Source organism: Amblyomma americanum, chromosome 11, assembly GCF_052857255.1.
Source record: "Amblyomma americanum isolate KBUSLIRL-KWMA chromosome 11, ASM5285725v1, whole genome shotgun sequence".
Taxonomy (NCBI): Eukaryota; Metazoa; Arthropoda; class Arachnida; order Ixodida; family Ixodidae; genus Amblyomma; species Amblyomma americanum.
Window position 1 is genome coordinate 66,063,681 of NC_135507.1, and position 72,089 is coordinate 66,135,769.

At 44.0% G+C, this 72,089-nt stretch overlaps 2 protein-coding genes across 3 annotated transcripts; both read left to right on the top strand.

Moving 5' to 3' along the window:
• Positions 1–1,807: 1,807 nt before the first annotated feature.
• LOC144111085 (uncharacterized) lies at positions 1,808–29,114 on the top strand. Of its 2 annotated transcripts, none has more exons than XM_077644226.1 (3): positions 1,808–1,925; positions 8,576–8,627; positions 28,885–29,114. In XM_077644226.1, the coding sequence occupies exons 1-3, from the start codon at positions 1,873–1,875 to the stop codon at positions 29,101–29,103; spliced, it is 324 nt and encodes a 107-aa protein (XP_077500352.1). In that variant the 5' UTR covers positions 1,808–1,872; the 3' UTR covers positions 29,104–29,114. The 2 variants fall into 2 exon arrangements, with proteins under 2 accessions (XP_077500352.1, XP_077500351.1); XM_077644225.1 differs by lacking the exon at positions 28,885–29,114 and adding an exon at positions 12,811–13,050.
• A 10,843-nt stretch (positions 29,115–39,957) lies between these two features.
• On the top strand, positions 39,958–45,264 carry LOC144111087 (uncharacterized). Its single transcript, XM_077644228.1, has 3 exons — positions 39,958–40,088; positions 42,597–42,648; positions 44,976–45,264. Exons 1-3 carry the CDS (start codon positions 39,958–39,960, stop codon positions 45,183–45,185), a joined length of 393 nt encoding a protein of 130 aa, XP_077500354.1. The 3' UTR covers positions 45,186–45,264.
• Positions 45,265–72,089: the final 26,825 nt, after the last annotated feature.

Consider the following 72,089-nt stretch of genomic DNA (forward strand, 5'->3'; position numbering starts at 1 on the left):
TCGTAATTCTTAGCAAAGTGTGTCAATTAGAATGGCACTCATTTCTTTTACGACGTAACCTTAGCAGAAGCGTACATATCTTCGATAAGTTATAACCATAGAGCGCTTTCGGCTGCTTTACCGACGTCACATTGAAAGGCTTCGCTATATATATTCAGTTTGCTTAAGAAGCCGCAAGATCTTTCCCGCTTATTTCTTTACGCGTGGCTCGCCGAATCTTGAGCCACTGAACAGGAACAGATATGGATTGCGGAACTGACGCCTGCTGTCACTTGTGGGCCAAAGAGTCCACAGCTGTGTCTTTAGGAGCGTGCAGTTGACCGAACCCTAGACGCAGTAGTTGGCTTTATTGGCTGCGATCTTGAGTAGGTCAATGAATTATTCTAATCAGAGGGGAAGTTAAGTTTTTGCACTGATGACTAACTACCTAATACTATGATGGGACTGAGAAAAAAATTTTAAGGTATCGAGAGCATATCCTGAATTCAACGTATCACAAAAACGAGAAAACCAGCGTGTCTGCCTTGAGGAAAGAGGAAATTAACTTCACTCTAGCCTCGGAAGCTTTGCTGGACGTTAGCGTCACAGATACTGATTCAGTGAGCTAATTTAATAGATTCCGAATTTCAACTTTGTTCCTGAGATACCGCCTTGGCGTCTGACGGGTTTCAAAAACTCTACCTTCATCGCAGACCGTCCTGGAATTGTGACACCATCCGTAACCGTAATAAACTATATTCCGTAAGGCGAAAAACTTTTTTTTAAGAAACCAATGACATCCGCAGGGCATTTGCATTATTCAACGGGGTATCACATATTTTAAATGGAGCACTTGTCTTCTGGCATGAATCTCAGGTTCCCCATTTAGTTGCTATGCTAAAGGGAAAGGAAACGCCTGTACGTCGAAGAGTGCCCAACTACATCTAAATAAAGTTATACTAAAGAAATTCTACAACACCAGTCATTTTATATAGTTCAGTGCAGTGGCGTTTCCTGGAGGGCGAAATTATTCTTACCCTACCCAACGATCGCAACCCATTCCCAGTTTGTGAAAATAAAGAATGGCTTGAATATTCCTCCGGCAAATCTAGCTGGTCTCACACTAATTTTAAGCGTGTTTCATCTTCTGGTGATAATATCAGTAAGTTAGCGCAGCGTGAAAAACCCTTTCAGAAATCTTGAGACAATTATAGAACATTCCTCTTCACTGTAAAAGTGCTGCTCGTAAAAGGAGGAACGTGACGTGCAATTTCAGACGTGTTACCTGGCACACATTGGGAACGCGCAGAAAAAGGCAACACAGATCCAACTCGAGGTTGGGTTGCAACTAGGTGCTGATAAACCTAATTGGGCTATTTTTATGAATTTACTTTCAAGAACATGAAGTATTTTGGATATTTGTTCCTTTTCGCAGAACCAAAAAGAACTAAGCCATCTACATTAACATTCTTCAATGGATTGCAATCTCCGTTCTAAATTAGCCATCTAATACGAAGATGTCCCGGTGCATTTTAGGATAAGTGAAATTCAAGGCAGAATAAATGAATTAATTTCTTTTACTATATGATTTTTCTAAACCAGCACATGTCGAAAATTTGGGGTCTGTGCTCTATAAATATATAATTTACGACAGTAGCGCATAATGCACAACTTTATGAGTGATTTCTATGTAGCTCGATTCCGGTACTTTAGATTGCGGGAGGTCCCTTATTGCATTCTTATTGTAGGTGTCAGTTTCCGAAGAGGAACAAATGAATCATTTTCTACTTGACGTATCTGCAGTTGACCAAACGCAGGTCTTCGGTGTATATAAGACACACGACTTTCGCTTCCACAGCCAGGGTACCCTCAGGACCCCGTCGCTTGGCACAGATGGAAGCTGTCGCATTCTGGATGCTGCGCATTCTGCTCGCTCTGCTCTTACTGTGAGTATTCAGCTGCCAAGAAGGACTGAGGTGCTAGTTTTAGCATAATGCGCGGTGGCTCAGTGGTTAGGGCGCTCGACTACTGATCCGGAGTTCCCGGGTTCGAACCCGACCGCGGCGGCTGCGTTTTTATGGAGGAAAAACGCTAAGGCGCCCGTGTGCTGTGTGATGTCAGTGCACGTTAAAGATCCCCAGGTGGTCGAAATTATTCCGGAGCCCTCCACTACGGCACCTCTTCTTCCTTTCTTCTTTCACTCCCTCCTTTATCCTTTACCTTACGGCGCTGTTCAGGTGTCCAACGATATATGAGACAGATACTGCGCCATTTCCTTTCCCCAAAAACCAATTATTATTCTTATTATTATAATTATTATTGTGCTCAGCACTAGGCAGGAAACTTTGCACCGAAACTCATTTCGCTTAGTGTGCTGTGCTATGTCAGTGCACGTTAAAGATTCCCAGGTGGTCGATATTATTCCGGAGCCCTCCACTACGGCACCTATTCATTTCTTCTTTCACTCCCGCCTTTATTCCTTCCCTTACGGCGCGGTTCAGGTCTCCAACGATGTATGAGACAGATACTGCGCCATTTCCTTTCCCCAAAAAAACCAATTATTATTATTTATTAGGTTTGGTCGAGGTGCCTGGCTAAGACTACTTGATTTCCCTCTTCTAGCGAAAGTACAATCGAAAAGTAAATAAATGCCCTACGAAAGCATGTTGATAATATTTTTGTAGAGCTGATTAGAAGACGAGTTTCATAATTAAAAGGGGCAACAAACCGTTTCACCCTGTCTTACGCTGAGAGCCAAGGCAATTTGGAATTGCTCTGAATGGTCTCAAGAAGTCAGACAGTGATTTTTCTCAATGTCGATTTTCTTTTCTAGTGATAATACGTACCAATCACGAAAGGTTATATAGGTGAAGACTTTTATTATCTTAGTTCTGTAGCTTCCCCACCACTCCCCCAGAACTTAGCCAGTTCCCACGAAGAGAAAAAAAAAACCAGAAGCTCGCAAACACTCCAATAATTATATAGCAGGATACGTGGTGAACATAGTCCAGCTTTCGGTAGAGAACGCATTACAGAACTGCGTCAAGACCTTAAGGTGGGTGCTTGCGCAGTCGGACGGAAGGCGGCGCTTAAAACTGCATGCCGCAACTTCATTATCTCTCTTCACTTCAGAGAAATTGCACAATATAAACCACTGATGTGAGTGCATGCCTAATTTGCGTAAGAGACATGGAACGGTACTTTGAAAATACAGCATCGCAAGAGCAAAAGTAACCTGAGCGGCGGGTTTACTTTATGCGTCAATGGGGAATTAGTTGTGGTAATAGTATGGAGACAAAGAGAAGTATATGTGCAACTTTTGGTCACCAGTAATTATCTGCCGATCATAGGCAGTAGTTTGAAATTACAAGCGCTTTGAGAACAAACCACCGGCTAGATTATTTGTTCATGTGATGCAAATTGGCAAGAAAAACAATGAAACAGCTCGATAACTCTAATACGTTGATGACTACAGTGCGCAGAATGTTGCAGTTTATAGAATCAGATATGATCAAGGACACTGATCGGAATACTTTGCAAAGTCTCCATCGAAAAGCACATTTCTCAAGAATTGAACAAAATCACTGGGCAAAGAAATGAAATCGGCAGCCGGAAGCTAATTATCTTGCTATTAAAAAAAAGACCTTCGGAGCAACGTTCCCTGCACTGCACTTTTTCGTGGATAATTGTGATTTGGAGCTTATGGATTGTAGCAATGGCTATAATCTGCCGAAAAAATTCCTTGAGAGCGGTTCCCTTCATTTTGCGATGAGGGTGCGTAAAAACATAGTAACTAATTTCGCTGCTAATTGGCTTCTAATGGAAAACATGAGCTACGGTTCAACTACTGCTGAACATGGTTAGAGAGCGATAGCTGTTGTGTATCGGGCCGCTAGACGCGGCTTGGCCTATAACTTTGAGTGCGTTCCGCACACTGTACGGGCAACGCGCACACCCTGCAAGGTGGAGGATAAATTAATGGTTGATCGCAAGACGTTTGTCACCCAATGAACGGTTTCCAGCGCTAATGCATGCAGCCCACATCTCTCTCCCCCATTGCCACGTACCTCAAAGCGCGACTGGGGCGTCCACTGCCCAAGGAAGCCAGTTACGCGCCTTCTTTTTCTCAGAATCATCGTAGTTTAGAGCGTTGTCAACGCTAACGCCAAAGAACTCAAAGAACGTCAGAAGTTTATAGCTTCAGTGCCGCGTTTCTGCTGCAACGTTGTGAATGCCAACCATGCAGAGGACATCTGTCACTACCGCCACGTAGCATAACGTTTGACGGGGATGTCCACCGACCCAGGGGGCCAGTTATGCGTCATTGCTTTGCTTTCGAAGAAAATTGAAGATTGGTTTTCAAAACTGGTTTTGAAGAAAGCAAGAGGTCTCACATTATTCAGCGGACACCCGAAGGGCGCCGTAAGAGGTTTGACCACTGGCTCACTTGAAGGTCAACCCCGCAAACACTGCGAAATCGTTACGATGTAGCGTAGTGAAGCTTTCGCTTCAATATTTACAAAGTCATAACTGCGGGTTGTCGACAATGCACAATATTCCAAATCAGGTTTTTTTTTTGGACTGGTCCGAATTCAATACAGAAAAAAATCGAAATCTCTAATTAAACGTTATATATTTTTAAAGAATTTCAAATAAAATAGAGCCTAGATATTTGTCAATTTTTGTTCTCTTAGCACAGTAATATATTCTATAATCTGGTCCTGAAATTTTTAACCGGTGAATTCAAGGATGATGACATGCCGGGTCAATAGGCATCATTGCCAGATGTGGCCAACCTCATGAGGTTTCGACCACATGAGGTCGACCTCTACCTCAAAATGACCTCAACCTCACATCGTGAGGTGAAATTGAGGTGAGGTCAGCGATTGCTCGAAATTTTATCAGTGAGGTCATCAAATCAGACCTAAAAATCACGTGAGTTTGAGGTTTAGTGAGGTCGGCCTTCAGTGAGGTCAAAATTTTGAGGTCGATACTTTTTACAGTTGCCACGTCTTACTTCGACGAGTGCAGCATCCGAAGCGGAGTTGCAGCGCATCACCGCAGTGTTCATGCAATGACGCGTGGTGTTCGGTTTCCCCTGTTTGGACAACCGGATGCTAAAGTTCCCTCTGAGCTTCTGGTGCTGCGTCGTAATGTTCGTTCAGGCTGAGCCTACAGAAAGACGCACCCCTCTGGTCTTCCCGGAACAAGTGTTACTGTAACAGCACGCCACTCTCCCTTCCCCTTGCCCGCTGGCGTAGCACCCGGCTGCCTGCCGGTCGGCTCAAACTCCAGGGAGCGCGCAAAGCACGTCACTCACGTTGACCCGCCGTAGCTTTGTTTGATGCCGCAAGCAAATAAGTTGAGTCCAGCAAGCAAGCAATGAATTCGTTGCAGCGCGGATGGCCCCAAGCAAGACTGCTTCGTGCTCATGCTCGTTGACGGCGCTGACGTCATGGTTTTTGCCTTGCAGTCGAATAAAGGAGATCATTCTGTACATTACAAGCTTACTTAACACAAACTGGAATAGTCGGCACAGGCGAGAGAATGTGATTCGGGTGGTTCCTAACAACGACACCTGCTGATATGATTAAAAAAGCGCGATGGCAGAAAAACCTGTAGAACACCGTCGACGTTTTTGATCAGCGACTCCCCCTTTCGAACTTCGCTCTGATTCTGTATATTCCCGTTCCGTAATGCAAGCAGATGCAAATATAATTTCACTTTGTTATCCTTCCGAATAACCTCTCTTTTGGTCTCCGGTTCCTTTGTTCATTATCAGAAATTCGCTTATTATGCTCAAACACCACAACACGAGGCGAATGCACCAGCATAGCGGTGTTGCAGCGGCGAAAAAAATGCTAAACTATAATGAATGCATCGTGATGTCGTAGCTGATTCCTTTTCTTTTTTTAATGATTATGTGTGAAGGGAACTGATTACATGCACAATGGTGCTGAGTCGCTGTTTCAAACCTTCAAATATGACTTTAGTGGGGCACACTGTTGCTCGCTTCTCCGTTTAGTGAGCGATTTTCATTTCTATGTTTCTAATCATTCTCTTTTTTTCTCTTTTCTCGTATGGGATCAGTTAGGTGGGCGGCGTATCTTGCAGATGACCAGTCACGACACGCTATCTCTGCTTTAACTGTTTTGCAGAGACCCACCGTTAACCCTAAACGGCTTCGCAGAATGCTCGCGCAGTGCTCGTGGGTAAAAAACGTCGAGGATGCTGGCATACCATTGATTAGTTCAGTGTTGAAGGAAAACAAGTGATTGACTTAAAGCGGCTTGTTTCAGACCGGTTGACGAAAAGATACCCAGAATTCTGTCGAGGCATATGAGTACTTAGGCGTTTTGTTTTTGTTTTTCCTGCGGGGAAATATTTCGCTGCGGGGAATTTTGAGCGGGGAGCCATGGTGCTCTTGACAGAGACAGTGTTCAAGCTGCCCACCCTAGGCCAGTTGTTTTGACCCGTGTAATTTTAATAGATGGCGCAGTGTTCAAAGACGTAATCTACCCCATTCTTTCAAAATGCCGCATGTTCACCAAGTCATCGGAGAATTCCCAGGATTTCGAAACCATTACCATCGCCACCTGGAGGGAAGTGGCGGAAACGAGGGAGGATCGTGACCTCCCAGGAACTTCAACATCATCATCCTTAATTATTAGCTGCATGGTATTGCTATTTTTTCCGCACAATAATTTTCGCCGGTTGCTGGGAAATGTCCAATACTTAATAAATACTCTGGCAACTTTTAATTTGGTAGCGGTATATCCGGCTTGCCCTGGGCTCATAAGAATACACTGTTAGCATCATCATCACCGCCATCATCTTGAGAGTCAATGGCGGGTGTCGTTGCAAGATCTTTGCAGCATGTCACACATGATTTTTTTTGTTTTTATGAGGGTTTAACGTCCCAAGGCGACTCAGGCTTTGAGGGACGCCGTAGTGAAGGGCTCCGGAGATTTCGACCACCTAGGGATCTTTTACGTGCACTGACATCGCACAGCACACGGGCGTCTAGAATTTTGCCTCCATCGAAATTCGACCGCTGCAGCCGGGATCCAACCCGCGTCTTTCGGGCCGGCAGCCGAGCGCCATAACCACTCAGCCACCGCGGCGGCGTTATGTCACACATGAGAACTGGCGCGTTTACCTGATGGACAATGCGAATGTTATTAATGTGGACCGGGTTTTGGGCACTTTTTGTAATGCATCATGCGCGCATGTGTAGCAATGTGGGATCCATATGTATCTTGAAATTTGGGTGGATGGGGGCCTGGTATGAGGAGAAATTAAATCGTTGTCACGTGAGTATGTGATGTCATATTACAGCTTCGTCATGTGACTAGGCTTGATGGCACATTACGTCGCTGTCACGCGACCTGGTATGACGGCACGCTCATATGAAGTCATCACTATTTATTCTAATAATTCTTAGCATTACCGACTTATATTTATCAGCATTAAATAATTGCGTACAGATATCATCATCGTCGCGTGACTCGTCGGATCGTGACGTCGGAGGAAGCCGTTTCATGCGGGCACATTTTCCGAGTATAAAATTGAAAATGAGCAATCTAATGCTTTCGCATTAATAAAAAAAACCGCTCGCTTCTACACAGAAAAAAATACAACGTGCCCCTGTTGTAGTACTACAGTCGCCGCTTGTTAAGTGTTTTCAAACGCAACATACAAAGGACTGAAAAGAGCATTCTCGCTATGTCGGATAGAGCTAGAAAATCGAAATATACTGATATTCGCCTGCATAACCGTCGCATTGGAAAGTACAGCGACAACCAGTTTATTTATATACGGTAACTATTCTCGAGCATGAAAAGAGTATCGGGAATACCTCCCCCTCCTCCCAATTTTTGGTAGATGGATAAAACGGCTGTGTTTGTCATTTGCCGGTTCGTGCATGAATGAGCGAGAGGCTTCCAATACGAACAAGTATACAAGAAGCATGTTGCCAAATATTGACACATAATGTACTCACCGACGCACTTGTAACCGCGTATGGGACACCCCTGCCCGCAGGCTACATACTCTCTGAAGGTTCATACCAGATTATGAGCTTCTCCTATTGTGTGCACATCAATAGTGTCTGTACCCACCTAATTAAATAATACCATCATCATTTTGACTTTCCTTTTTCGCAGGATTCTCAGGATTGTTTTAACTAAAAAACTTCTTTATCGCTTCTTGTTTAGTTCTTCGTTTGTTTTCTGAGGTCGAGCAGCCAACCTCAACCTCACAATTAGAAGTTGAGGTGGAGCTGAGCGAGGCCAGCCGCGGCCTCAGGAAAAGTGAGGTGAGGGCGTCTAAGGAGACCTCAACCACGACTTATGAGGTTGAGGTTGAGTGAAGTCGGCAAATTCTTTTGAGGTTGGGGTGAGGTCCATATTTTTTAAGTCAAATGCACACCTCTTATCATTACACACATATGAAAGAAAAGTTGAGCGAGCTGAAGCATTTTTTTTTCAAGAAAACGGATTCTTATTGCACTCGACTTCTCTGCGTCATCTCCCCGTTTTCATATCTTAGACAGAGATGCCTTAAACTACAAACTCTTTTGCTTTTTACATTGCAGAAACATCATCTGGTGTCCTCAACACGCAAATGGCGAAGAGTGCTCGGATCCGGTAATCATTTATCTTTGTTCCTGCTGAAATGGGAAGGCAAAGGGAAGACATATGGCCCTAATAATAAAAAATACTTAGCAGGTCCAGCTCGATTTTATCAACGAAATATTGAGCGGGTGCAAATGTTTACAGGAAGTTGGTGCGAAAACTACATGTTTATAAATAGACAGCATGCACAGGAGTGTATAAAGCTGAAGGCAGGCGGTGCCTAGATATGCGTGAGTTAGATTGTAGTACTTGTTTCTTCGTACAGCTGGTAACGCCTCTTTACTCTGCGAACAAAATTTCAAGCAAAGTTTCTGTTTTTTAATATAAAAGAATTATTTTGAACCATTACTTTGATGAAGATTCGCTAATAGACATGCACGAGCGAGCTCCAGAAATGTCTTAAAATTAATAAGTATATTTGAGCGCCAGTTGTTAATGTGGATCTATTTTCTGCTCCAGATGATATTTTGGCATTATACAATCTATAGAAGATACAAGTTTAACTCAGAAGGTGCTCGGCCTAGTTTGAAATAGGAGAACCGACGTTTACGTAGGTGGCTCGGGAATAGATCTGCAATCTACTTGCACACCAGGTGCGATTGTAGTATTTGTTCCCAATGTATTCTGTTTTCGAACTTTCTCAGTGCTTGTCATAATACGGCTGTGAGAAAACAGTGTAGCTTGCTTTTATAAAAGATTTTTTATAAGTTTGATCTCATACACCACGCGTGACGCTCTTTATTCGGTTGTATAAAATAGCTATAGTGTACACTGTTGTAACTATGAGATTATTTCATCTCTTAAGGTGAAGCAGTCATCGACGAATGATCTTATGGTGCCTTCGAATGCACAGTGGCTGTATATAATTTATGTGTATTAAAGAAGAATGCACTTGACGAAGGATGTTTCTTAGTTGGAACAAGTTTGAAATGAAAAGCACAGCACGGAAAGCTTTGTACTTATTTGAAAAATTACAGCACGGAAAACGGGGAGTTCAAGGGTAGAAAACACAGGAAAAGCGCTGACTCTCAACTAAAGTTTAATCACAGAAAACAGACAAATATAAGCGAACAGGCAACAACCAAACATTAAAACCACAAGGCACGTGCACTATGTTGGGTCAAGATAGGCAACCTCACTGTCACGCAGGAGCAGGGATGATTTGCTGACGCACAATCTTGATCTGTTTCTCATCTTGTAGGCTTCTACGATTTCTGTGGTGAATTAATCTGGGTGTTTATACATTATGCCACCATGGTACAAGGCGGGAAAACATTATATACACTCTCGTCAATGATCAACAAAATTCGTGGAGTGGTTAGAATTTAATTAGTTTAGATGTTCTCTCAGACGTGTGTTAATACCCCGTCCTGTTTGACCAATGCAAATTTGACCACAGGACAGCGGTATTTTGTACACGACGCCCTCAGAGCACGGTAAAATTGTCTTATCATGCTTAATGCCACACGACGTTACAGATTTGTTAGATTCCGAGACTTATTTTCAACAATTGAACAAATTTATTGAGCTTATTTGTTGCCGAAAAAAACTATATCAACTTCATACCTATGGGCCACATTTTTAAGACCATGCGACAGGTGGTGTACATAGGGAAGGACTGCGAACTTTTTCTGTTTCTGTTCATTCTGTGAAGATAGCGGCAAAGCCGAGGTTTTCAGCTTTTTAACCATTTTATTGCAACCCAAAGTGATGAACTCATCTGGATAACCTGCATCCCTAAGCCTCTTAGCCTGATCATCGAAGCTTTGCTTCATAGCATGTTGACAGGATTTTGACAATGCCGATGACAAAGATGAAACAACAATTCAGCTTTTTACTACCTTTGAATGGTGCGATTTATAATTCAGCAACGGTTTTTCGGCCTGTGGTGAGTACTTCCAACACATGTGTCCCTCCTCTATAGTCAAACACAAATCTAAATCCTTTATAATGTTATCAAGTGGACCCTCAGTGGTGAACTGCAAACCACATGCATTAGCTTGGAATACTTCTAACACTCCAGATATGCGTCCAACGAATTCTGTTCTTTCAATAAGAACCAAAAAATCATCCACGTATCTGAAATTTCGTGACATCTTCCCGCCCAGACTTTTCTGAATACTTCGATCCTAGAATGACAGAAAAATATCACTAAGAGCAGGCGCCACTCTAGAACCTATACTCACTCCCGCTTTTTGGGTATAGAGTGGACCTTCCCATTCAATGAAGGTAGACGACATAGAAAAACAACAGCTCAAGGAACCCAGCTACTGAAATGCCACATCTTTTTACAAATTGTTCTTCATCATTGTTCGAAGTAATACATCATTAACAGATAATGCTGCCAAATGCTTCTTTAAATAGCCGAAAAATTCATGTTGCCAGGTGTTCTTCTCTGTCACAATGGCCCGGAACGGTATTCCCGTTTTATGTGGCTTAGCAGAGAAGAAAAGATTAAAACAGTTGCTTTTTGCCTTATTCACACTGCCTTTAAGACGTTCCAGATTCAAGTTTTCAAGCAATTGCATAGCCATGCCTTTTACCTTGTTTGTGTTTTCCAAGACCGTTAGAAAGTTCTTCTGAATGGCTAACATCGCCTTATTCGAAATCAGCGTTTCTGGTAAGACGACAAAACAACCCTCTTTATCAGCAGTTACCAGTCACAAATTATTGGAAACAAGGAAGTTAATCAGTGGCCCAAATCTCTTCCCACGTTTAACCACCGTAGAAGTCCTGGCTAAGACCGCTGTGCACTCCTCAACGCACCTGGGACGATGCTTTTCCGGTACCATCCCTGGTCCTGCGTGACAGTGATGTTGCCCATCTTGAGCCAACATAGTGCACGTGCCTTGTGGTTTTAATGTTTTTTTTGTTGCCTGTACGCTTATATTTGCCTATTTGCTGTTATTATACTTTAGTTGAGAGTCAGCGCTTGTCCTGCGTTTCCTATCCTTGAAGTCTCCGTTTTCTGCGCTGTAATTTTTCAAATATGTATCCCCAACTCGCCCGCCTTGCTATCGTATTGAAGAATTATACGCACATGTGCCCCCCTTGAACTGAAGGATAGAAGGACCAACCATCTGCCTAATATAAGAAATTTACTGTGAGCGACGCGGTAGCACGCTTACTTAACGCAAACACAGATAAGATGACTCGAGAAGCGGACTAAGCAACCACAACGTTCATAGGCAGCAGCATAACAGCTTTTTCATTATCTCGCGCTTCTGCAACGTTAGTGAAGAAGGCAAGGTTGAAGGAGGAGGATTAGAATTGCAGTCCATATGCGCAGACTCCTATCCAATTCCTTTTTTTCATTATTCTCGATGCGAACATTATCGTTTAGTTCAATAACGGTTTCTTTTTAACATCAACATCATTATCAAACGCAACCGCTGAAACGGTACTTTTTCTAGCTAGGTCTTAAGCTGTGATTTCTTTTTGGCTGGAGAGCTGTTTTTTTTTTCAGCCTATTAGTTTTTCTTGCTATGGAGGCTTCGGCATTCTCTGCTGAGGTAAAGTTGCACACAGCTTATGAAATCATCCCGGAAAGCTGCGTGCAATTAAAAAAGAGAGAGCACTTCTCATTATATATTGACCCTTATTTTTATTATGGGATTAGTATCTAAAATGCAGTTTAATTTTAAAGAAAGTGCTCCTGGGTCGCCTGGAAGGATGAGTTTGCTAGATTGAAAAGATACTTTTCACAGACCAAACTGAACCTTTCTTTCCTCGTGCAAGGACTAAAGGCCTGGCACCCCCTTTGCAATGTGACGGGAATAAGCCAAAGTGTAAGAGGGATAGATCATGTAAATTTCGAGGGAAATGATGCCCATTACCTTATAATTGGATACGTTGTATGCCAACATGATGGTTTATGTCAAAACACAACTAATGTTTGAAAAGTACATGCGGACATTTAATAATACTGCATGTTTGTTTATCTGTTTTCACTTATGTCAAGGTTTTCACATCATCACCGCATTTTTGGAACTATCTTGAAGAAACTGAAAATTATCTGCGTCAAAAAGAATTTTATGCAACAAACTGCTCAATACTGATGAATTATGCTTGCTTTCTGCAGTTTTGACTTGTGCTGCCGAGATTTTGTTTTCACCTTTAATGTAAAAAAAAACTAAATGTGTTCTTGATGTTTTCATTGTGATATAGAGTGAGCGTTTCGTTTTGCTCTTTCAAGCCGTGCACATCACCGCTTATGTCAGCGGAAGCACCATCACCATCCAATACACCTGCGGAAGCTCGAGCGTTAATGGCGCCAGCTGGAAGTCCGTTACCTGGACCGCCGAATCCTCCATTTGTACCGCCCCGAGGTAATGGTGGGGAACGACCTCCACCGCCGCCACCACGCCCGCCACGCCCACCACGCCCACAGCGTCCAAGGCCAGGGAGGCGTTGATAATCTCAAAAATTTGTACCTCCTGTCTTCCCTGCAGCTATATACAAGAGATGGTAAAAAACAAATAAAACGTTTGTTGAGGCGGAAGATTATGTATCCGATTTAACCTTTGCCAGAGTACTTTCGACCAACTGGGTATCTTTCACTTGCGATGTCAGCGCATGTTAAATATCCCCAGGTGGTCGAAATTATTCCGGAGCCCTCCACTAAGGTACTTCTTTCTGTCTTCCTTCTTTGACTTCCTTTTCTATCCCTACCCTTGCGGTGCGGTTGCTGTGGCCCCTGACATAAATGATCACAGTTAGTGTGCCATTTCCTTTCCTCAAAACCATTTTCATGTTAATTTTTTTTTCAGCAGAGCTTGATCACAGGCAGGTCAGATGATCTGCAGTAGTATGTATCTTACAAAAATACAAGTCTCTTTCCCCTTCTTGATATTGGAATTACCTAGCGGATAAATAAAACTACGATGTATTAGTGATGGCGTGATTTTTTTTTTACATAAAAAGAACACGCAGGATTTCTTACGCGTAGTCCAAGTTAGTTTAGCCTGCACCCAAGGTGCTGTATGGAAGTTAATGGCGTGCTCGTTCTCAAAACCTTGGGCCACGCGGTATTGGGCTCCTTTGCACGTATTTTGCGCTAGAAGCTGCGGATCAGCATGGATGGTATAGTTGGCGAAACAGTCCCGGAATAGGGCATTTGAATGCAGAGCGTCTTGTATTTTCCGACTCGTATGCATGTATATTCCGAGGTGTAAGAGAAGCAATGTTCTTGCGCACCGGCGCTATCCGTTCTTTTCCCGAGTTAATCGAGTCGCGTTTCGCGCTTCCAAAATGACGTCGCAGATTAGACATACTATATAGATAATAGCAGAGGAGTAAGAAGATTTTTCTCTGATTGCCACTTGAACCCGCATCCCTGCTTGGCGCTCTCAATAGCAAGTTTGTTTTGCTTATCTAATCAGCAGAACTATGCGGAATTAAGCCCATTGCTAATTGTGCAGAGAACTGGGTAAAATGTCAATAACAGTATACGAACAGCGCATATATTGAACGACAGGCATTATCAAACAATACGATGCGCCAGATTTACGAAACCTTTCCTAAGCGAATGTTTGCAATTCTACAAATGGCTAGTCTTTGCTTATTCACTGATTTTCCAGAGACAGGGTAACGTAATGTTCCAACCTTGCACCTTCTCAAAGCGAGCTGTAACTTGCACAATTTGATAGGGCTCTGACGACCAGGAAATGAGAGTAGAAAATATTTTTCAACTTTTCAGCTTGACAACCCTACGACCAATAATTCAGTACGGAACCTCCTATTGCGAAAAATAAATGGTTTCTCTATACTTAATAGTTTTTATCTGCTTGTCTTGTTCCGTGGCAGTATTATGCGGGCTTGTGCATGACGATGTCCTCATTCGATTTGTGCAGAATTCAAGATGTTCAAGATATATTTTTTTATATTCTTCTATATATTCTATATATTCTTCTATATATTCTTCTATTTTTATTTCAAGATATTCTTCTATATTTGAGCCCTCCAGTTATATTCTGCAGTCACTTTATTCAAGCAAGCTTCAGCTCTGAATTATAAAAGCACAAAAGATCTGTTTACACTGCCAGATAGCGCTACTGAAATCATACATAGATATGGCGCCTGCAGCACTAACCTGTGGAGCCTGCACTTTCGAAACGAAAGAGAGCTTTCATTTCCCGTGCCCATAAGGCATTATATAACCAAGGATGCTGACGTACAGGCAGTAGTAAATGTTGTATTCTCTGCACTTAACTAGGGTGGCGGCTGTGTAAAAATGTGAATCAAATAATACTTCAGAAAGGGTTTTGGGGGGTTTAACGTCCCAAGGCGACTCAGGATGTGAGAGACGCCGTAGTGAAGGGCTCCGGAAATTTCGACCACCTGGGGTTTTTTAACGTGCACTGACATCGCACAGTACACGGGCCTCTAGAATTTCGCCTCCATCGAAATTCGACCGCCGCGGCCTGGATCGAACCTGCGTCTTTCGGGCCAGCAGCCGAGCGCCATAACCACTCAGCCACCGCAGCGTGTAATACTACAGAAAGCTAGCGAGAATTCACATTAGCTTAGATTCTTCAGCTGCTCATCCTGAGTGCTGTGTTATATTCAGATGTCGTCCGGATGACGCAGTTTTAACCAGACCAGACGGTGCATCACTAATGATTTACAAAAACATCTGACACGACAAAAGCACCACACAGGTTGCCCCTTCGTTGAAGTCTGCAGTGTCTGTGGTTGGTCATTGCACCTGTTTTCAACGAATGCGTCATTTTAAATGATACAATGAACAAAGGCGTGATAACTCTTCGCGGCGCGTAGAGTTTTCAACAAAAGCGATGATGTCGTCAGCACCCTATCATTAGAAGTTTGACCAAAATAGATCGGCTACCTATCAAGATTGCACTGTCCTTATGTTCGACTTCCCACTTGTCCTTTGTTCAATATTTTTTCTGAGGGTTAGTGTGCCATAGACGTTGCTCAGTTGCCTACTGTCGGTGGCGTCGGTGCCGTCCCCCACAAACACTGTAAGGAACACGATAAAGATAAAGTTGTTGCTGTTGCCTCTGCAGCAGTGGTACATACCAATCCACGAGGGGGGGGGGGGGTCACTGGCCACAGTTTGGTACAGATCCAAAGAGGAGAAAAGTTGATCTAGACTTTATCGATACAGTTCATGAATAAAAATTGAGGAATCTGGGAAAGCAGATAAAGATTTTTGCGAGATTTTGAGGAAATTTGAATTTTAAACAAAGAGGTGAGGGTTGAAAAGTTTTTTCAAAATGAAAATAAACAAATAAACAAAGTTGTGAGAAAAGTAAAGACAAATAAGTGTGTACACTGAAATCTCCCGGTCTCGATAACATACCTGTGAAGAAGGTCATACACTTGCTTAAGGGCATGCTTATTGACGGTTCCACCGAAGAAAAGGAGGACGGGAATAGCAACCAGCAGCCCTAATCGAGCGAGGGTAAGTTGTATTTGCAGACGAAACCACCGGCAGGAGAGCTTGAAATCATCTAAGGATTCAATGTCCCCGCATGACGCACAAGGTTTGCAGTGTGTGAACCCAGAACGATATGAATAAAGTTTGAGACGAGGAATCGTGCAGCGCAATAGCGTCATGGTAACTGCACAATGTCCTGAAGCTCATGAACGAACGGTCCAGAGCAATTTTAAGTGCTCTTAGCCTAATGTAGGCAAGGATGTGCGCATGTCTCAGGTTCTGATATAGTTGGTTCCAGAAAGCAAACCAGCGCAAGGGACAGAGACACAGAACAGGAAACACAAATGCACTCCGCTCTTCAAGAAGACTTCAAATTTTGGACGCGGTAAAACTAAGAGTAAACGCGAAATCCTAGAGGCATACCATATCGTTAAACAAGCAGATCGATGTGTAATTGATACGACGGTTAGTCTATTCGATGAAGAAATTAGATTTTCGAACTCCTTAACGTGACGTGTTGCACAATGATTGCGGTCCTGATGGTTGTCTCTGGTGCTGTAATCTACCTTTTCTTGTAAATCTGTCATGAGTGCGCAAGCGTGGTTTGATACGGAAGGGTATAAATGTGATCGCTTCTGAAATATATGCACTCGATAGTCTAGGCTCGTCCTGTGTGCCTGCTCTGTGTCTCCGCCTTTTGCGCTTGCTTTCTTTCTCCAATCGTGTACCGACTCGCCCAGCTCACCCGTCTACTGATAAGTTGGAAACGTTCAAAACGCGACACAGTGAGCAGGGTAAAGTGTTGGAACACACAATGCTGCCTGAGACTCATCATTCGCTCCTGGTGCAGTGGAGAAACGGCTGAGCGATGCGCTGCTCTCTTGCGATAGCGGGTATTTCCAGCAGTTAGGCTTATCCCAGCCAGGTTCCTGCCCTAGCAGTCAAGGATCAGATGCCTTCTTCTCGAGTTCACGAAAACCAGCCTGCACAGCTGCCGGCAATACTGGACCAAAAGAGAAAAACCATCCTGTGATATGGCTCTAGGCATTCGAAGCTCATCAAGAGACCAGTCGCATTGTCCTGCATGTTACAAGCCACCGAAAATCCGCGTGAACAAATGGTGCGAAAAAGCTTTTGTGCCCAAGCTGCCAGGCAGAAAGAGAGCGCCTGTCCGGACGTGTTAGTAACTTCAATCGCAGAAAAGATCCTGTGAAGGACAATTGAAAAGAAAACACGAAAAAAGAAGCTACTTCTGAGAAAAAGGTGCGGCACATTGCTTTACCGTACGTTCATAAGGTAAGAGAGAAGGCAAGCACGGCATACCCGCTGCCTTTTCTGGCCCGACAAAACTCGTTGGACTACGCGCAAACATTATCATGACCACAAAAGATAGCATTCCGCCGTGCGATATCGCCCACGACTTAATATTCGTTGAGTGTAATGATGAAGGTGCGTATAACATAACGCGAAAATGGGGTAGGAGGTAGATCTTTAAAACCGGAATTTGCATCAACGCCAGGTTAAGAGAACACGCCAACAGACGGGACCAGATAACGCACCCCGGCAACTTGGCTACCGACTGCCATCATTGCAGAGAGAATCCCAGTCCTGACGGCACCACTAGCCCAGGTAAAGCAGAAACAAAAAACCAAAGGATGCAGACATCATCTATGCGACAACACCATCCTAGGCAGCGGAGAAAAGAAACGAGAGATTATCGGAGCATTCAAGATCAGGAGCGCCTAGACAGAACATCGCATCAGCGCAGCTTCAGTAGCCCTCGAAGATAGCGAAATCGATTGGTTGTAGTCTTTGCCCTCGTTATAAGCAGATGGGTGACTGGAAAAAAGATTAATACTATCTAGTCACACTTTTTCTAGTTCTGCATAAAAACACCACATACTATCCAATAAACTCTGTATAAAGTGCGGGCTTCATCTGTTCCAGTTTTTGTACGTGGTATCAGTATAAGTTAGCGCGATATCTCCAGTATGAAGCACCAACTAGACCCCGCTTTTGACATGTGAGCGTTGTAACAATCTGGTGTAAAAAGAAATTCACTTGGCATCATCTCAGCTTTCCGGTGTCATCGCAGCCGGCCCACCGGATTATGAGCAAACTGGGAACCATGGCAGGTGGCTGCTAAATTAATGATTGCTCTCGAGAGGTTGCCCGGGAAGAGCAACATGCGTCACACAAGATCCACAGGTGGCAGCACCTGCAGTCTCAGGGCAATGACGCATTGCTCAACCACTGCGCCACTTTGCAGGACTGGTGTGATTACTCTCATATATCCATCATTGCTAAGTAGAGAATGACAAATTACGCATATATGGCCATTAACTCAATAGCTATAGCATCATCCCCTAAGGAGGAGCTTTAACTCATTAGCTATAGCACCATCCCCTTAGGAGGAACTTATTAGTCCTCTCTAATATTTAGTGTATCTGCATCCACCCTGTAGCACTTAACAAACTTGATGCATTGGCATCGCTATGTGGCCCCGGAATTTTGTAAAGTTAAATGGGGCGTTGTAATGCTGGAAAGCAAGGTGGCAAGCGTTCTGCAGACTCCTTCAATAATCTTGCAGACAAAAAGACGGCAGTTTTGTACAGGTATCTAAGCCATCTAACGAGCGACAGGTTTTCTCTGATTTGAAAATTTTTCTCAAATCGGACAGTATACGTTGCAAAAAAATAGGATCATGCTATTTTCACCCATAAATAGAAAAGCAGAACTGCGTTCTTTCTGTGGTGTGATCGATGTAGCGGTGGAGAAAACATATGCAGTGACGAAAAACTGACGTGGAAGCAAATGTTAATCACGTAGATTTTTGTCAGCAACTTGAAAAATATAGAAAATGATAATGAAGGACGGCGGAGAACAGCAATTAAATTTCGGCATCATAAATTTCGGTATAGGCAGAGCACAAACCGCTGCTACCTGCATGCTCTAGCAATTTCTCCGCATTTGAGTGCATCAAGGTTTGCATGAGCGGAATTATTAATCTGTGATGATTCATCCCAGCTCAATTATTATGCTGTGATGATTCATCTGACCGCATGACCTTTTTAAAGTGTTTGAGCACAAAAGGACGAGGAAATGACGGGCTGGTTAGGACACGCATGAGAAAGGTCAGCGCTCATTTAAACCGAAGAAAACAGAGCGGAATTTTCTATCTTTATATTTGTGGTAAAAAACAATAGAATATTAGTAGCCCAACTATTTTAGCTTCATAGAAAACTGCTTTTAAATAGCAGAAAAAAGAACCCACTGCCCCCGGTGGGATCAAAACTTCCGACTTCCACTAACTGTGTACCGCGCTATAACAATTAACATGCGACAGCGGCGATCGTGTCTTTAATATGGAGCGTATATATGTTGCATGTAACGTAGCGATGAGCGTTAACTAGCGTGAAAATTCAACCACATGTTGGTGACGTGGTCAGAATCCACGAGCTCAGCACTTAACAAGCGGCTGTCGCAACTGAATTGCGACAGCGGCTCTCCAGTCTACTACTTGTGACGGCATTTGTGTTGTATGGCCTAATCTTGAGAATGCTTACCAGCGCCGCCCTCGCTGCTGAGCAGTTTAGTTAAATAAAACATGAGTACGTTTGGGGGTATTAGACTGGAGAACCGCCGTCGTCGTTTAGTTGGTAGAGCACCGTAGGCGACAGGCGGAGGTCGTGGGTTCACAACTTCAGATTTCACCGGCGCAGAGGTAGTAACCCTTTCTTGCATTTCCTGATCAATTATCTATTAAGTTACGTATGATTTTACTAGTAATTTCTCATTGTTTGCGAGCACAAACCAAAAAATGAAAAGGTTTCAACTTGTTTTCCTCGGTTTCAGTGACCGTAGGCTTTCTTCATACTTCTTACCAAAGTGCGTGATTTGGAACGGCACTGATTTGCGCACATACCTTCGTTAAAATATTACCACAGCGTGTTTTCGACTGCTTTAACGATGTCATCCAGAAAGGCTTTATTATACTTATTTAGAGTGCTTAAGAAGCAACAACATCTTCCCCGCTTATTTCTTTACGCTTACTTCCACGAGTATTGAGCCCCTGAACGGGTGCAGATGATAGAACGCGGAATAGACGCCTGTGGTCGCCTGTGGACTAACGATACCAAAATGACTCATAATGTGCGTGCAGATGACCTAACTCTAGATTACAGTAGTTTAGGGCTGGTAAGATGAAAAATACTCCCAACTTTAAAACAATAATGGGCACCCAAAAAGTGCGGCCTATGAACGATAATAAACTAAAACACGCATTTATTTCTAGGAGGACCTGATATGCGACGGATGTACGCTTCCATTAAAAACCTATGCTTTTCGCTACCTGCAACATCTACGTGCAACATTGCTGTGAATGCACATGATTTAGGTCCACATCAGCCGTTCATAAACACAAAACAATAGCTGAAATGCTATCCACAAGGTTATACAAACCACTGCGAAGCCTGAGTCATAAAGGTGAAAGCAATAGCTTCTTAATGGAAGGAAAGAGTAAAATGCACAAAAGATTTTTGGCTTACTATGCACGGAGGGGATCTAAGATGAAGCTTAAAGAGGTATGCCTGAGCCCTGGCCAAATCTGTGTCGCGATTCGAGTTGAAATGGTAATGTAAATGTTGTTTTGTCTTTAAAAAGAGAGAAAAATGGGTAGGCATGCGTTGGGTAAGGGACGAAAGACAGAAAAAAAGAAAGTACGGAGAATATATGGTCAGCGCCCTAAGCCGAAGGAGTGGACACTGGAATAATGGTCGCCGGTTGAGTTAGTTTCCCTTTTTCAAAGCGAAATACTTATTTTACCCGTAAGCCAAGAAACCCTCAGGCGTCGAGGAAAAATGATCTACGGAACCTTCAATGACGTCATCAACATAAAAAAAATTCTTCTTATGGTGCAGCGAACAGAACGAAGGACCTCCAGATTGCGAGGCTAGCATACCAACCATAGGCCACAAAAGTGTGTTGCGTTTTGGCCAATAAGGGTGAACCCAGTGTTTGTGTTGCCCTACGGCTCAGTGCTAATGGGTAGCTGTGTCATTGGAAAGAGAGGAAAAAACGATAAATTAAAAATAATGATTTCGGCTTCAGAACTACGTATGTACGCTTGAGTGCGCTCCGTAATTTTCTTCCATTTTTTCCCTCTTCTTTCTTTTTCTTGCTTGTCTTCGCTTTCCATCTTGCGATCTCAAGATCATTTCCCGATTTCGTTTTGACCGCTGAAGGGTTTTACAGCGCTGCACAGGAAATACATAGGTTGCGCAAGAAATATATGGAGCAAAATGCAATTATATGTTTTGCTCATTTTGTGGACCTATCAGATGCGTTGTCTTGTTCCTTCAGCTAAATATATTCGAAACAGAGGTATGCCTCGAGAGAAAAACTCACAGAAATCTCTTGGCTAAACGCTTTATGCTTGTGGTTCATGCAACAAAATTTTGATTCAGGGCAGTGCGACTTTCACTTCCTAATATTAGAGATCCCAGGATTTTAGCACAATTTCTCACAGGAAGCGCTTGCACCAAGTGCGCACGGCCGCGCTTTTGCAGCACTTTTCACTGCGTTAAATAGTAATCAGCCTATATTCGAAGCGGTGTTCCTTATTGTGAGGGTGGCAGGAAGGAAAGTGTACAGGTCAAAGGACCTGCTTTCAAGCGCAAAAACTTCACGTATCTGCTATAAAAAAGGCCTAAATTTATGCGAAGTGTTTTCCTAAGTTCAGAAACACCAGATATGCTTTTGTATTGACCACTGCGCTTTCCAATAGCACGCACCAAAACGCAAAAAGGGGGACATTGTACAGTTAGGCTCAGCCGCATTAAAACCTACGGATACTTTTTTTACTGCTATGCTTTGTATCTCGTGCAATAGAAGGACAAGGACACAGTATGAAAACGTATACCAGACCGTGGAGTGAAGGAATGTGATAGGGGCTTTCTTCCTCGTTGCCCTCTTCGGGGAGTGAAAGCAAAGCACAATTACGATAAGGCACAAGTCGAAAGTTTTCAAAAGCACAGATACCGATTGATTTTTCTGAAAGCAATTTCAACAATAAAAACAGACATTCCGCCATGATTCGCTCCTTAACGTCTTATGTGCTTGCAGGACTCCTTAGTTTCTCAAACATCGTATTCATCACTGTAGGTTTCTCAGACTGCATATTTGATTACGCTTTGAGATGTAGTCGCTTTGTATATTTCGAAGAACTTCGATTGGTCAGAAGTTTTCAACAAGGCTATATCATATGTTGGCTAAATATTACCCCTACAGAGAAAGTGCCAGTAATCTAGTTATGGTCTGTTGAAGCCTCATGTATTTGTCACTACAATATTTTGAGACCAAAGCGGGAACGCCCGCTTCACCTGGCAGTTTTATATCTTTAGGACTAGCGGGGCGACTAGCGTCATTCTGTTGAGGAAGGAGAATTGTGTGAAAGTGTTAAAGCAGAAATGCATTACATAAGTTGAAGGGTAGCACCATATCGACTGTCTTTGAAGTGCGTGCCAAAAAGGTGGCGGGAAAGTGAGAAGAAATGTTCCGATTAAAGTATTTGGCTAATGATTAAAAAAATACATGCACTGGAAACAAAGCGGCCCCAAAGAGGGCTATCCCTTTTTCGTTCTTCCGGATCACCAGTGAACTTCTTCATTAATCTGAATTAAAGTTCAACTAGATGACAACGAATACATATACAGATTGAACGTAAGTAGCAGGAGCATAGCTTCGACAACCCTGTATTTCAGAGGCAGAAAAATATCCTTTCGCGTAAGGAAACACCTGGAAGAGCACGGACCCAGTTAGCGACAGAGACTGCTTCCTAACACTTTGTGCACCAAGCGTTCAGTATCGTAAACGCAAACGCCTGTAGGCCCCTCTTTCTTACACGATGTCGACAAGATTGCTGATTGTGCAGGACCTGCGCATAGCGTAACGTTTACTCTGGTAAATATAAATATCAGCGCATAGTCATTTAATGGGCGGAAGGCAGAGAGAAGGAAACAAAGTAGAGGAGAGATCATGCATTGAATGGATCGGTGAAAATGAGCCTTAAGTCGGAAGGCGCACCCGTCCCATTAGGGTTCGCATTTTTCCGCGCCTCTCTAAAATATTGCGCCACAAATGTTTTGTTTAAAGCGGCTGAGCAGGGGAGTTAGGAGGCACGTGATCTACGATTTCAGTCGTGTTCGCTGAGACATAGTTAGAATGCGCAGGTAAAGAAACGCGGAGATAAAACTAGGTGCTCGTAAAGCTACCTGCAATATAATTATGAATTTACTTTAAAGAACATCAAACATTTTCGATGTTTATTCTTTTTGAAAGAATAAGAAAGACTCGAGCCATTGTTTTCAACTAAGTCCTCTACACTAAGCTTCTTCTGTGGATTTTAATCTTCGTTTCGGATTGGCCGCCTAATACGATGAGGTCCAAGTGTAGCTTGGGATAAGAAATTAAACGAAGAATAAATTAATTCATTGGTCCTAATATATCACTGCGCTAACGCATCACAAGCTGATAAAATGTGGACTACGATAATTATAAATTAAAGAAAAATATTGTACAAAAGTAGCGAATAATGCACAACTAACACAATAACATAATGCTCAATTCCTGAACTTTAAATCACCGGAGGTCTCTAATTACAACGTTAGTGCACAAGTGTGGCGAACTGGGCCTGTTGGGGAAGGCTCATACTTATTCTGCTGAAGCGCTTGTTTTGTCTTTTTTTTTTCCCGTCTTTCATGCATTTTTAAGTATTAGCATTGCTATTGTGGGTGTCAGTTTCCGAAGAGGAACAAATGAATCATTTTCTACTTGGCGTATCTGCAGTTGACCAAACGCATGTCTTCGGTGTATATAAGACACACGACTTTCGCTTCCACAGCCAGGGATCCCTCAGGACACCGTCGCTTGGCACAGATGGAAGCTGTCGCATTCTGGATGCTGCGCATTCTGCTCGCTCTGCTCTTACTGTGAGTACTCAGCTGCCAAGAAGGACTGAGGTGCTAGTTTAAGCATAATTTGAGATCTGCATTGCGCTCAGCACTAGGCATGAAACTGCACCGAAACTCATTTCGCTTATGTTTGTCCGAGGTGCCTGGCTAAGACTACTTCATTTCCCTGTTGCAGCGAAAGTACAATCGAAAAGAAAATAAATGCCCTACGAAAGCATGTTCATAATATTTTTGCAGAGCTGATTAGAAGACGAATTTCATAATTACAAGGGGCAACAAACCGTTTCACCCTGTCTTACGCTGAGAGCCAAGGAAATTTGGAATTGCTCTGAATGGTCTCAAGAAGCCAGAGAGTGACTTTTCTCAATGTCGATTTTCTTTTCTAGTGATAATCCGTACCAATCACGAAAGGTTATATAGGTGAAGACTTTTATTATCTTAGTTCTGTAGCTTCCCCACCACTCCCCCAGAACTTAGCCAGTTCACCACGAAGAGAAAAAAAAAACCAGAAGCTCGCAAACTCTCCAATAATTATATAGCTGGATACGTGGTGAACATAGTCCAGCTTTCGGTAGAGAACGCATTACAGAACTGCGTCAAGACGCTAAGGTGGCTGCCTGCGCAGTCCGAAGGAAGGCGGTGATTTAAAGTGTATGTCGCACTTCAGAGAAATTGCCCAATAAAAACCACTACTCTGATTGCATGTCTGAAATAGGGAAAAACATAGGGAATGGTACTTTGAAGATACACCATCGCAAGAGCAAAAGTAACCTGAGCGGTGGGATTACTTTTTCCTCAGTGGTGAATTAGTGGTGCTAATAGTATGAAAAAAAGTACATGTCCAAAATGTGCTCACCAGTGATTATCTGCCGATCATGGGCAGTAATTTGAAATTACAAGCGCTTTGAGAATAAACCACCGGAGAGTTTATTTCTTCATGTGATGAGAATTGGGAAGTAAAAAGATAGAACCAGATCGATAGCTCTAATGCGCAGATGACTAGAGTGTGAAAAAAACTTTCATTTTATATTATGACACATGATCAAGAACACTGAGCGGAATTTTTTGGAAAGTGTTCATCCAAAAGCATACTTCTCAAGAATTGACCGAAATGACTGCATCAACGAAATTAAATTGGCGGCCGGAAGCTCATTATCTTGCTAGAAAAAAAAGACATTCGGAGGAACGTTCCCTGCGCTGCAATTTTTCGGCGATAATTGTCATTTCGAGCTCATGAAATGTAGCAATTGTTATAATCTCTCGAAAGAAGGCCTAGAGAGTGATCCCCCACATTTTGTTGTGAGGGTGCTTGTAAATGTAGTAATTAATTTCGCTGCTAATTGCCTTGTAATGAAAAGAAATAGCTGCGGTTCAAGTAGTGGTAAACCTGGTTAGAGAGTGAAAGCTGTGGTGTGTGGGGTAAATAGACGCGGCTTGGCCTCTAACGTTGAGTGTGTTCCGCGCACTGGATAGGCAACGCGCCCACCCTGCCAGGTGACGGCTAAATTAATGGATGATCGCGAGAGGTTGGTCACCCAGTGAACGCTGCGGCTTTTTACTGCAGAGCCGCGTGTCTGCAACAACTTTGTCAGTGCTAATGCCCGCAGCCCACATCTCTCTCTCCCCACCGCCACGTACCTCGAAGCGCGATTGAGGTGGCCACTGCCCCAGGGATTCAGTTATGCGCCTTCTTTTTCTCAAAATGATCGGAGTTTACAGCGTTGTTACCGCAAACGCCAATGAACTCAAAGACTTCGACGGTCATAGCTTCAGTGCCCCGTTTCCCGCTACAACGTTTTCGGTGCCGACGCATGCAGTGCACATCTGTCACTACCGCCACGTAGCTTAAAGCATGATTGAGGTGTCCAAAGTTCCAGGGGCCAGTTATGCGCCTCTGCTTTGTTTCCAATGAAAACTGAAGATCAGTTTTTTTTAAATATGTTTTGAAGAAAGGAAGTGGTGTAGTAACTGCTTCACATATATCGGTGGACACCCGAACAGCTCCATAAGGGGTTGACCTCTAGCTCACTTGAAGGTCAAAACAGCAAGCACCACGAAATGGTTACGAGGTAGCGTAGTTAAGCTTTGCGCTTCAATATTTACAACGCCATAACCACAGGGGGTCGTCGACAATGCTCAAATTTCCAAATCAGGTCCAATTTTTTTTGGACTGGTCCGAATTCAAGTCCGAAATGAAATCGAATTCTCTAATAAAACGTTATATATTTATAAAGAATTTTGAAACAAAATTCAACCAAAGTATTTTTCAATATTTTTCTTTTAGCACAATAATAGATTCTATAATGTGGTCCTTAAATTTTTACCCAATTAGTTCAAGGATGCTGATATTCCGAGTCACTAGGCATCATTACACACATATCAAAGGAAAGTTAAGCCAGCTGAAGGATTTTTTTTTTCGAGAAAACTGGTTCTTATTGCACTCGAGTTCTCTGCATTATTTCCTCGTTTTCATATTCTAGAGAGAACTGCCTTGAACTAAAAACTCTTTTGCTTTTCACATTGCAGAAATTGCGTCTGGAGTCCTCAACACGCAAATGGCGAAGAGTGCCCGGATTCGGTAATCATTTATCTCTGTTCCTGCCTGGAATGGGAAGATAAAGGGAAGGCATCTGGTCCTAATAGTAAAAAATAATTAGCAGGTGCAGCTCAATTTTATTAACGAAATATTGAGCAGATGCAAATGTTGACAGGAAGTTGGTGCGAAAAATAAATGTTTATAAAGAGACAGCGTGCACAGGACCATAGAAACCTGAGGGCAGGCGGTACCTAGATATCTGTGAATTAGAGTGCATACTTGTTTGTTCGTAAAGCTGGTCACGCCGCTTTATTCTGTAAAAAAACTTTGAGCCATGTTTATGTTTTTTATTCGAATATAGAGGAATGATTTTGAATCATTAGTTTGATGAATATTCACTAATAGACACGTACGAGTGATCTCCACACACGTCTTAGATATAAAAAGTATAATTGAGCTCCAGTTGTTAACTGTATCTATATTATGCTCCACATAATATGTTGGCACTAGACAAGCTTTAGAAGATACAACTTTATCTCAGAAGATGCTCGACTTAGTTTGAAATAGGAGAACCGACGTTTACATTGGTGGTTCGGGAATAGATTTGCATTCTTCTTGCACACCAGGTGTGATTGTAGTATTTGTTCCCAATGTATTTTATTTTCGAGCTTTTTCAGTGTTTGTCATAATACGACTGTGAGAAAACTGTGTAGTTTGATTTTATAAAAGATTTTTTATAAGTTTGATCTCATACACTACGAGTGACACTCTTTATTCGGTTGTCTAAGATAGCTTCAGGGAACACTGTTGTAACTATAAGTTTATTTCATTTTTTGAGGTGAAGCAATCAGCTACGAATGATCTGAGCGTGCCTTCAAATGCACAGTGATCGTATATCAATTATGTGTATTAAACAAGTATGCACTTGACGTAAGAAGTTTTGTAGATGGAGCACGTCTGAAATGAAAGCACCGCGCGAAAAGAATTATACTCACATGTGCCCCCTTGGACTGAAGGATAGAAAACCGAACCATCTTGCAAATATGATAAATTTATTGTCAGCGACGGGGTAGCATGTTTACTTAAGACAAACACAGATAAGGTAACTCGAGAAGCGGACAAAGCAACCACAAAGTTCATTGGCTGCAGCATAATAGTTTCTTGGTCGCCTACTGTTTCTGCAACAATAGTGAAGCAGGTAAGGTTGGAGGAGGAGGAATAGAATTTATTGATAAAGTATTTTTGTGAGCGCTTGTTATGGCTGTCCATATGCGCAGACTCCTATCCAATTCTTATATTTTCAAGATTCTGGATGCGACGAATATCGTTTACTTCAATAACGGCTTCTTATCAACGTCATTAGCAAATGCAACCGCTGAAAGGGTACTTTTTCTAGCTTGGTCCGTTGGAGGGTCATAACCTGTCGTTACTATTTGGGCGGAGAGCAGTTTTTGTTGTCTATTAGTTTTTCTTGCTATGAAGGCTTCGGCCATTCTCTGTTGAGGCAAAGTTGGACTCAGCTTATGGAATAATGCATTGAATCAAGGAAACCACTAACCTATGCATGTACAGGTAACCGGCAGGAAAAAATAATCCCAGGAAATATCAGTGTATAAGTCCAAACTGGATCTGAGGACCTTTGGTGAGGTGTACCTTAGTTCTGAGACTGTTTTCGAAAATCATTTTATTTATATCATAACCTGCTTTGTGAAATTATTTTAAGAGAGAGAGAGCAGTTCTCATTATTCACTGAGCCTTATTTTTATTAGAGCATCGATCCCTTAAATGCGGTTTAATTTTAAAGGAAGTGCTCCTGGGTCGCCTGGAAGGATGAGTTTGCTAGATTAAAAAGAAACTTTTTGCCAACTACGCTGAATCTACCTTTCCTCATGCAAGGGCTAAAGGTCTAGCACCCTCTTTGCAATGTGATGGGAAGAAGCCAAAGTATAACAAAGATTGATAATGTAAATTTCGAGGGAACTGATGCGCTTTACCTTATTATTTGATATGTTGTAGGCGAACACGATGGTTTACGTCAAACCACTACTGTTTGACAAGTAGAGGCGGTTATTTAATAAACCCCCATGTTTGTTTATCCATTTTCACTTATTTCAGGTTTTTTAAATTATTATTGCGTCTTTTGGTACTGTCTTGCAAAAACGTTGACAATTATCTGCTCGAATATAAAAATTTGTGCAACAAACTTTACCCAATACTCATGAATTATGCTTGCTTTCTGCAGTTTTGACATGTGCTGCAGGGGTGTTTTTCTTTCTTGCGACGTTTAATGGAAAGAAACGAAGTGTGTTCTTCATGCTTTCTTTGTGGAATACAGTGAGACTTTCGTTTTGCTCTTTCAAGCCGTGCACATCGCCGCTTATGTCAGCGGAAGCACCATCACCATCCAATACACCTGCGGAAGCTCGAGCTTTAATGGCGCCAGCTGGAAGTCCGTTACCTGGACCGCCGAATCCTCCATTTGTACCGCCCCGAGGTAATGGTGGGGAACGACCTCCACCGCCGCCACCACGCCCGCCACGCCCACCACGCCCACAGCGTCCAAGGCCAGGGAGGCGTTGATAATCTCAAGGATTTGTACGTCCTGTCTTCCCTGCAAATATATACAAGAGATGGTAAAAAACAAATAAAACGTTTCTTGAGGCGGAAGATTATGTATCCAATTTAACCTTTGCCAGAGTACTTTCGACCAACTGGGTATCTTTCACTTGCGATATCAGCGCATGTTAAATATCCCCAGGTGGTCGAAATTATTCCGGAGCCCTCCACTAAGGTACTTCTTTCTGTCTTCCTTCTTTGACCTCCTTTTCTATCCCTTCCCTTGCGGTGCGGTTGCTGTGGCCACTGACATAAATGATCACAGTTAGTGTGCCATTTCCTTTCCTCAAAACCATTTTCATGTTAATTTTTTTTTCAGCAGAGCTTGCTCACAGGCAGGTCAGATGATCTGCAGTAGTTAGTATCTTACAAATATACAACTCTCTTTCCCCTTCTTGATATTGGAATTACCTAGCGGATAAATAAAACTACGATGCATTAGTGGTGGCGCGAAATTTATTTTTCCATAAGAAAAAACACGCAGGATTTCTGACGCGTAGTCCAAGTTAGTATAGCCTGCGCCCAAGGTGTTGCATGGAAGTTAGTGGCGTGCTCTTTCTCAGAAACCTTGGGCCACTCGGTATTGGGCTCCTTTACCAGTATTTCGCGCTAGAAGCTGCGGTTCAGCATGGATGTTCTAGTTGGCGAAACAGTCATCGAAATATGGCATTTTAAATGGAGTGCGTCGTGTATTTTACGACTCGCATGCATGTATACTCCGAGGTGTAAGAGAAGCAATAATCTTGCGCACCGGCGCTATCCGTTCTTTTCCCGAGTTAATCGAGTCGCGTTTTGTGCTTCCAAAATGGCGTCGCAGATTAGACATACTATATAGATAATAGCAGAGGTGGAAGAAGATTTTTCTCTGATTGCCACTTGAAACCGCATCCCTGCTTGGCGCGCTCAATAGCAAGTTTGTTTTGCTTATCTAATCATCAGAACTATGCGGATTTAAGCCCATTGCTAATTGTGCAGGGAACTGGGTAAAATGTCGATAACAGTATACGAACAGCACATATATTGAACGACAGGCATTATCAAACAATACGATGCGCCAGATTTACGAAACGTTTCCTAAGCGAATGTTTGCAATTCTACAAATGGCTAGTCTTTGCTTATTCACTGATTTTCCAGAGACAGGGTAACGTAATGTTCCAACCTTGCACCTTCTCAAAGCGAGCTGTAACTTGCACAATTTGATAGGGCTCTGACGACCAGGAAATGAGAGTAGAAAATATCTTTCAACTTTTCAGCTTGACAACCCTACGACCAATAATTCAGTACGGAACCTCCTATTGCGAAAAATAAATGGTTTCTCGATACTTAATCGTTTTTATCTGCTTGTCTCGTTCCGTGGCAGTATTATGCGGGCTTGTGCATGACGATGTCCTCATTCGATTTGTGCAGAATTCAAGATGTTCAAGATATATTTCTTTATATTCTTCTATATATTCTATATATTCTTCTTATAGTCTTATATATTTATTTCAAGATATTCTCCTATATTTGAGCCCTCCAGTTATATTCTGCAGTCACTTTATTCAAGCAAGCTTCAGCTCTGAATTATAAAAGTACAAAAGATCTGTTTACACTGCCAGATAGCGCTACTGAAATCATACATAGATATTGCGCCTGCAGCACTAACCTGTGGAGCCTGCTCTTTCGAAACGAAAGAGAGCTTTCATTTCCCGCGCCCATAAGGCATTATATAACCAAGGATGCTGACGTACAGGCAGTAGTAAATGTTGTATTCTCTGCACTTAACTAGGGTGGCGGCTGTGTAAAAATATGAATCAAATAATACTACAGAAAGGGATTAGGAGGGTTTAACGTCCCAAGGCGACTCAGGATGTGAGAGACGCCGAAGTGAAGGGCTCCGGAAATTTCGACCACCTGGGGTTCTTTAACGTGCACTGACATCGCACAGTACACGGGCCTCTAGAATTTTGCCTATATCGAAATTCGACCGCCGCGGCCTGGATCGAACCTGCGTCTTTCGGGCCAGCAGCCGAGCGCCATAACCACTCATCCACCGCAGCGTGTAATACTACAGAAAGCTAGCGAGAATTCACATTAGCTTAGATTCTTCAGCTGCTCATCCTGAGTGCTGTGTTATATTCAGATGTCGTCCGGATGACGCAGTTTTAACCAGACCAGACGGTGCATCGCTAATGATTTACAAAAACATCTGACACGACAAAAGCACCACACAGGTTGCCCCTTCGTTGAAGTCTGCAGTGTCTGTGGTTGGTCATTGCACCTGTTTTCAACAATTGCGTCATTTTAAATGATACAATGAACAAAGGCGTGATAACTCTTCGCGGCGCGTAGAGTTTTCAACAAAAGCGATGATGTCGTCAGCACCCTATCATTAGAAGTTTGACCAAAATAGATCGGCTACCTATCAAGGTTGCACTGTCCTTATGTTCGACTTCCCACTTGTCATTTGTTCAATATTTTTTCTGAGGGTTAGTGTGCCATAGACGTTGCTCAGTTGCCTACTGTCGGTGGCGTCGGTGCCGTCCCCCACAAACACTGTAAGGAACACGATAAAGATAAAGTTGTTGTTGTTGCCTCTGCAGCAGTGGTACATACCAATCCACGATGGGGGGGGGGGGGGGGGGTCACTGGCCACAGTTTGGTACAGATCCAAAGAGGAGAAAAGTTGATCTAGACTTTATCGATACAGTTCATGAATAAAAATTGAGGAATCTGGGAAAGCAGATAAAGATTTTTGAGAGATTTTGAGGAAATTTGAATTTTAAACAAAGAGGTGAGGGTTGAAAAGTTTTTTCAAAATGAAAATAAGCAAATAAACAAAGTTGTGAGAAAAGTAAAGACAAATAAGTGTGTACACTGAAATCTCCCGGTCTGGATAACATACCTGTGAAGAAGCTCATACACTTGCTTAAGGGCATGCTTATTGACGGTTCCACCGAAGAAAAGGAGGACGGGAATAGCAACCAGCAGCCCTAATCTAGCGAGGGTAAGTTGTATTTGCAGACGAAACCACCGGCAGGAGAGCTTGAAATCATCTAAGGATTCAATGTCCCCGCATGACGCACAAGGTTTGCAGTGTGTGAACCCAGAACGATATGATTAAAGTTTGAGACGAGGAATCGTGCAGCGCAATAGCGTCATGGTAACCGCACAATGTCCTGAAGCTCATGAACGAACGTTCCAGAGCAATTTTAAGTGCTCTTAGCCTAATGTAGGCAATGATGTGCGCATGTCTCAGGTTCTGATATAGTTGGTTCCAGAAAGCAAACCAGCGCAAGGGACAGAGACACAGAACAGGAAACACAAATGCACTCCGCTCTTCAAGAAGACTTCAATTTTCGGACGCGGTAAAACTAAGAGTAAACGCGAAATCCTAGAGGCATACCATATCGTTAAACAAGCAGATCGATGTGTAATTGATACGACGGTTAGTCTATTCGATGAAGAAATTAGATTTTCGAACTCCTTAACGTGACGTGTTGCTCAATGATTGCGGTCCTGATGGTTGTCTCTGGTGCTGTAATCTACCTTTTCTTGTAAATCTGCCATGAGTGCGCAAGCGTGGTTTGATACGGAAGGGTATAAATGTGATCGCTTCTGAAATAAATGCACTCGATAGTCTAGGCTCGTCCTGTGTGCCTGCTCTGTGTCTCCGCCTTTTGCGCTTGCTTTCTTTCTCCAATCGTGTACCGACTCGCTCAGCTCACCACTCTACTGATAAGTTGGAAACGTTCAAAACGCGACACAGTGAGCAGGGTAAAGTGTTGGAACACACAATGCTGCCTGAGACTCATCATTCGCTCCTGGTGCAGTGGAGAAACGGCTGAGCGATGCGCTGCTCTCTTGCGATAGCGGGTATTTCCAGCAGTTAGGCTTATCCCTGCCAGGTTCCTGCCCTAGCAGTCAAGGATCAGATGCCTTCTTCTCGAGTTCACGAAAACCAGCCTGCACAGCTGCCGGCAATACTGGACCAAAAGAGAAAAACCATCCTGTGATATGGCTCTAGGCATTCGAAGCTCATCAAGAGACCAGTCGCATTGTCCTGCATGTTACAAGCCACCGAAAATCCGCGTGAACAAATGGTGCGAAAAAGCTTTTGTGCCCAAGCTGCCAGGCTGAAAGAGAGCGCCTGTCCGGACGTGTTAGTAACTTCACTCGCAGAAAAGATCCTGTGAAGGACAATTGAAAAGAAAACACGAAAAAAGAAGCTACTTCTGAGAAAAAGGTGCGGCACATTGCTTTACCGTACGTTCATAAGGTAAGAGAGAAGGCAAGCACGGCATACCCGCTGCCTTTTCTGGCCCGACAAAACTCGTTGGACTACGCGCAAACATTATCATGACCACAAAAGATAGCATTCCGCCGTGCGATATCGCCCACGACTTAATATTCGTTGAGTGTAATGATGAAGGTGCGTATAACATAACGCGAAAATGGGGTAGGAGGTAGATCTTTAAAACCGGAATTTGCATCAACGCCAGGTTAAGAGAACACGCCAACAGACGGGACCAGATAACGCACCCCGGAAACTTGGCTACCGACTGCCATCATTGCAGAGAGAATCCCAGTCCTGACGGCGCCACTAGCCCAGGTAAAGCAGAAACAAAAAACCAAAGGATGCAGACATCATCTATGCGACAACACCATCCTAGGCAGCGGAGAAAAGAAACGAGAGATTATCGGAGCATTCAAGATCAGGAGCGCCTAAACAGAACATCGCATCAGCGCACCTTCAGTAGCCCTCGAAGATAGCGAAATTGATTGGTTGTAGTCTTTGCCCTCGTTATAAGCAGATGGGTGACTGGAAAAAAGATTAATACTATCTAGTCACACTTTTTCTAGTTCTGCATAAAAACACCACATACTATCCAATAAACTCTGTATAAAGTGCGGGCTTCATCTGTTCCAGTTTTGTACGTGGTATCAGTATAAGTTAGCGCGATATCTCCAGTATGAAGCACCAACTAGACCCCGCTTTTGACATGTGAGCTTTGTAACAATCTGGTGTAAAAAGAAATTCACTTGGCATCATCTCAGCTTTCCGGTGTCATCGCAGCCGGCCCACCGGATTATGAGCAAACTGGGAACCATGGCAGGTGGCTGCTAAATTAATGATTGCTCTCGAGAGGTTGCCCGGGAAGAGCAACATGCGTCACACAAGATCCACAGGTGGCAGCACCTGCAGTCTCAGGGCAATGACGCATTGCGCAACCACTGCGCCACTTCGCAGGACTGGTGTGATTACTCTCATAGATCCATCATTGCTAAGTAGAGAATGACAAATTACGCATATATGGCCATTAACTCAATAGCTATAGCATTATCCCCTAAGGAGGAGCTTTAACTCATTAGCTATAGCACCATCCCCTTAGGAGGAACTTATTAGTCCTCTCTAATATTTAGTGTATCTGCATCCACCCTGTAGCACTTAACAAACTTGATGCATTGGCATCGCTATGTGGCCCCGGAATTTTGTAAAGTTAAATGGGGCGTTGTAATGCTGGAAAGCAAGGTGGCAAGCGTTCTGCAGACTCCTTCAATAATCTTGCAGACAAAAAGACGGCAGTTTTGTACAGGTATCTAAGCCATCTAACGAGCGACAGGTTTTCTCTGATTTGAAAATTTTTCTCAAATCGGACAGTATACGTTGCAAAAAAATAGGATCATGCTATTTTCACCCATAAAAAGAAAAGCAGAACTGCGTTCTTTCTGTGGTGTGATCGATGTAGCGGTGGAGAAAACATATGCAGTGACGAAAAACTGACGTGGAAGCAAATGTTAATCACGTAGACTTTTGTCAGCAACTTGAAAAATATAGAAAATGATAATGAAGGACGGCGGAGAACAGCAATTAAATTTCGGCATCATAAATTTCGGTATAGGCAGAGCACAAACCGCTGCTACCTGCATGCTCTAGCAATTTCTCCGCATTTGAGTGCATCAAGGTTTGCATGAGCGGAATTATTAATCTGTGATGATTCCTCCCAGCTCAATTATTATGCTGTGATGATTCATCTGACCGCATGACCTTTTTAAAGTGTTTGAGCACAAAAGGACGAGGAAATGACGGGCTGGTTAGGACACGCATGAGAAAGGTCAGCGCTCATTTAAACCGAAGAAAACGGAGCGGAATTTTCTATCTTTATATTTGTGGTAAAAAACAATAGAATATTAGTAGCCCAACTATTTTAGCTTCATAGAAAACTGCTTTTAAATAGCAGAAAAAAGAACCCACTGCCCCCGGTGGGATCAAAACTTCCGACTTCCACTAACTGTGTACCGCGCTATAACAATTAACATGCGACAGCGGCGATCGTGTCTTTAATATGGAGCGTATATATGTTGCATGTAACGTAGCGATGAGCGTTAACTAGCGTGAAAATTCAACCACATGTTGGTGACGTGGTCAGAATCCACGAGCTCAGCACTTAACAAGCGGCTGTCGCAACTGAATTGCGACAGCGGCTCTCCAGTCTACTACTTGTGACGGCATTTGTGTTGTATGGCCTAATCTTGAGAATGCTTACCAGCGCCGCCCTCGCTGCTGAGCAGTTTAGTTAAATAAAACATGAGTACGTTTGGGGGTATTAGACTGGAGAACCGCCGTCGTAGTTTAGTTGGTAGAGCACCGTAGGCGACAGGCGGAGGTCGTGGGTTCACAACTTCAGATTTCACCGGCGCAGAGGTAGTAACCCTTTCTTGCATTTCCTGATCAATTATCTATTAAGTTACGTATGATTTTACTAGTAATTTCTCATTGTTTGCGAGCACAAACCAAAAAATGAACAGGTTTCAACTTGTTTTCCTCGGTTTCAGTGACCGTAGGCTTTCTTCATACTTCTTACCGAAGTGCGTGATTTGGAACGGCACTGATTTGCGCACATACCTTCGTTAAAATATTACCACAGAGTGCTTTCGACTGCTTTCACGATGTCATCCAGAAAGGCTTTATTATACTTATTTAGAGTGCTTAAGAAGCACCAACATCTTCCCCGCTTATTTCTTTACGCTTACTTCCACGAGTATTGAGCCCCTGAACGGGTGCAGGTGATAGAACGCGGAATAGACGCCTGTTGTCGCCTGTGGACTAACGATACCAAAATGACTCATAATGTGCGTGCAGATGACCTAACTCTAGATTACAGTAGTTTAGGGCTGGTAAGATGAAAAATACTCCCAACTTTAAAACAATAATGGGCACCCAAAAAGTGCGGCCTATGAACGATAATAAACTAAATCACGCATTTATTTCTAGGAGGACCTGATATGCGACGGATGAACGCTTCCATTAAAAACCTATGCTTTTCGCTACCTGCAACATCTACGTGCAACATTGCTGTGAATGCACATGATTTAGGTCTACATCAGCCGTTCATAAACACAAAATAATAGCTGAAATGCTATCCACAAGGTTATACAAACTACTGCGAAGCCTGAGTCATAAAGGTGAAAGCAATAGCTTCTTAAAGGAAGGAAAGAGTAAAATGCACAAAAGATTTTTGGCTTACTATGCACGGAGGGGATCTAAGATGAAGCCTAAAGAGGTATGCCTGAGCCCTGGTCAAATCTGTGTCGCGATTCGAGTTGAAATGGTAATGTAAATGTAGTTTTGTCTTTAAAAAGAGAGAAAAATGGGTAGGCATGCGTTGGGTAAGGGACGAAAGAAAGAAAAAAAGAAAGTACGGAGAATATATGGTCAGCGCCCTAAGCCGAAGGAGTGGACACTGGAATAATGGTCGCCAGTTGAGTTAGTTTCCCTTTTTCAAAGCGAAATACTTATTTTACCCGTAAGCCAAGAAACCCTCAGGTGTCGAGGAAAAATGATCTACGGAACCTTCAATGACGTCATCAACATAAAAAAAATTCTTCTTATGGTGCAGCGAACAGAACGAAGGACCTCCAGATTGCGAGGCTAGCATACCAACCATAGGCCACAAAAGTGTGTTGCGTTTTGGCCAATAAGGGTGAACCCAGTGTTTGTGTTGCCCTACGGCTCAGTGCTAATGGGTAGCTGTGTCATTGGAAAGAGAGGAAAAAACGATAAATTAAAAATAATGATTACGGCTTCAGAACTACGTATGTACGCTTGAGTGCGCTCCGTAATTTTCTTCCATTTTTTCCCTCTTCTTTCTTTTTCTTGCTTGTCTTCGCTTTCCATCTTGCGATCTCAAGATCATTTCCCGATTTCGTTTTGACCGCTGAAGGGTTTTACAGCGCTGCACAGGAAATACATAGGTTGCGCAAAAAATATATGGAGCAAAATGCAATTATATGTTTTTCTCATTTTCTGGACCTATTAGATGCGTTGTCTTGTTCCTTCAGCTAAATATATTCGAAACAGAGGTATGCCTCGAGAGAAAAACTCCCAGAAATTTCTTGGCTAAACGCTTTATGCTTGTGGTTCATGCAACAAAATTTTGATTTAGGACAGTGCGACTTTCTCTTCCTAATATTAGAGATCCCAGGATTTTAGCACAATTTCTCACAGGAAGCGCTTGCACCAAGTGCGCACGGCCGCGCTTTTGCAGCACTTTTGACTGCGTTAAGTAGTAATCAGCCTATATTCGAAGCGGTGTTCCTTATTGGGAGGGTGGCAGGAAGGAAAGTGTACAGGTCAAAGGACCTGCTTTCAAGCGCAAAAACTTCACGTATCTGCTATAAAAAAGGCCTAAATTTATGCGAAGTGTTTTCCTAAGTTCAGAAACACCAGATATGCTTTTGTATTGACCACTGCGCTTTCCAATAGCACGCACCAAAACGCAAAAAGGGGGACATTGTACAGTTAGGCTCAGGCGCATTAAAACCTACGGATACTTTGTTTACTACTATGCTTTGTATCTCGTGCAATAGAAGGACAAGGACACAGTATGAAAACGTATACAAGACCGTGGAGTGAAGGAATGTGATTGGGGCTTTCTTCCTCGTTGCCCTCTTCGGGGAGTGAAAGCAAAGCACAATTACGATAAGGCACAAGTCGAAAGTTTTCAAAAGCACAGATACCGATTGATTTTTCTGAAAGCAATTTCAACAATAAAAACAGACATTCCGCCATGATTCGCTCCTTAACGTCTTATGTGCTTGCAGGACTCCTTAGTTTCTCAAACATCGTATTCATCACTGTAGGTTTCTCAGACTGCATATTTGATTACGCTTTGAGATGTAGTCGCTTTGTATATTTCGAAGAACTTCGATTGGTCAGAAGTTTTCAACAAGGCTATATCATATGTTGGCTAAATATTACCCCTACAGAGAAAGTGCCAGTAATCTAGTTATGGTCTGTTGAAGCCTCATGTATTTGTCACTACAATATTTTGAGACCAAAGCGGGAACGCCCGCTTCACCTGGCAGTTTTATATCTTTAGGACTAGCGGGGCGACTAGCGTCATTCTGTTGAGGAAGGAGAATTGTGTGAAAGTGTTAAAGCAGAAATGCATTACATAAGTTGAAGGGTAGCACCATATCGACTGTCTTTGAAGTGCGTGCCAAAAAGGTGGCGGGAAAGTGAGAAGAAATGTTCCGATTAAAGTATTTGGCTAATGATTAAAAAAATACATGCACTGGAAACAAAGCGGCCCCAAAGAGGGCTATCCCTTTTTCGTTCTTCCGGATCACCAGTGAACTTCTTCATTAATCTGAATTAAAGTTCAACTAGATGACAACGAATACATATACAGATTGAACGTAAGTAGCAGGAGCATAGCTTCGACAACCCTGTATTTCAGAGGCAGAAAAATATCCTTTCGCGTAAGGAAACACCTGGAAGAGCACGGACCCAGTTAGCGACAGAGACTGCTTCCTAACACTTTGTGCACCAAGCGTTCAGTATCGTAAACGCAAACGCCTGTAGGCCCCTCTTTCTTACACGATGTCGACAAGATTGCTGATTGTGCAGGACCTGCGCATAGCGTAACGTTTACTCTGGTAAATATAAATATCAGCGCATAGTCATTTAATGGGCGGAAGGCAGAGAGAAGGAAACAAAGTAGAGGAGAGATCATGCATTGAATGGATCGGTGAAAATGAGCCTTAAGTCGGAAGGCGCACCCGTCCCATTAGGGTTCGCATTTTTCCGCGCCTCTCTAAAATATTGCGCCACAAATGTTTTGTTTAAAGCGGCTGAGCAGGGGAGTTAGGAGGCACGTGATCTACGATTTCAGTCGTGTTCGCTGAGACATAGTTAGAATGCGCAGGTAAAGAAACGCGGAGATAAAACTAGGTGCTCGTAAAGCTACCTGCAATATAATTATGAATTTACTTTAAAGAACATCAAACATTTTCGATGTTTATTCTTTTTGAAAGAATAAGAAAGACTCGAGCCATTGTTTTCAACTAAGTCCTCTACACTAAGCTTCTTCTGTGGATTTTAATCTTCGTTTCGGATTGGCCGCCTAATACGATGAGGTCCAAGTGTAGCTTGGGATAAGAAATTAAACGAAGAATAAATTAATTCATTGGTCCTAATATATCACTGCGCTAACGCATCACAAGCTGATAAAATGTGGACTACGATAATTATAAATTAAAGAAAAATATTGTACAAAAGTAGCGAATAATGCACAACTAACACAATAACATAATGCTCAATTCCTGAACTTTAAATCACCGGAGGTCTCTAATTACAACGTTAGTGCACAAGTGTGGCGAACTGGGCCTGTTGGGGAAGGCTCATACTTATTCTGCTGAAGCGCTTGTTTTGTCTTTTTTTTTTCCCGTCTTTCATGCATTTTTAAGTATTAGCATTGCTATTGTGGGTGTCAGTTTCCGAAGAGGAACAAATGAATCATTTTCTACTTGGCGTATCTGCAGTTGACCAAACGCATGTCTTCGGTGTATATAAGACACACGACTTTCGCTTCCACAGCCAGGGATCCCTCAGGACACCGTCGCTTGGCACAGATGGAAGCTGTCGCATTCTGGATGCTGCGCATTCTGCTCGCTCTGCTCTTACTGTGAGTACTCAGCTGCCAAGAAGGACTGAGGTGCTAGTTTAAGCATAATTTGAGATCTGCATTGCGCTCAGCACTAGGCATGAAACTGCACCGAAACTCATTTCGCTTATGTTTGTCCGAGGTGCCTGGCTAAGACTACTTCATTTCCCTGTTGCAGCGAAAGTACAATCGAAAAGAAAATAAATGCCCTACGAAAGCATGTTCATAATATTTTTGCAGAGCTGATTAGAAGACGAATTTCATAATTACAAGGGGCAACAAACCGTTTCACCCTGTCTTACGCTGAGAGCCAAGGAAATTTGGAATTGCTCTGAATGGTCTCAAGAAGCCAGAGAGTGACTTTTCTCAATGTCGATTTTCTTTTCTAGTGATAATCCGTACCAATCACGAAAGGTTATATAGGTGAAGACTTTTATTATCTTAGTTCTGTAGCTTCCCCACCACTCCCCCAGAACTTAGCCAGTTCACCACGAAGAGAAAAAAAAAACCAGAAGCTCGCAAACTCTCCAATAATTATATAGCTGGATACGTGGTGAACATAGTCCAGCTTTCGGTAGAGAACGCATTACAGAACTGCGTCAAGACGCTAAGGTGGCTGCCTGCGCAGTCCGAAGGAAGGCGGTGATTTAAAGTGTATGTCGCACTTCAGAGAAATTGCCCAATAAAAACCACTACTCTGATTGCATGTCTGAAATAGGGAAAAACATAGGGAATGGTACTTTGAAGATACACCATCGCAAGAGCAAAAGTAACCTGAGCGGTGGGATTACTTTTTCCTCAGTGGTGAATTAGTGGTGCTAATAGTATGAAAAAAAGTACATGTCCAAAATGTGCTCACCAGTGATTATCTGCCGATCATGGGCAGTAATTTGAAATTACAAGCGCTTTGAGAATAAACCACCGGAGAGTTTATTTCTTCATGTGATGAGAATTGGGAAGTAAAAAGATAGAACCAGATCGATAGCTCTAATGCGCAGATGACTAGAGTGTGAAAAAAACTTTCATTTTATATTATGACACATGATCAAGAACACTGAGCGGAATTTTTTGGAAAGTGTTCATCCAAAAGCATACTTCTCAAGAATTGACCGAAATGACTGCATCAACGAAATTAAATTGGCGGCCGGAAGCTCATTATCTTGCTAGAAAAAAAAGACATTCGGAGGAACGTTCCCTGCGCTGCAATTTTTCGGCGATAATTGTCATTTCGAGCTCATGAAATGTAGCAATTGTTATAATCTCTCGAAAGAAGGCCTAGAGAGTGATCCCCCACATTTTGTTGTGAGGGTGCTTGTAAATGTAGTAATTAATTTCGCTGCTAATTGCCTTGTAATGAAAAGAAATAGCTGCGGTTCAAGTAGTGGTAAACCTGGTTAGAGAGTGAAAGCTGTGGTGTGTGGGGTAAATAGACGCGGCTTGGCCTCTAACGTTGAGTGTGTTCCGCGCACTGGATAGGCAACGCGCCCACCCTGCCAGGTGACGGCTAAATTAATGGATGATCGCGAGAGGTTGGTCACCCAGTGAACGCTGCGGCTTTTTACTGCAGAGCCGCGTGTCTGCAACAACTTTGTCAGTGCTAATGCCCGCAGCCCACATCTCTCTCTCCCCACCGCCACGTACCTCGAAGCGCGATTGAGGTGGCCACTGCCCCAGGGATTCAGTTATGCGCCTTCTTTTTCTCAAAATGATCGGAGTTTACAGCGTTGTTACCGCAAACGCCAATGAACTCAAAGACTTCGACGGTCATAGCTTCAGTGCCCCGTTTCCCGCTACAACGTTTTCGGTGCCGACGCATGCAGTGCACATCTGTCACTACCGCCACGTAGCTTAAAGCATGATTGAGGTGTCCAAAGTTCCAGGGGCCAGTTATGCGCCTCTGCTTTGTTTCCAATGAAAACTGAAGATCAGTTTTTTTTAAATATGTTTTGAAGAAAGGAAGTGGTGTAGTAACTGCTTCACATATATCGGTGGACACCCGAACAGCTCCATAAGGGGTTGACCTCTAGCTCACTTGAAGGTCAAAACAGCAAGCACCACGAAATGGTTACGAGGTAGCGTAGTTAAGCTTTGCGCTTCAATATTTACAACGCCATAACCACAGGGGGTCGTCGACAATGCTCAAATTTCCAAATCAGGTCCAATTTTTTTTGGACTGGTCCGAATTCAAGTCCGAAATGAAATCGAATTCTCTAATAAAACGTTATATATTTATAAAGAATTTTGAAACAAAATTCAACCAAAGTATTTTTCAATATTTTTCTTTTAGCACAATAATAGATTCTATAATGTGGTCCTTAAATTTTTACCCAATTAGTTCAAGGATGCTGATATTCCGAGTCACTAGGCATCATTACACACATATCAAAGGAAAGTTAAGCCAGCTGAAGGATTTTTTTTTTCGAGAAAACTGGTTCTTATTGCACTCGAGTTTTCTGCATTATTTCCTCGTTTTCATATTCTAGACAGAACTGCCTTGAACTAAAAACTCTTTTGCTTTTCACATTTCAGAAATTGCGTCTGGAGTCCTCAACACGCAAATGGCGAAGAGTGCCCGGATCCGGTAATCATTTATCTCTGTTCCTGCCTGGAATGGGAAGATAAAGGAAAGGCATCTGGTCCTAATAGTAAAAAATAATTAGCAGGTGCAGCTCAATTTTATTAACGAAATATTGAGCAGATGCAAATGTTGAGAGGAAGTTGGTGCGAAAAATAAATGTTTATAAAGAGACAGCGTGCACAGGACCATAGAAACCTGAGGGCAGGCGGTACCTAGATATCTGTGAATTAGAGTGCATACTTGTTTGTTCGTAAAGCTGGTCACGCCGCTTTATTCTGTAAAAAAACTTTGAGCCATGTTTATGTTTTTTATTCGAATATAGAGGAATGATTTTGAATCATTAGTTTGATGAATATTCACTAATAGACACGTACGAGTGATCTCCACACACGTCTTAGATATAAAAAGTATAATTGAGCTCCAGTTGTTAACTGTATCTATATTATGCTCCACATAATATGTTGGCACTAGACAAGCTTTAGAAGATACAACTTTATCTCAGAAGATGCTCGACTTAGTTTGAAATAGGAGAACCGACGTTTACATTGGTGGTTCGGGAATAGATTTGCATTCTTCTTGCACACCAGGTGTGATTGTAGTATTTGTTCCCAATGTATTTTATTTTCGAGCTTTTTCAGTGTTTGTCATAATACGACTGTGAGAAAACTGTGTAGTTTGATTTTATAAAAGATTTTTTATAAGTTTGATCTCATACACTACGAGTGACACTCTTTATTCGGTTGTCTAAGATAGCTTCAGGGAACACTGTTGTAACTATGAGTTTATTTCATTTTTTGAGGTGAAGCAATCAGCTACGAATGATCTGAGCGTGCCTCCAAATGCACAGTGATCGTATATCAATTATGTGTATTAAACAAGTATGCACTTGACGTAAGAAGTTTTGTAGATGGAGCACGTCTGAAATGAAAGCACCGCGCGAAAAGAATTATACTCACATGTGCCCCCTTGGACTGAAGGATAGAAAACCGATCCATCTTGCAAATATGATAAATTTATTGTCAGTGACGGGGCAGCATGTTTACTTAAGACAAACACAGATAAGGTAACTCGAGAAGCGGACAAAGCAACCACAAAGTTCATTGGCTGCAGCATAATAGTTTCTTGGTCGCCTACTGTTTCTGCAACTATAGTGAAGCAGGTAAGGTTGGAGGAGGAGGAATAGAATTTATTGATAAAGTATTTTTGTGAGCGCTTGTTATGGCGGTCCATATGCGCAGACTCCTATCCAATTCTTATATTTTCAAGATTCTGGATGCGACCAATATCGTTTACTTCAATAACGGCTTTTTATCAACGTCATTAGCAAACGCAACCGCTGAAAGGGTACTTTTTCTAGCTTGGTCCGTTGGAGGGTCATAACCTGTCGTTACTATTTGGGCGGAGAGCAGTTTTTTTTGTCTATTAGTTTTTCTTGCTATGAAGGCTTCGGCCATTCTCTGTTGAGGCAAAGTTGGACTCAGCTTATGGAATAATGCATTGAATCAAGGAAACTACTAAGCTATGCATGTGCAGGTAGCCGGCAGGAAAAAATATTCCCAGGAAATATCAGTGTATAAGTCCAAACTGGATCTGAGAACCTTTGGTGAGGTGTACCTTAGTTCTGAGACTGTTTTCAAAAATCATTTTCTTTATATCATAACCTGCTGCGTGCAATTATTTTAAGAGAGAGAGAGAGAGAGAGCAGTTCTCATTATTCATTGAGCCTTATTTTTATTAGAGCATCGATCCCTTAAATGCGGTTTAATTTTAAAGGAAGTGCTCCTGGGTCGCCTGGAAGGATGAGTTTGCTAGATTAAAAAGAAACTTTTTGCCAACTACGCTGAATCTACCTTTCCTCATGCAAGGGCTAAAGGTCTAGCACCCTCTTTGCAATGTGATGGGAAGAAGCCAAAGTATAACAAAGATTGATAATGTAAATTTCGAGGGAACTGATGCGCTTTACCTTATTATTTGATATGTTGTAGGCGAACACGATGGTTTACGTCAAACCACTACTGTTTGACGAGTAGAGGCGGTTATTTAATAAACCCCCATGTTTGTTTATCCATTTTCACTTATTTCAGGTTTTGTAAATTATTATTGCGTCTTTTGGTACTGTCTTGCAAAAACGTTGACAATTATCTGCTCGAATATAAAAATTTGTGCAACAAACTTTACCCAATACTCATGAATTATGCTTGCTTTCTGCAGTTTTGACATGTGCTGCAGGAATGTTTTTCTTTTTTGCGACGTTTAATGTAAAGAAACGAAGTGTGTTCTTCATGCTTTCTTTGTGGAATACAGTGAGACTTTCGTTTTGCTCTTTCAAGCCGTGCACATCGCCGCTTATGTCAGCGGAAGCACCATCAACATCCAATACACGTGCGGAAACTCTAGTTTTAATGGCGCGAGCTGGAAGTCCGTTCCCTGGACCGCCGAATCCTCCATTTGTACCGCCCCGAGGTAATGGTGGGGAACGACCTCCGCGGCCGCCCCCACGCCCACCACGCCGACTGCGTCCACGACCAGGGAGGCGTTGATAATTTGAATGATTAATACCTCGCCTCGCATCTGCAGCTATATATAAGGCACGGTTAAAAAACAAATAAAATGTTTGTATACACAAAAGCTTATGTCGCCAATTTAACCTTGGAAAGAGCAATTTCGACCACCTGGGGATCATTACAGTGCATTACAAAGACCCATTTTCTAAGCACTTCAACCTAAATAAGCCGAGCACCAGACCAGGGGAAAGCTTGTACCCATTGTATGTCCGGTGGGTACAAGGCGGCACTGGAGATCGAACGCCGCACCTCCCACATGCGAGGCGGATGCTCAACCACTCGGCCATCCCAGTGCGATGTCAGTGCACATTAAAGGTATCCAGGTCATCGAAATTATCTCGGAGCCCTCCACTACGGTACCTCTTTCTGCCTTTCTTCTTTCAGTCCCATACGGCGCGGTTCAAGTGTCCGCCGATATATGAGACAGTGCGCCATTTCCTTTCCCCAAACACCAATTTTTATTTTCATTTTTTTTTCCAACAGAGTTTGCACAAACAGGCAGGTCAGATGCTCTGCAGCAGTTGGCGTCTTTCAAATATGCAATGTTTTTTCCCCTTCTAGATATAGGAATTGCCTCGCGGATAAATCAAGCTGCGATGTATTAGAGGTCGCGCGAATTTTTTTTTTTACATTAAAAGAACACGCAGTATTTTGACCATAGCCCAGAATAGTAGAAGCTCCACCCAAAATCCTGCATGGATCTTAATTTCTCAACATTGGGCAACGCGGTACTCTACTCATTCACACATATTTGGTGCTATAAGCTTCGAATCAGCATGGCTGGAATAGTCCGCGAAACAGTCGCCCACACACGACATTTTAAATGGACTGCAACTTGTACATTCCGACTCGTGTGTAAGTATATTCCTAGTTTTAAGTGAAGCAACGTTTTTGCATACAAGTGCTATTTGTCTTCAGCCCGACTTAATATGTCCGTGTTTGGCGCTTCGAAATGACGGCTCAGAATACATACATCAAGTGGAGGGACAAGTGCAGTTTACTTTCAATGGTATTTTAACCCACGTCCCTGGTTGGCCTACTCAACGACCGAGTTTGTTTTGCATATCTATTCATCTGAACTAAGGGAATTTACGCTCATTGCTCAATGTGCTAGGAACTGGGTAAAATCTAGATAACAGGACACGAGCAGCACATATATGCAAGCAGCTAATAAATGAATGCCTTGAAAACTGAGGGTTCAAACTTCTTCAGCCAAAGTGAAAAATAATAAATACGTATTGAAAAAAAGCTACGTGCAAAAAAAATAGAGCAAAGAAAAGGTGAACGTCGGTGCCAACCTAATAAGGCGGAGATTCAAGGAAGCACCAAGCAGCCGTTGGTACACACATTAAAACTCCTAGATGGCAAATGAACTTTGTCGCGTTATTAATGTCGCACAGAGAGCGAATGCTGAGGACGGTGATAGTTCTACTCTTGGGCTGTGGACGACCTCGCGAAAACTACCTCTTTCTAGAGCTCGCATCGGTTTCAGTCCAGAGTGACGGCCTTGCAGAACGAATGTGCTGAACGCTTGTCGTAAGACATTGAAGGTGATTTTTTCATCGTAATGGAAGGCGTTTAAAAAATAAAAGGGTAAGATGCCATTTGAGGCCAAGTTAAGGGATTCCCAGCATCTCACTCACCAAAGAACAAGCAAAAGAGGGAATAGGTGCAAGTACGTCGGTCTTGATTTGCACTGATTCTCTGTTTGAAGGTAGAAAATCTCTGCGAAAGTCTGAAGGACTGTATGCTTCATTGCATTTTTAAGCCTGAAACCACGAAAATTCTTCTCGCTTTTGTGCCATCGTATCCGGGCTTAGTTCTTGCAGTACTCTGTAAGGTGTTCCTAAGCGAAAAGTCTCTGTCGGCGCTGAAAATGTATGACTCGTGTCGTAATTGAAACTCCCCGGGCGTTTCAACTACCAACCACCGGAATGGCCCACTGCTGGTCGCAGCTTTTCAGCTGACTTGACTAATATCTCATACTCCTGAACGGAGGAGCTCTTGTGGGGTAATGTGAGAGGCAGCATCAAACGAAACGATGGCCCAAATGCACGGAACTCTTGCTAAGTGAATCTTTCCCATTTTTTTAAATGTGTAGTCTCTGCTGACTAACTCATTTTCCATAGACCCCATAATGTAATGCTTTCCAAACTTGCGCCTTCTCAATGCGAGCTGTCACTTGCTCATGTTGATGCGGCTCTGACGACCAGGAATAAGAGTAGAAAATGTTTTTCAGCTCTAGAGCTTGGTAGCCCAACGGCCAATAACTGACTACGGAGCTTCTTATTAGGGAAAAATTGGAGTTTTTTAATACTCAATAATTTTTACTTGGCGGTCGTGTTCCGTGGCAGTATTGTGCGCGCCTTGAGCATGAGCATGTCCTTATTCGATTTGTGCGCAATCCAAGATGTTTAAGAGGCTCATCAGCAGATTTTTTATTCGAGACCTCTTGTTATGTTTTACTGTCATTTCATTCACGCAAGCTTCAGCTCTGAATGAGAACAGTCCGGAAGATCTCTGTACACTGCCCGTTAGTGTTACTGAATTCATACAGGCACAGATGAGGCGACTGCTGCAATACGGACGCTCGATGATGCGCTTTGCTGTTCCAGAATTATCAAATAAACTGCTGAGTAAAGGCATATTTGGGGAAAAGAGCAGCCCGCGTGAAAATAGTGGCGCTCTGATACGGTGACTGTCATACTTCCTTTGATTTCTGTATTAAGATATACGTGATTATTTTTTCACTTTGCTTAGCTGAAGTTTTATTAATATATTTTCTGTCTTAACATGACATGTAAATAGAGCTGGCAATCGTCTTTGTCTGTGTATTGTACCTTTTTTCCTAACGAGGTACACCCGCATATTTACATGTTGTTGAATCCTTGCTAGTTTTTTCCCCGCTAATCTGTAGTGTGCACGAGTTATCCAGCATGAACATAAGAGACGACGACGACGTAAGCATCCTATGTTTAGAAGCTTGGTCAAAACAAATCGTATACCCATGAACGTTTCACCGCCCTTAAATTAGGCTTAATTCCCCATCTTCCTTTCGTCAATTTTTTTGCGGAGGGTTAGAGTGCCATCGACGTTGCTCAGTGCACTACCGTCGGTGCCGTCCCCCACAAGCACTCTAGTTAACATGATGAAGACCAAGTTGTTCTTGCTGCCTCTGCAGCATTAACACAGACCCACAGTGGGGGATTGTCGTATATGATGACGATTTAAAAAAATGTGGAAAGTTCATCTAGACTTTTCTCAAACAGTTCACAAATAAAAGTGGCAGAAACTATGAAAGCGAATAAATATTTTTGAGAGATGTTTACGTGAATGGGAATAAAATTGAAGAAACAAAGAGTTCACGGTTAAAACGAATAACTTACAAATAATTACAATAAATAAGCTTTGAGAGAAAAGCAAAAGGAAAAGAAGTGTGAACACAAAAATCTCGAAGTCTCAATAACATAACTGTGAAGAAGTTCGCACCCCACCTTGAGGGAAAGCCTTTGACGGTGGCAGCGAAGGAGAGAATGACGGGAATAGTAACTGGCAGTAATAATCGAGCGAGGAGAATTTGCAAATACTTAACTCTCTGCCGTATTAAGCGCCAGCAGGAAAGGATGAAATGATATAAGAATTCCACGTCCCTGCATGATGCACAAAAATCCGACGGCGTGGACACAGAACCACAAAATGATTAAGACGAGGAATCCTGCAGTGCGATAGCGTCATGGAAAGCTCACAATGCCTTGAAACAGATGAAAAAAAGTTTCATGGCAATTTTAAGAGTTCTTAATCTGTTGTAGCAAGGATGGGCTCAAGGCTCAGGTTGTGTAGCTGGTAATCTTCAAAACGTGACAGTCAGCAAGGTAAGGTTTAGAACAACGTGAAAAACAGGCATATGAATGCTTTATTTTGCTAAGAAATCGACCATCGAATTTGAAATAATGCCGAAGTACACTGGAAACCACTGACAGTGCACTTCTTGCACAAGAAAGGGCACAAAGAACATTAGGGAACGGTACAAGAGACTAGTCCTGTTGCTTTGAATTGCTGCCAAGACTGAAAGGCAGTGCGAGAGAAGGCTTACATGAGAAATATAGCGGGTAAGTTTTTTGAAAGGCCAACTGAATAGCGAGAGATTCGGCAAGAAAAATTGGCATATATTCTGGGATCTGTATTGGGATATGACATAGGATCTGGCTTAAGCCGCGCTTCTTCGTCATCGCTAATCACCTATGCACGGGGTCTGGTGCTTGAGTTGTCGGTGCTCCTTCCTTGTCACCATTAGTTACTTCGTGCACTTCTCACCTCTTCATAATCATGGCTTATGGTTTATGGGGTTTAACGTCCCAAAGCCACTCAGCCTATGAGGGACGCCGCAGTGAAGGGCTCCGAAATTATCGACCACCTGGGTTCTTTAACGTGCACTGTCATCGCACAGTACACGGGCCTCTAGAATTTCGCCTCCATCGAAATTCGACCACAGCAGCCGTGATGGAACCTGCGTCTTTCGGGTCAGCAGCCGAGCGCTATAACCCCTGAGCCACAGCGACGGTCTCTTCATAATCAACTAATCCCTTCCTCAAATACAAACGTGTTCTTAGAGCCTTATGTCTCTCCTCATTTTTGTGCCTTCGTCATCGCCGCTGTCCGCAGCACAGACCTTCGTATTGAGCAATGTTGCAAATGGGTTGCAAGCCCCAAGGGTAGCGTTGGCCTGGCGGCCTGGGGCAAAGCTGGAAACATCCGAATGTCCCGGCAAAGGATGAGTCGACTGGCAACAGAACAACTTGTTTATTCTGGCATCGCAAAAGAGCAGCCGGTCAGGGCGACCACGTTACTCGAAGGAAGAAATCGAAGTCCCTCCTTGGCGTCCGGCGCAGCTGTCTTTTTATACCCTCGGAGTCGAGGGCAAGAAGGAACGGCTTGGGATGAGTCGCACAAGACGGCGACGCACGGACATGTACAGACGTGACGGGCGCGTCCGCCGGGCCGGCGCCGGTCAGACCTCCTCGCCTCCCAGTTGGGGAGCTCCTCTCCCCGGCTGCCGCGCTTTGACAAGCGTGGGCACCAACATGCACACACACACACACGCACACACGACGACACGTGGCATTGAAACCTGCCTGGACGCGCTTGGCGGGAGGCGTTGCGGCAGCGATGAGCGGGCCCAAAATGACCGCCACTTTGAACGAAGCCCCGGCGTCCGTTGCATCCGCGCCGGCTATACCGCGCGTTGTAGGCGAAACGTAACAGACCGCCCCGCCGGGAGAAGGAGATCCCGATGGTCAGGGGACTGCATCCGCTGTCCAGAGGGATGTCGCTCGATGATGCTCATAATCGAAACCGGTCGTCCCTCGACGTTGCTTGAGCGCAGCGCACAGAGAAGGCCTCGTTCTCAAGTTCAGGATCACACAGGACACTGCAAAGTCACTTCGGGAGAGTTGCCATTTTTGTGCTCGTTCCCAGCAAGCGTTAGAACTACGCCGAAACGCAACCGCTCTGTCAGCAAGCACGAGACAACCCTCACTAAGCTCTGCCAGGCTCTTTCCCCTTTTATACTACTGCCTAGTTTCTTACAGTAGTAAAGCAGCACTCAGAACGCGTCCACAAATTGGAAAATTGCACTAGAAAGCACATAATCACTATGAAACACTAAACAAAAGCAATATGTTAAAAATCCTGCCTCAGGAAGAAAACATCACTAACAAACAACTTTGAGGCGGATTCCTACGTTAGGGGCTTCGACTTAAGCCATCGGCGTTACCGTTGAGACTCCCCTTTTTGTAACGCACCTCAAAGGAATATTGTTGCAAAGCGAGGCTCCAGCGCAGGAGGCGGCCATTTTTGGGAGAGATGGTCTGCAGCCATTGGAGAGGGCAGTGATCCGTCTCAATGATAAACCTCGAGCCGGCTAGGTAGCATGACAATTTCTGAACGGCCCACACGAGACACGCACACTCTTTCTCGGTGGCGCTGTACGCCTGCTCACGACAGGTCAGCTTACGATTAGCATACAGGACGGGGTGTTCCACTTCTCCATTGTCCCTTTGGCACAGTACAACGCCCATGCCTCGCTCACTAGCATCGCACTGAACAACGAACCCTTTTGTATAGTCTGGCGATCGTAGCACAGGCTGGCTTGTTAGGGCGCTCTTTAGGGCGCTAAAAGCTCTTTCCTTTGTCTCGCTCCAGACGACTGTTTGGGGCTCTGTTTTTCTTAGAGCATCCGTCAGGGGAGCCGCGATATCGGAGTACCTGGGGATGTACCTCTGATAGTAGCCGGCGACACCTAAGAACGACCGAATATCGGTCTTCGTGCGCGGTTGCGGGAAGTCTCGCACAGTGGCCACCTTTATTTCAGTGGGGCGGCGACGACCCTGTCCAATCACGTGACCAAGGTAGACAACCTCGGCCTGTGCTAATTGGCACTTGGGAGCCTTGACTGTCAAGCCCGCTTCGCGCAGGCGGGTTAGCACTGCCCGCAAGTGTGCCATATGCTCAGACCAGGATGCGGAGAATATCGCTACGTCGTCTAAATACGGTAAAGCAAATTCTTCCTGTCCCCGCAACACTTTGTCCATGAGGCTTGAAAAGCAGTATGGCGCGTTCTTCAAACCAAAACTCAAAACTTTAGGACGGAATGTTCCCATTGATGAAATGAACGCCGCATACATACTAGCCTCTTCTGTAAGTGGAACCTGCCAATAACCCCTGACAAGATCTAGGGTGGAAATAAACTGAGCGCTACTAACTTTCTCAAGGCGCTCCTCGATGTTAGGGATCGGATAAATTTGATCCTTAGTGATGGAATTAAGCCTGCGGTAGTCGACGCAAGGACGAGGTTCCTTGCCCGGTACCTAAACTAAAATCAAAGGGGAGGTATAATCACTCTCACCCGCCTCAATAACACCGAGCTGTAGCATTTTCTTTACCTCAGCCTCCATAATATCGCGCTGGCGGGGTGACACCCGGTACGCCTTGGATCGTACTGGCTCTGGGGAGGCAAGTTCTATATCATGAGTAAGGACAGAAGTCCCACCAGGCCTCTCAGAGAACTGACCTTGAAACTCTTGTAAGAGTTGGTGTAGTTCGGTTTTCTGCTCAGGCGACAGCGGTGCTTTAATGATTAAGTCACTAATGACCTGATCAGTGTCTTCCCTGTTCGTCACTGAGCTTAGTCCCGGAAGCTCGACCGGAAGCTCTTCTAACTTTCCCGTGTCGGGCATTTCCTCTCCAGCACCTGGTGCCTTCAACGCTACAGGCTCAATTTTATTCAGTTCGGACGTGCTCTGAATATCAGCTTGCTGCGCCTCTGACCCTTTTTCATTGTTCGACAACGTCGGCTCCGCAACTACCGCCTTTGCAGCGAGCTCCCGAACTCTCGATCTGGTTAAGGCCTGAACGCTAGCCTCACCAAACAAAAGCCCCTTCTCGCGCAGGAGGTGATCGGACCTGTTCGAAAATAGGTACGGGTACTGGGGGGGCAGCATAGATGACACTACGGCCTCCGTCTCAAGTGCTCCGAAAGGTCCTTCAATAAGCACTTTTGCTACGGGCAGACACACGCTATGAGCTTCCAAGGCTTGCTTGATCCATGCGCACTCGCCCGTGAACATATCGGGTTCTACGTAAGAGGGGTGAACTACATCCATTGTAGCTGCGGAATCACGAAGCACTCGGCACTCTTTCCCGTTCACGAGTAAGTCTCGCATGTAAGGCTCGAGAAGCTTCATGTTCTCGTCAGTGCTACATAATGACAAACACACGACTTCTCTTTTTGTTTCTGGACACTGCGCCGAAAAGTGACCCGGCTTCTGGCACGTATAACACACGCGCGCTTGCCTCCTCTCGAACCGCTTTCTGCGTTCGGCTTCGGCTGCCGCCGTCTCCTTACGTTCGGTCGGACTGCTTTCACTCGCATCCGCACTACGCGTGTCCCCCCTTGCTCTCATGGGTGTGAACTTCGGCCTCTCAGACTTAGAGCCAAATTCACCCTTTTGACCGTCCTTAGCTCCGCGAGCCCGACGCGTCACAAACTCCTCGGCTAGCTCGGCGGCTTTAGCCACTGTACTAACGTCTGGCCTATCCAAGACCCAGTACCGCACGTTCTCAGGTAACCGACTATAAAACTGTTCCAGCCCGAAACACTGCAGAATTTTCTCGTGGTCACCAAACGCTTTCTCTTCTTTGAGCCACTCCTGCATGTTTGACATAAGCCTGTAGGCAAACTCTGTATATGACTCATTTCTGCCTTTTTCATTTTCCCGAAACTTCCGACGGAACGCCTCCGCTGACAGCCTGTACTTTTTTAGCAGACTCGATTTCACTTGGTCGAAATCCTCTGCCTCCTCTCTTCAAGCGAGCGACTACGTCGGCCGCCTCGCCGGGTAACAAAGTGAGCAAGCGCTGTGGCCACGTTTCCCGAGAGAACCCCTGCTTCTCGCACGTTCGCTCAAAGTTAACCAGGAACAAACCAATGTCCTCTCCAAGCTTAAACGGCCGCATCAGGTCAGTCATTTTGAACGATACTCGTTCTCCTGCACCGTGTGCCTGACTTCCATTACGAGCGCGTTCCATCTCTACCTCGAGACGCTTCATTTCCAAAGCGCGCTCTTCTTTTTCTTTTTGCTCTTTACGTTCGCGCTCCTCTTTTTGCTCTTTACGTTCGCGCTCGTCTTTCTCTTTTTCTTTTTGTTCTTTACGTTCGCGCTCGTCTTTCTCTTTTTGCTCCCTCTCCTCAATGGTCTCAAGGCATTCCGACAGCTCGTCATCCTCAGCCTCCAACTCAAGAATAGCCCTTAGCAGTTCTGGTTTTCTGAGTTTGTCTGAGACATCCAGACCCAACTCTCTTGCAAGCTCCAGCAATTTCGGTTTGCGCAACGACTTCAAATCCATGGCTGCTCCGAATGCTGCTTTCTCTACTGCCTACTATTGTCTTGCCGCAAACTAACCCGGCAGCAACGACAACCACAATTACCAGCTCTGTTTCTGACACTAACAAAAGCCTGCAAAACTCAGAAGAAGAAAGTCCCGCACTCACCAAACCTCGCAGCCAAGAATTCAGCGCAGTCGTTCCGCTGCAGGCAACCAGTCATCACACAGGGCTCGTTGCACTGCTCCCGGATGGTCGTTGTGCTGCTCAGCATACAGTTGACCGCATATCTTCGCTGCTGGCCTCCGTTGTCGGGATCCCGCCGCTGGCAACCAGTTGTTGCAAATGGGTTGCAAGCCCCAAGGGTAGCGTTGGCCTGGCGGCCTGGGGCAAAGCTGGAAACATCCGAAGGTCCCGGCAAAGGATGAGTCGACTGGCAACAGAACAACTTGTTTATTCTGGCATCGCAAAAGAGCAGCCGGTCAGGGCGACCACGTTACTCGAAGGAAGAAATCGAAGTCCCTCCTTGGCGTAGTAGTAGTAGTAAGTGGATGAAAGGGGAAGAGGAAAGGAAAATGCACGGGCCTGTGACTGGTGTTAAAACACCACCACCACTGCCGGCGTGCAGATAGAGAGAAGGATAGGTAGGGTTTCAGAGGAAGAAGGAAGAACGCGCGCGCAGGGGCACGCGGCGTTCTCCTCCTCCCCTCCTTGGCGTCCGGCGCAGCTGTCTTTTTATACCCTCGGAGTCGAGGGCAAGAAGGAACGGCTTGGGATGAGTCGCACAAGACGGCGACGCACGGACATGTACAGAGGTGACGGGAGCGTCCGCCGGGCCGGCGCCGGTCAGACCTCCTCGCCTCCCAGTTGGGGAGCTCCTCTCCCCGGCTGCCGCGCTTTGACAAGCGTGGGCACCAACATGCACACACACACACACGCACACACGACGACACGTGGCATTGAAACCTGCCTGGACGCGCTTGGCGGGAGGCGTTGCGGCAGCGATGAACGGGCCCAAAATGACCGCCACTTTGAACGAAGCCCCGGCGTCCGTTGCATCCGCGCCGGCTATACCGCGCGTTGTAGGCGAAACGTAACAGCAAAGATGCTGCGCGCCAGTAACCATGCAGCGCGTTTATTTTGACGAAACCGCTTGTGAATGCGGCTCACTCGTCGCGGCTGGCGGCGCGCCAAGACGCTGGTGCGCCCAGCGGCTCCACCGTATGTCTGATCAGAAACGACGAGGCTGTGCGGAAGGGGCATGGTGCAGAAAGCCAACGCTTGTTGTAGCACGTGCATTCCAGCGCTCGCAAGGATGCCAAGTAGTTTGTGTTAGACCAGTATAAGAACCCTTTGATTTCACACCATAAATAACCGTCAGATATTCGCATTACAAACTAGCACTAACTGTCCTGGAACTTTTAAGAGCGTTAGCGCATTCTCATCACGTTTCGAGATATTGTGAGGCCTGCTACCACCCTGAGATCACAGCGCAATCTTTGGCAGCAACTACTCATCACATTTCGAGATTTTGTGGTGTCTGCTACCACCCTGAGGTCACAGCGCCATCTGCTGCAGCAACTACAAAAATACCACATCTCGCATTGAGACTTGTAGCGCCATCTACAATATGATTGTAGAAACAACCACCTGTCGCGTGCCAATGATGACGTCAGGGTCCAATATAGTGCATGGAGGTGGACTATGTAAGTATGATGTCCGAGGACGAAATGGCGGCATTGTTTCTGTTTCTCGACTGCAAGACGTCGGCCATTAAAATTGGTTGCGCCCAGCGAAGCTCGAAAAAATTTTTCTCGTGTCCGAGAAACTTCAGCTCGGAGTAAATGCTTTCTATGGACTAGATGCATGGCAGTGGTTATAACAATATATTGCAAAACATTTACCAAACATTTAGACAAATTTGCCTCTCTGGTTGGGTTTGAAGACGTATAATAAACTGCACTTCTCCAAACAAAAACATTTAATTTTATACCCAACGTTTCGATGCCGCCTCGGCCTCTTCATCAGGGGTGACTGAGGGCAATATCTAGCGTCTTTAAATACGGAGAGGAGGAGGGGGTCTGGGGAAGAAAGCTGTAATGCGAAAGGTGTGGGGGAGGAGGAATTGTGGTGTTAAGGCTGTGACACGTTGTCTCACTGCGGGGGGGGGGGGGGGGGGAGGGGGGTCTATGGCAGGTTTCCTTAGTGTGGTTGATGTTGTTCGGGGTTGATTCGATGTGCCAGGATTCGAGATGGAGCCTTTTGTGGTAATTTGTTACGGTTCCGAGGATGCTGGTTTCTTCGAAGTTGATTCTGTTGTCTGATTCCTCGGAATGTTCGGCTACAAGATTGCGCTCTCTTGCGAAGTTGCGGACGTAGTTTTTATGTTGCCGAATTTTCTCGTTGAGATTTTCGCTTTCGCCGATGTATCTTGCGTCCCAGTCGGCCCAAGGAATATTGTAGACAATGTCTTGGGCTCTTTCTCTCCGCGACCGGTATTTGAGAAAGGGTAGGCAAAGCGCAACAGGGCTTGTGGGCTTGTACGCAACATGGAGACCCCCTTTTTTCAGTATTCGAGCGATGGTTCCGCTGACACCTCCGACATAAGGTAGAGTGACGTATTTTGGTGGTGGCGTTGTTTCCTTGGCGCATGTTGTGTTTTGAAGTCGAATGGTTTTCAGAATAAAGTTTTTTGGGTAGCTGTTCATGATGAGTTCTTTGAATGTCGTGCGTTGCTCCTTTTTTCTGTCAAGTTCTGTGCTGCAGTATGTCTCAACTCTTCTGAACAACGTCTTCACCATTGAAGCTTTGTGGACAGTCGGGTGGTTCGAAGAGAAGTGGAGATACCGGCCTCAGTGAGTGGGTTTTGCGGTATATAGAGAATTGAAGGTTCCTTCCACCTTTCGCATCACAACTTTCGTTCCCCTGACCCTCTCCTTCCCTGCATACTTAAAGACGCTAGCTACTGCCCTCAGTCACATTGGCGTTCCTATCACAGGAACACCAATGGGAGTGACCTAAATGACATTGACTGAAATAGTTCAAAGTTTTTGGCAAATGGACTTTGTTAAAACGAGGCGAACGCAATATGTTGACCATTTTGGAACATAAGTTTGCTCCACACACTTGCATATTCACCATTGCCTATGTTAGTCTGAGCACTTGGCAATGCTTTGTCGACCAAGAATAATTAACACCATCAGCATTACCGCCCCTGCCTTTCCTGTACACCTCAAATCCAAATGGAAAGACTTCTGCATTAAAAACACTGTCACTGCCAAGCTTCGGGACCAATAACTAGTTGAGCTTCCAACTAGAGAATGAGGCTCCCGAGTACCTCGATTTTATATTTGATGTTGCGGGATGTTTATCAGGAAAATATTCACTTCTGTATTACAACATGTTCTGGGGGTATTAGAGTGGTAGCCGTTCGGGCGCCTCTCTCCAGCTACTCTTCTCTGCTATCTTGTAGTTATCTTTCCAACTGAAAAAAAACAGTGTCAGATACTGACTGCATCGTAAACTTATTAAAATTTACCAAGCAATAGTTTATTATGCCTTATAATTAAGAAAAAGTTTTTGGCTGAGAAAATTCATAATGGTTTTTACCAGCCTGCCGTCTTCGCAAAAAAAAAATCTCGTACCACATAGTAGGTAGATTTCGTTTTAGCCCCAGAAACAGAAATCGATTCTCTGTTTTCAAGGAGGCAGAATTTAACTGCCAGCCGGGTCTTGTTATCCTGAAACACACCAATGCTGCAGGGTATTTCAATTTTTCATTTTTTTAAGTTGTAATCAAATGCAGCGAGCACACAGAAATGACCAAGTTCGCAGATTCAGCCCAAGTGTATGTATGGCTGTCAGGCAAACAAAAACACAAAAAATGAGGTTGTTACGGCTTGACCGATTGTCAGCACCGTCTGCCACCGGCTTCTAAGATGGGATAGTCTGCGACATCTCCGATAACCTTTCACCACGAAATCAATCTCGACCAAGACCCGAAGTATCGGAAGGTGGCAAGGCCTGCTGAATGCTTGTTCTTCTTTTGTGAAATATTTCTAGTTCTGCATCAACACTGTTCTGCCATTCTTGCAATGACTTTATGCCTGACAATAACTCCGACTGTCCTTGATCAATAGCAGAAATTCCGAAAACGTCTGTCATACTGCTAGATTTAGCCTCTTTCCTAGGACCAGGGTTTACCTAAACATTGACTGATAACAGTATCAACGCGCAAAGAAACAGTACAACAAAACAAATATGGGCACCGAGTAAGCAGGCGCCGGGAAGTCACCAACATCAATGGGGCACGACACCGCAAACAGAAAACAATCTGAACACCGATAGCACAGGTGTTTTGCGAGTAACTAACCTTGGTTACAAACAGTCAAAAAGCCCATAATCTGCATGGTGTCGGTCCCAAATACGGCTTCGAACGTTTCAATATCCCTGTTGTCGACGTACTGCATTACGAGATGAAGAAGTCTGGTCTAAGTGAAGTGGATGCTCTTGCCTGTCTATATCTGCTCCGTAGCCGTCGCAGTCCCACAGGTCGCCTGCAGGCGCGACATCTTGAAAAAATTCCAGTACGAAAATGGCTGGCCACAATGTCTAGGAAGCATTACCTCGATCGCAAGCATTTGTAAGCCCGTGTTCGGCACGATATCGGCCCGCTAAGGGTATTAGAGAGCTCCTAGCCACTCCTAATACTTCATGGGGTATTAGGAGTCGTAGCGCTTCCGTGACAGCAGGTTTGGAAATTTACTTCCGTCTGTTTAAGTCTAAAACGAGCGCGGAGGGGTGATCTTCTCCCTTTAAACAGTTAAACGTGAGGCAACTGCCTGTTTACCGCGCCGCAATACAGCTGTCAGAGATGTTGCTTTTGACATCAATAAACATGAAGGAGTGGATTTTGATCACCAGTTCGGCTTTACCGGAACAAATGCTGGGTGCTGCTAAGTTTTTGTTTTCATTGGCAGCAAATTTAAAGGGTGATGCATGTCTATGAGATCGGAAGGTGCCTTGGGCGGCGTCAAGGATGTCAGCTAAAATTTCTCACTTCGTAGACAGCGTTCTACCTCTTTGCCGGGCTTGTTGACTTGCGTCCTCCTCCACCTACTGGTAAATTTGAAATTAGATGGCAGCGCGAGGTTTGCGAGACTGACTATTCATCATTAATTGTAAAGGAGTTATTAATTGGTCGAACTGAAGATATTTCCTTCACTTGTGTCCTTATCTCATAAAAAAAAATTTCTGTCAAATTAAGAAACTGTTTTATGAAGGAACAACGGTCAAGGGCAATGAACTGTACCGAAAATTACATTTGATGGGCAAGTGTTTGCGAAATTGAATCCCAGCCTGACCGCGCACACCGTAGAAGTTGGCATTTTATTATTTGATTTTTGGGCATCCTTTTCTCTTTCACTGCAACCGTACTCGTAAATTTCTGAGCAAGAAATTGTCATCATTACTCTTTTAGGTGTCCTTCCCTGGCACTGTGGCTCAACTATTATAGAAACATTTCGGTATCGACAGTGAGAGGCGATAATACACATTTCAATACAAAGTTATAAAGAAGGTTTACGCTATGACCCTTTCGTGTTTCTAACCCTAATCGCAGATTGTTATCAAGGCCGCTTATGAGATTGCTTCCTAAAGAATACGTACGTTTAGGGAGACTGGTCTTTTGGTCTTTGAGCAGCGTACTTCGTGAAAGTAGCGGTTGCACTGCTGTTAGCCGCCGACCGAAGACCATAGTTGTGGAGACGGAAAAAAAGGGATTTTGACTAACATCTCCACAAGTGTTTTCTACGGCCAACAGCCTGTAACTCAGTCCTAGCCTTCATTCGAGAAGCACGTGGAGTAGATGGTTTGAGCGACTATTTTTGATGCGCACTTTTTGAATAATGCGTCAATTTACGCTCGTCCAACATTTGCCGATAGTGTGCACCAAGGCCTCTGAGAAAACTTTTGTCGTCCCCACTGACTCACGTGAAATTAGAAGAAGTTTATGATTCTCTACAGCAGTAAGGCTTTTGACATTCATGATATCGAGACTAAACCGGTGAAGTAGATATTATTTATTGCCCCTCCCCCGCCCATCTATACAATCTAGGTTCTTGAGTCCGATATATTCGCTTTTGAAATTAAGATAGGGAGAGAGATTGTGTTATACAATGGTGATGAGTAATATTTACTGGCGAAGTACTCGGCAATATTAGTGCGCATTTTCTCAAAATGATTAGAAAAAGTTTTCTTTACGCGCTACAACTGTGCTCGATAGAAATAGCATGATTCGAAACATAATTTGGTTTCTTAAGGTGCGGTAAAAGAAAACTGCGCATTTAGTATTGAAAGAAGAAACACTTTTCATTACTGAAAAGGAAGATTTTCACGCAGGGAGTTTCATTTATTTCAGTACTCTTTCGACCATAAAATCTTGATTAGAAAATTCGGATTCTCTGGAATTTATGGAACGCCCCTTGAACTGAAGAAGTCATACTTAAAAGAACGGACTAAATGGCAGTGGCTTGGCAACCATCAGTCTCCTTTTCTTTCGGTTATTAAGAGTTGTATATCAAGGAAATATCCTGCGCCGTCTTTTATTTATTGCTCATGTTTTACATAACGTGAAATTTGATATAGCTGCCACATTTATCAGCTATGCAGAAGATAGCAGTATGCTTCATTTTTACCGGATATAATTATTTTGAGAAAAAAACGCAATATATGCTGGTTCTTTCCGCGAGAGATCGAACACGCATGTACAATGAACGCTTTTCATTTCAACAAAAGATAAATTATAAGGTATATGCACCAGGAAGGACATATTCCAGCTTACATTTAGAATGAAAATTGATCTTTCCTGAAAAAGTCACAAATTAGACATCGTGGACTGCCATTTTTCCGCAATTTGCGAAACCTAAACTTTGGACCGGTTTAAAATGGAATTGCTTGCACTAAGCTGGCCATTTATTTTCTGTCAAAACTCCTAATGCAGCATAATGAGGCGATGGGTATAATTTTGTCTACCAGGATGGTTGTGGAGTAAAAAAAAAGAAACGCAACACATTTTGACAAAATTCTAAAATACAAATTATCTTCAGAATTTTGAAACCTAGAAACCCTATACTTTGAGATATGACCGGGTTCTGCTGGTAATATTCATGCTGATTTTGACGTGCCTGGTAGGATTCCTTTACATCACAAAATTCACTCGATTCCGAGAAAAACCCTTGTGTATAATATCGTGAAAACTATTTTTAGAAAAGACTTCCTTCAATTTCTTTATGACGGTCAGAAATGATGTCTCAGAAGATGCCAAATCGCCTGCTTAATAAATATAGTTCATTACATTCATATTCTTAGTATACCAACAGAGCCACTGATTAGAAGGGTCGGGTGCCACCTTGTAACAAAGATAAGTGCTCAATGAGTGCGGAAAATTTTCAATGACTTTAAAGAGGCCGCAAGTACCTACAAAATTATATTCACGCAAATACCCGCTTATATTTGCTGCTTCATATCATTTTATTTAAATAAGTGACGCACCAAGAAGCTTGAATTCACATATGACTGAATATTGAACTTCTGGAGTGTTTCTCATGTAGCAAGACGAAAAATACCCAGCGATGTAAGCATTTGACTGAACGTTTGCTCTACATTCACTTCTTTCTCCAGTGGATATTTGTAAAATCTCTTAGCCGGATAGCGTGTAGTCCTCAAGCTGTTTTTGACCAGGCATGACAGAAGGGTTGTCCTAAAATTGGCCAGTTTAGTTCAATAAAGTTCAGTTTACCAAGCGCACAAGATGCCCAAACCCAACACAACCCAACAAGACACAGGCGCTAAGAATAGAATAAATTTAGCGCGACAGTCAGCGATGGGCTTTAAACAGGTTGGACCGTGCGCTCATCAATCACACTTTTTATCGCAAAATATTTCTGCGTGTGGATTTACGTCGCAGCTCGAATGCGAACATGTACAACACACCCAGCAATTTTGGACAAGATCATTTTTCAGCAGAAAACCTTTATCATCATTTATTCATCATCATTTATTATACCCTTAAAGGCCTCTGTTGAGGCATTACATAAGGGGGGGGGGGGACAAAGCAAATGCAACTAAGAATAATACGTTAATACAACAAAACATAATGCAATACAATAAAATGAAAAACGATACATCACAATACAACGTTGGTCAATAATGAAGGGCACAAGGCTGAATTAGGCGGTAACAACTACAACACCAACAAGAAAAATAAGTTAACTGGGTGAAGTTTGAGAAGTGTCTTTTATTCAGTACAGTGATTAATTAATGCCTGTCGAAATTTAGTAGCGTCGCGCTCGTTAACAATGTAGTCGGGTAGCAGGTTCCAATTTTCTATTGCAGTTGGAAGAAAAGATTTATTAAATGCCAAGGTCGATCCATGTATACGTTGAATGCTGAGGAGGTTAAACAGGCGGCGCGATGTTCTGATGGGAGCTAGTAATAATGTGTCACGAAGATCAGGAAAATTGTAATATAACTTATGAAAGAGGCAGAGTCGTGCGATTTTCCGTCGGAGCTCTAGTGGCGGGATGTTAAGTGAAGATTTAATACTGGTGATACTGCTGTGTCTATTGTAATTTGAGGATATAAAACGGGCTGCTCTGTTTTGAACGGCTTCTAAGGTGTTAATTAAGTATGCTTGGTGAGGATTCCATATAGCCGCTGCATAATCAAGTATGGTACGGGTGAATGTTTCGTATGCTAATTTTCGAACAGAAGGAGGGGCTAGGTACAGGGATCTTCGGATGAGGCCAAGTGATTTTGATGCTCTAGATGCTAGATATAAGATGTGTTCCGACCAGGTTAATTTGCTGGAGATGGTGATTCCAAGGTACCGATATGATTGGACTTGGGTTACCGTGTTTGACAGGAGTGAATATGCAGATCTGATGTTGGAACGTTTTCGCGATACTTGCATGAATTGGCACTTTGAGACATTCAGCTGCATAAGCCAGTCGGAACACCACCGTTCTATTATGTGTAAGTCGTTCTGAAGCGATAGTTGATCCCTGTTAGTGACAATGCGACGATAAAGGATGCAATCATCCGCAAAAAGCCGAATAGTGGATGAAACACCGGAAGGAAGGTCATTAATGAAGATTAGAAAAAGAAGTGGGCCAAGAACGGAACCTTGGGGAACGCCAGAGATAACGTTAGTAGTGCCTGAAGGATGATTGTCGATTACTGTGTATTGGGAGCGACCTGTTAAAAAGCAATGTATCCATGATAAAACGAGAGGATCAATGGACAGTCCGGAGAATTTAGACATGAGGCGAAGATGGGGCACGCGATCGAAGGCTTTAGAAAAATCTAAAAAGATAAAGTCAGTTTGGAATGAAGAGTCCATATTTAAGTGGAGGTCAGTGGTAAATTCAAATAGCTGAGTTTCACACGAAAAACCGGAACGGAAACCATGCTGCTTAGTAAAAAAGAAATTGTTCTGATCGAGGTGTGATGCAACATGTGAATATATGACGTGCTCTAGAACCTTACAGGCAATGCATGTAAGAGATATTGGGCGATAATTTGAGGGATCTGATCTGTTACCTGCTTTAAACACCGGCACAACATTGCTTATTTTCCAGTCTTTCGGAAGCAAACCCGTAGTCAATGACTGCTCGAAAATAACTTGAAGGAATAGGCTAGAACTTTCCTTAGTGCTCTTAAGAAATTTTGCAGGAATTCCGTCAGGGCCTGGTGCTTTCGACGTTTTAAGCCCATCAATTATTTTCACAATGCCTTCCGCTGCAATGTGAATGGGGGGCATTTGAGGAAAATTTGAATTGGGAACTGGTGGTATATTTTGAGGGGGCTCATGGGTGAACACCGATGAAAAATATGAATTCATTGTATCTGAGCGGAGTTCTGTGGGAACAGATGCACCACGTTCGTCAAACAAGGTGATGTCTCGTGAACGGTGAGTGTGTGGTGCCAGTATGGACCAAAATATCTTTGGATTATTACGAATGATGTTCTTCAAGTCCTGATGAAAGAATTTCTTTTTACTGTGTCGTAATAACCGTGTGCGCAATATTTCAAATATTGCAAGATTTTACCATGACAATCCGTATGCCTATAAATTTCCCGTCGGCAGGCTTGCAATTTCGCTACTAACACTACTGCTATCCCGAACAACGCTTCCTATGGGTTTTTTGAGGCAGCCTGACCTCAGAGCGAGCGATTTGAAAACTTTAAAAGAAAGACTTTGGAACGCATCAGAAGAATAGGACAATAGCATTTACATTACCGTAACAGGACCTCACAATATTCAAATAATAAAAGTTTTTTTGTACAAGAACCCTACAAATGGGCAGGAAGCGTTCGTAGCGTGCTGTTTTTTGCAGGGCCGTGTTGAAGTTCTTACACGGCTGTACTGTGCTTCTGTTCCAGGGGAAAGCCCATCTTGGTTGTCCCGCTTCTGTCTCATGGTGTTGTCAAAGTCCTTTGTGGTAGCGTTGTGTTGGCTTCTCAATATCCATGACTTACTGCGGGATTATCGCTTCGTACCTTACCCCTGTGTGATGATAAATAAATCTACGGAAAATAATTTTTTGCATAAATCACGACCAGTAGACCAGGCAGAAGTCATGTTTAAAAAATTACGCGTGACTTGTCATATTTTAGCACATTTTATTCGAGCGCAAATTGTTGTAGACATAGAGCCTCAAAGCTGCTACATAAACACAAACACTGAGGCATTGTCTTCGATTTTCTTACTGATATTTACATATGAAAAAATGTTTAACCGTGAATATATAATCTCTAGAGAATGATTCTTTAGTTCACGACAAATGGAACAGAAAATTGCATTTTTTTCTTGGACGCCAGAGAGAGGAAAATTCCAAATTCCCTGCATCGAACGTGGTTTTTGGATTTGCAGCCATTGCGTTTGCACCGTTGTGCTTTTGGGGTGTTCAGATGTTAGGGCCAATCTTGCTTCCAACATTGCCAGTGATTAAAATCTGGCTCCACCGAAGGGGTCTCAATTGATTTGAGCAGGTAGGAAGGGAAAGAGAGAAAGCGGAAGGCGACCTGTTTTGCACGTAGTTTCTATAAAGAGTAAAAATCTTTATCATAGATTGTTGTTTGCTCAGTTTATGTCACCGACCTCAAACCAACTATCGCCAAGCTCTACTATGTGATCATTGTTGTTGTGTATATTTGGAGTTGAGCGGCTAGTTCTTGACTGAATCGTGGTGTGAGGGCATGGGTTTCTCATTTTCATCCACCTGTTCCGTAGTGATGGCCATATTGTAGTTTTCTCTTGAACGGGCTTAAGTATAAAGGCGGAGTGCATGGCTCGACGGAGAGGGATTAAGTCTGTAGCGTCTGCGGGTATGCATGCAAATTCCCAGAGAGCCCAATATATGCCGTCCTGTTTCCGAGCCAACAAGCCGAAGGTACTTTGTCTATCGATGTGTATCTATAAGTTCTTGTATAGTGTTGTGTATTCCTAATCTTAAGAGCGTCTCCGCGCTAGTGCTTTTTGGCAGGTTGAGTGCTGCTATGGTACCCATTCAGACTAGAGCACTGATTTTACCTTTATCCGCCGAGGAGAGTTATCCGCCGAGGAGAGTTCTCCTTCGCGGGTTTTAGAAAACATAATAATGATTCTTGCTAAAAACTACACCGAAGTTTTTAAAAGAATTAAAAGATACGCTCCGACCACCACTGACAAGAATAAAAAAATAGTTGTTTGCTTTGGATTCATGCAGTGTCTGTATTCTAAGCACGGCGGGTCTCTGATCCCTTGCGAACATGTGGCAGAGGTAGGGGTCTAAGACACACGTAGACAATTTCCTATTTTAAGCACTGATCATAGCTCGCTGTCTTTATTTGCAGCGGATCAGCGTTGTGAGGCCTGCTTTGAGACCATCAGTACACCTCCATTTGTCGGAAGGTCGCGCTAGTGTGGAGGGGCTCCTCCAACGGCCATTTTCATGAACGCTTCCCAAGCAGCACAAGTGATTGCCCCAACATTGGAACCGTATTGGCAAAGGCCGGCCCTACAAAGGGCCAGGATGGGACCATCCTGTTGCAATATTGGGCCGATGACCTGTGCTGCTTGGGTTCAGCTCTATAGTCGTCTAACTTGACCGTGGAGAAGCACGGGTTAGAACACCAGAAAGCAGTGAGCCCATTTCTTACCACAGTGGCCCCAGAAATCGGCGCAGAGGCAAGAAAACACCACTCTGATATTTTCGTCATTAAGATGTCGTGTCCACGTTTGTGGACGCCCTACTCTGGATGTCCACTGGAACACTTTTTTTGTATACGACATTGGAAATTAGCGTGCCGTTTCTGCGTTAACAAGCTGACACATTATGAATGGTAAGCATCATTCACGACCGTTTGAAAAGAGAGCATGAAAAAATAAAGGCTACTCCGTCGTCCCGCCATGAAACGTTCTGAAGTCTAACTTATCATCTGCAAACACAACTCACTGCAGCAGCAAGAAAGGGCGCCACGGACTTAACAGACAGGGTAAAAATGTACAGGGTACGGAATCCAAATGTGGAAATTCACCTTTTATACGGAAATATTGGCAGGCCCAGGTCGCGTCCACCACGGTGTAAGAATATATTCGTACACCGTGCTTCCACATATATGAACACATCGCCTGATGGAATTTTAAATGATATTTGGTGAGAAGTGGTTCTCTTGCTTTTTTGTCGTTTCTATATATTGCCGTGAATCTTTGCAGTGTTTGTTCATTCTTCAAATTGGCCGCCAAGCTGCTTCATCGCTTTGTTTGCGACGCAGGACACGGCCAGATTTATCTCGATTGATCGCAGCCAAGCAGAGCTGATTCTACGTCGCTCCAGAATTTTCTTGTAACTTTGCACGCTTTATCAAGAAAGTTCGTGTCAGCTTTAAATTGAGCACGGCCGAAAGCGCCGGGCATTCTGTTCGACGACCGCCGAGCACGCTTGTCGATTCGCCGCTGCCGAGTGATTCAGTCTATTGTGTTCGCGAATCAGCCCAAAAAACAGCTTTCTTTAGAAGACCTTTTGTCCGTCTTTATCGCTCCTTCGACTGCCGTCACCACTACGTGACATCGGGTGGAGGTGCTGGGTAGCCTTCCATGTTCCGGGCGCCCCCTTCAAGTCGTGAAGTCGGCCCTCCGCGCTTCGCACCCGAGGGCGAGCCAGCAACTCTACGAGCGAGACGACGTCTCCAGGGAGAGGAGCCCGAGTTCGTGACCGTGCCGGACCACACCAGACAGCGAAAAGACGCTGCTACGAGCACCGCAACCTCGCCGAAGATGTAGACTCTGATCATACTGCAGCAGCCGCTGGTGCCGCCAAATTTGAATGGATCCCTAGGCGAAGACCCCGAAGAATGGTTGGACCAGTCTGGGTGCGTGGCATCATTCAAAAAGTGGGATGATGCGGGAAAAATTGGACATGTATTTTTCTCATTGGATGGCTCCGCACGCACGTGCTACCAAAACCACGAGTCGTCCGTAACGTCATGGGTGCTATTCAAGAGGAAACTATTGAAGGCATTCGCCAGTGTCGTGAGGAAAGAACGAGCCGAACGACTCCTCGAGTCCAGGATCCAGCTTCGAAACGAGCCCATCCGCGATTACGTTGAAGAGATGAAGCGCCTCTTTCACCGCGCCGACCCCAAGATGACCGAGAAAAAGAAAGTTAAGTTCTTAATGCGCGGCGCAAATGAACAACTCCGTCAGCTTCGTCCGCCAGCCGCAAAACAGTCCATGAATTCATGCAAGAAGCCTGCACAATCGAGAAGACCCTCGACGTCCGGGCTCGGCAGTATAATCACCCTCCTCTCTGTGCAGTCAGCCCAGACATGACAACCACAACCACAACGATAACTTGCGGGAAGTCATCCGTGATTACCTACGCCGATTACTGCCGTCCTCCCCACAGCCCCAAGCAGCGGTCCTCATGCCTCATGGATGTGGTACGCGAAGAAAGACAACGGGCACTTGGCACCCCGACGGCCACAGAACCGCAGGGCATGACCTACGCCGCGGCAGTACGCGTTCCTCAACCCCAGCGACAACGCCTACGTCCTCTCTGACATGAACAACTTTTTCTCGAACGCCTCGTCCCTGTCCCCGCTCACCCATGTCTATGAGCCACGCTCAAGACCAGAAAGTGCGACGCCTGGAAGACTTCCGACAACAGGCCGCTCTACTTCCATTGCAGTGAGGCCTGTCATGCTCATCGTCACGGCCTGTACCGACGTATCCGTCTTCGAGGATTTGCCTTTGACGCCCCACAACCAAGTTTCGGCCAGTGTCCACAGGAAATCGACGAGTACCAGCATCGAGAGTACACCGCGAGCCGCCTTTCACTTTCAGCTTTAAATTGAGCGCGCCGACAGCGGCGGGCATTCTGTTCGACGAACGCCGAGCACACTTGTCGCTTCGCCACTACCATTTGAATCAGTCCATTGTGGGCGCAAGTCAGCCCCATAAACAGTTTTCTCTTAGAAGAACTTTGGTCCGTCTTCATCGCTCCTTCCACTGCCGTCACCACTACGTGACAATATTGCGCGTGAAAGGGTTACGGTGGCGCTATTTTCTGCCTATTCGTAGAGTCCACGGATTGCATAAAAAGAGTGGGAGCACTTCCTTCTTTTTCCACTGTTTGAAAGATGTCAAGGTTGTCGTGCTTTGAAACAGAGATATATGTCAATACTTGTAGTAGTAGTAAATGTTTAATAAAAATATTAATAAAATAGAAGTTACAAGATTTTTGTTAACCACGGGATCTGCCATCACTGTGGCCGCGGGACCTGAGCTGGGGCAGAGTAAATAAAGGTTAGCAGGCAGTTTGAAGAAGTCAAATGAAAGAGGTGAGGGTACAACAAGAAAAGAACAATAGTGTTTTTCATTTTCAATGTTTCCTGACGTTTTCCTGCGCTTCATCGAGAAATACTCGCCGTGTCGATGCTGATAGGTTAGCGAATTTTCTTCCGAAATACACGTTCTGCTCACATATACCTGCACTTGCGATGTGCCAGTCTTGTGCATTGCCACAAGGGCCATATCTAAATGGCACGGAGAGCACGAACTGACACCAGTTGTTGTACTTTCAACATGCTTCAACGTCAGCTTTTGTAAGGTGAAACAAATCAAATCAAATCAAATTAATTCCGCAACAAAAAAGGTTACGACGAGGGCAGGTAAAAGCGGTGAGAAACAGCTTGAAGAGCCCTGACCCCCTTCCTCACGGGCAGCATAGAAGCGTGCGGCTAAGGAAGTACACTTGGACAAAACACATACATGAGTTAAGCAACATCATAAGAAGAGAAAAGCACCAGGAAAAAGGTCAGTGTATGGCATTATTATGCAAACATTTCACGCAGTTCTTTTGGTGATATTCCAGGTATGTCAAAGTTAGTTTCTTTCAATACGTTACTTAGAAGTGCAAGTCAGTATTCACCACTTCTATAATTTCATACGGTGACGAGAGTGGCTGTACCTTGCCCTCGGAGATTATGCAGCCTGGCTTGGTGCCCCACAAGGCCTCTGACTTCATCACAGGCATATTTGTCATGGCCACATGCCGTGAAAATCTGCTCTGAATAACTCCAAAGGTCGCGCTGCCGCTCATGAATTTGGTACCTACATTTAAAGCGGTTTTCTGCACCGTCGCGGACATACTTCAAGTTTATCTATAAATGTATATTATCGTCTAGCCACTTGTGGGCTTTACTGAGAGCGCCAACCGCGTGAATCGAATCGTAGGCGGTGTCGTCACTTCGTATTGAAATGCAATATATAATATATTCAAATATTACTTTATAACTCTTCAGGAAGTGTAAACATTGTATTTGCTATTTGTGTAAGCTTCATGTTCATATTCATTTCTCACATCTGCTGTGTGTATAATTCTTTAGGAAGTGTAAGCACTGCATTTGCTCTAGGTATAAGCTTCATGTTCACATTCATTTTGATTGTGCTGTGAAGTCCACTGCGTGATGCTGCCTGTAGGCCCCCAGGGCCCAGTCAAGATGTCTGTGACAGCTTTTTTGCGTGGGGGACCCCATACTTGTCGGTTGGAAATAAAGTGGATTTTGATTTGGATTTGGATGATAGCTGATCTGAAGATTCTTTAGAGCGAAGCGTCTACTTCAGGACAAAAGCTGCAAAAGCAGTTTTATCGCTGAAGCCTAACCTTTAAAATACATAAATAAATAAAAAATAACTAAACATATCCGCGACTGCGTCGGAAACCAGCGGCGGGAAGAACAGAACAGCTTGCGTGACTTGTGCACGAGAACATTATGCTACCGCCGTAACCTGTCACGCCTGGTGTTAAAGTGCAACACTCTATCGCTGTGCATTGCACATCGTCGTTCTCGTCAACTGATGGCACTATCGAACTTACAAGTACATCGTCTCCAGACGTGCCGAGGATCCAAAAAAGCAAACCCATGAGTCAACCAGGCTTAAATATCGACCTCTTTATTTCTCTCGCGAGCGCAAGTCAATTATTGAACTTGGAATTTCCTCCAGTAGTGCGACTGCATTTCTTCGGGAATGACGAGCGTCCTGTTTTCTGCAGAGTCGAAGTGGAGGACAATGCTACTGTTCCCCAAAAAATCGTTATTCTCGCTTATGGCTTTTCCGTGTAGACGTCTCATGTTGGAATGTGTTGTCCATCTCCTCAGGCATTCTCTAAGGTGCTCCTGAAATTCTTGTCTCCTCAATATCGCCTGCGCAGTACACGCGCTTCTGACTACACTCGTATGCTATAGTATACTATAATATAATATGTTATACTATACTATACCATACTATACTATACTATACTGTACTATACTGTACTATACTGTACCATAATATACACCAAACGAAGCAAGAGACTCTGGTGAACAGGAGCCGGCTACGCTCACGGGCAACTGCTTACAGCAGAGAGACTAGCAAGAAACGAAGACTCATATAGTATCAGAGCCAATTCCTTCGCTACTGGTCCCTTGAAGCTTCAAGGGAGAAAGAGCAAAGCAGTAAATTTCCTGAGCCACTCCATGCTTCTCCCTAATACACTGCGTTCGCTCATGGCCGAAGTTCAAGGCTTCACCCGTCGTTTCGTGGGCAACATCTCGGCTGCTTTACAAGGACCGAGGAAAGAGGAGGAAAAAATCGGCAGTGGCTTAACCTGCCTAACCCTGTAATTCACCTAAAAGCAAGCGCACTTGCTAAGCGTCTGAGACTCTTCCATGGCAGCTCCGCAACACGCTCGCGACAGAAGTTCTGCATATACCCACACGACCACGTGGCTATGACGTGCCACCACACGGTTTTACGACACCAACATTTGATGTCATCACGTGGTTTCATATCACCTATGGGATGTTCTTAAGGTCAAAGGTCAACTAAAGGTCACTTAATGTGAAAGGTCAACTGAAGGCCATCAGAGAAGTTCAGGTGTCAAGGGTTCGGCACCATAACTGTACCACATATGTTCATACAAGGCTATCCTTCGTTGGGCTGAAGGTCGTTCAAGGTCGTTGTACTGCCTACCCGAACACTGTTTTACCTAGCCTAATGAAGCTTTTCGCTTCAAAAACTTTATTCAGGCTCTGAATAATGCCCAGTGACGAAGAGCGCTTGCTCCGCCAAGGCTGTTGATCATCTTGCGAGCCCGAGTGAAGCCAAGCACTCCACAAAATAAGGGGACGTAGTAGCAGTGTTACATTGTAGAGATTGTGTTTCGAGTCTACCTCGATCTCTGGACATCTGAGAGAGCTAGTGTGTCCCGCAATCCGAATTTATGGAGCATGAGTGGAGTGAGAAGAGTGTTTGATCTTTGTGAAAGACCTGTGCTTGTTTCGTGGTTAGTGACAGGTGAGGTTGAGTAAGGGCCCATGATCACGGCTTGCCATCTCTGTTTAGACGGCTTGGCGGAGGCTGTGTGTCTTCAATGGAAGCCAGCGTGGTATTGATAGGCGTAGAAGGGCGATCG

Coding starts and splice junctions, on each gene's coding strand:
- LOC144111085 (XM_077644226.1), top strand. CDS start 1,873: ATGGAAGCTGTCGCATTCTGGATGCTGCGCATTCTGCTCGCTCTGCTC. Junction 1,926..8,575: donor CTGCTCGCTCTGCTCTTACT/GTGAGTATTCAG, acceptor TTTACATTGCAG/AAACATCATCTGGTGTCCTC. Junction 8,628..28,884: donor GCGAAGAGTGCTCGGATCCG/GTAATCATTTAT, acceptor TGCTCTTTCAAG/CCGTGCACATCGCCGCTTAT.
- LOC144111087 (XM_077644228.1), top strand. CDS start 39,958: ATGTCTTCGGTGTATATAAGACACACGACTTTCGCTTCCACAGCCAGG. Junction 40,089..42,596: donor CTGCTCGCTCTGCTCTTACT/GTGAGTACTCAG, acceptor TTCACATTTCAG/AAATTGCGTCTGGAGTCCTC. Junction 42,649..44,975: donor GCGAAGAGTGCCCGGATCCG/GTAATCATTTAT, acceptor TGCTCTTTCAAG/CCGTGCACATCGCCGCTTAT.